The sequence below is a fragment of the Malania oleifera genome, chromosome 8 (genome assembly GCF_029873635.1).
Source record: "Malania oleifera isolate guangnan ecotype guangnan chromosome 8, ASM2987363v1, whole genome shotgun sequence".
NCBI lineage: Eukaryota > Viridiplantae > Streptophyta > Magnoliopsida > Santalales > Ximeniaceae > Malania > Malania oleifera.
The window spans coordinates 81346658-81418746 of NC_080424.1; the positions used below are offsets into that span (position 1 = coordinate 81346658).

The 72089-nt window shown below is 38.0% G+C and overlaps 2 protein-coding genes across 2 annotated transcripts; both read left to right on the forward strand.

Annotated features, from left to right (window-relative positions):
* The first annotated feature begins 20531 nt into the window (after positions 1-20531).
* On the forward strand, positions 20532-37803 carry LOC131162071 (microtubule-associated protein RP/EB family member 1C-like). The gene is made up of 7 exons (XM_058118205.1): positions 20532-20851; positions 20939-21094; positions 21281-21390; positions 36387-36606; positions 36676-36789; positions 36898-37217; positions 37389-37803. The coding sequence occupies exons 1-6, from the start codon at positions 20744-20746 to the stop codon at positions 37174-37176; spliced, it is 987 nt and encodes a 328-aa protein (XP_057974188.1). The 5' UTR covers positions 20532-20743; the 3' UTR covers positions 37177-37217; positions 37389-37803.
* Positions 37804-60696: 22893 nt separating this feature from the next.
* On the forward strand, positions 60697-62670 carry LOC131162072 (probable carbohydrate esterase At4g34215). The gene is made up of 2 exons (XM_058118206.1): positions 60697-61438; positions 62094-62670. The coding sequence occupies exons 1-2, from the start codon at positions 60839-60841 to the stop codon at positions 62424-62426; spliced, it is 933 nt and encodes a 310-aa protein (XP_057974189.1). The 5' UTR covers positions 60697-60838; the 3' UTR covers positions 62427-62670.
* The last annotated feature ends 9419 nt before the right edge of the window (positions 62671-72089 follow it).

Here is a 72089-nt window from a genome sequence, read left to right on the forward strand (position 1 = left end):
TCTACGCTCTAAAGGAATTATCCCATCTTTAAGGTATGGTATGGTGGCATCCTTCCGAGAAGGGTTGGTCATCACCTAACTAGCATACTTGTCCTCATTTTTTTTTTTTAAATGATGGGTTTGAGACTATTTGGACACTCAACTACCAGGATAATGGATTTGTCCCTCTATCTTTTTACACTTAAATACCAAATTGTTGTCTCAAGTGGAAGTCATAACCTCCAAAACTTGAACCCTGTTGTTTATGGTGTGGCTCTTATATTTTGAATTTCATAAACTGAGAGTGACGAAAAACTTAAAGGGGCAGCACAACAGGGACTTGTCGACGAGAGCCTTGTGCTTGTCGACGAGTAGATCCCGAGAGTAGAAAAATCTCAGAATTCTGAAGATACCAAGAGTAGAAAATGGGCTCATCGACGAATGTTCTGTTCTTGTCGACGAGTGTCCTTCTCTAGATCATCGACGAATCCCTGTACTCATCGACGAGTGCACTTGAGCTGCGAACAGTTTTTAAAATTTTGAATTTGAACGTTGGGGTGGTTGAGTAATTGGAGGGAAACCTCCGAGGGACTATTATTTATGTCATTCTGGGCATGTATTGACAGAGTGAGTGATCATTTGAGAAGTGTATTGTGTACTTTGAGATTTCCTTAGTGAAATTCTTGTGTCATTGCTTCTGTGGATGTAGGCTTTGTCAAACCACGTAAATCTTATTCTTGTTCTTATTGTTTATCATTTTCTAGTTGTGTTTCATTTACTTGTTGTATTTATTTATCTGTGCTTTGTATTTATTCCATCCGTATCTCAACAAATTGGTATCAGAGCGATTGTTGTTATGGCATCGGGATCATCTTCTGTAAGATATGACATCATAAAATTTGATGGAACCATAATCTTCCATTTATGGAAGAGGAGAGTGAAAGACATTCTTGTACAACAAGGAATGGGAAAGACATTACTTGGTGTTTAATTGGATGGAATGGATGAGGCAACATGGGAAGAATTGCAAGCGAAGGTCGTTTCTACAATACACTTGTTTTTTGCCAACGAAGTACTCTATCAGGTGATGGAGGAGGATTTTTCAGCAGCTATACGGCGAAAGTTAAAGAGCTGGTACATGTCCAAATCTTTCAATAATAAAGTTTTTCTTAAACAAAATTTGTATTGGCTCAACATAGTTGAAGGATCAAACTTAGATCAACATATTAATGCCTTCAATCAAATTATTAGTTATTTGATGAGAGTTGATGTTAAGTTTGATAAGGATGACAAAACTTTGATGTTGTTAAACTCTTTGCCCTCGACTCATACCTATGAAAATCTTGTGACCACTCTTACGTACGTGGGGAAAAGAAACTCTTGATCTTAAAGAGGTAATAAGTGCTTTGCTAAATTTTCATTAAGATTGAAAATATGTGATGAAGGAGAAGGACTTGTGGTAAAAAGGTAATAATGAGCGAGGCAAATGAAAATCCAAACATGGATCAAGTTAGAAGTCCTGAAATCAATCCAAGAAGAAGAAAGAAATCTGGTGTTACAAATGCGGTAAAAAGGGACATGTGAAACCGAAGTGTCCGGATTGGAAGAAGGGAAATGTCACGCCCCGAACCCAGAAATGGTACCCAGAGGTGATTTAGTAACCTAACCTGTCCCTGTATCATACAAATTACCAATGACACAACATAATGAATGAGGGTCCGTCCCCGTGGGGTTCCTAGGCACCCTATACACATCCATATATAATCACATACACAACGGAAAAGGTCTTTCTATACATATACAATACCATACCAGAGTCTATACAAAAACGGAGTTTAGGCTCCATACATACAAAACGTACATCTGGGTGCCAAACATACCCCAAAACGGCAACCCGCGGAATAAAAGTCCTAACACTTACCCAAGCGCTACCCGCAGTATACTGGCCACTACGCTCCCAACACTAGGATACTAGTTCCGGTTACTCGAAGGACCTGTAAAATATGTACGTACAGCAGAGGTGAGGCACATCTTAGTAAGGCAAACACAGGTTATATTGGTGTGTGGCATTTGAGTGTTATCATAACAACAAAATATACACAGTTAAATTTAATTCCTATATCTTTACAATACAATTCCAGTACAGTGCATACACGCACACACACGCATACGCATGCCCATGATCTACACGGTGTCGTCACACCCCTCGGTCTGTAACCGGTTCACGATATTCGGCGTTGGCCCGTAGCCAACCCGCGATGCACGGTGCCACCGGCACATGGCAAACCCCAGGCTCCCATGGCATCGTACCAACGCAAACTGGTGGATCCACACACTTCGGTGATCAGCCGGTAAGGCTCACGTCCTCGGATATAGAGTTGGACACTCTTGCCAACATGGCCTAACAATTTCATACGCCCAGGGATATAGAGCCGGACATTCTCTTAGTATCTGGAACAACTCGGAACCTAGTTCCCATTGCATTTCAACAAAAACACAACCATGCATGCTCATATAACCAAACCAACCACACCCATTTGGTAATCCGAAAATCATGTTTTCCAATCATATACAGTTTAAAATAAACTCAAACCACCACCATCCCTATTACATAGTATAAATCACAATATACAAACGGTTTTCAACGAAGCCAGGGATGCAACCCAATACCCCCTTTTCCCAAAACTGTAACATGAAAAACTCATAAATTTACCCGTCAAATTTCCCCAAATGAGTAACCAAAACGCACACAAGACCATGAACCACAATTCTACCGAGTCTGATTTCAAAAATAACCAATATAAAATGTATTCCCTTACCTTTCCCCCAAAAGACCAATCTCAAACTCTACAGCCCCTAAACAGTGAACCGAGTTCTCAAAACCTACAAAACACAGTACATAATATACTCACGACTCTGTACTCTACCAAATTATCGGATCAGAAAAGAAAACTGAGTCTTACCTCGATTTTAAGCCGAAACTCGAAATTCCCGGAACGAGTTTCTGATCCGTAGGTTTTGTAGAGAATCCTTCCATGATCCTCGTGGTAACGTTGGATTATCAAATCAGATGATGATCAACGAAGAAATCTAGAGAGAGAGAGAGAGAGAGAGAGAGAGAGAGCTTTGAGTTTCTAGAGAGAGAGAGAGAGAGAGGAAATCCAATTCTTAGCCAAGAAGCAACCCAAAAGATCTTTTAAAGCACCTTTGACTCGGGAAAACTTGTCGACGAGGTGACATCTTCGTTGACGAGGTAGCCGAGTATTTCGTCGACGTGGCGGTGGCCTCGTCGACGAGCCCGGAATTTTGAATTTTTTCGAATCCCTCGGCTTTCCCTCATCGACGAGCCTCTGAACTTCGTCAACAAGGAGTATAGGGTCTTTGTCGACGAATGCTAGCCTCGTCGACGAAGCCTGCTCAATTACCATTTTACCCCTCTCTTTATTAACTTGTTACCGATATCACGGTTCGGGTTCTTACAACCTCCCCTCCTTACAAAAATTTCGTCCTCGAAATTTGCAATCTCTCATTCATGAACTCATATATACACGCTCTCGACTCTAGAACGGAAAAACCGGTGACTACCATAATGCAGCCCTGTCACAATATGTACATATATACCCTCACTTATAGTGGAGGAATACCGTGGTTACATACACATATCGTCATAGGAGTTGATAAATACACACACTCCCAAAGACTAACCACATATTCCATACAAAGTAGGGTAATACATGTACACTAGAACAACTGTGGATACTTTTGGCGTATCTCTGTTTCCAGTTCCCAAGAAGCTTCCTCAATCTCGTGGTTCCACCACAATACCTTTACTAACGGTATTTCTTTGGTGCGAAGCTTCTGAACTTTATGATCCAAAACTTGAATAGGTATCTCTTCGTACACTAAAGTATCCCCAATTTCCAAGTCCTCGTAACTAATGACATGCAAAGGATCCAGCACGTACCTCCTCAACAAGGATACTTGAAACACATCGTGAACCCTCAAGAGTGCTGGGGGTAGTGCAATCCTGTAGGCTATAGGACTCACCCGCTCGAGAACCTCGAATGGTCCAATGTACCTCAGGCTCAGCTTGCCTTTCTTGCCAAATCTTATCTCTCATTTCATCGGAGCGATCCTCAGAAATACTTTAACCCCCCCTCGAACTCTAACTCACGGCGGCGAACATCGACATAGCTCTTCTGCCAACTCTGAGTTGATTTAATCCTCTCTTGGATCAAACCCACCTTCTCAGACACCTACTGCACAAGTTCAGGTCTTAACACCTGACGTTCACCAACCTCATCCCAATATAGAGGAGATTGACACCTCCGACCATACAAAGTCTCGAACGGTGCCATCCCGATACTAGCCTGGAAGTTGTTGTTATAAGCGAACTCTACTAGTGGCATAAACTATAACCAACTACCACCGAAGTCTAAAACACAAGCCTGTAACATATCCTCCAAGATCTATATTGTTCTCTTTAACTGCCCATCTGTCTGGGGGTGGAACGTTGTACTAAAAGTAAGCTTCGTCCCCAATGCTTCCTGCAAGATCTTCTAGATTCGAGAGGTAAACCTTGGGTCTCGGTCTGACACAATAGACATCGGTACCCCATGCATTCGAACTATCCCATGCACGTACAGGTCCGCTAGCCTACTCAAAGGGCTGCTAACCTTGATCGGTATGAAATGAGTAGATTTCATCAATCTATCCACGATCACCCAAATGGCATTTTTCCTGTGAAGTGCTAGTGGTAGTGTAGACACCCCATTTTTACCCAGGCCCAATATATTTATTACTATTATTATTTTATTATTATTAGTAGTATTTTTATTATCCTTATTATTATTATTATTATTATTATTAATTAGTCTTATTATTATTATTATTATTATTATTATTATTTTTCATTAGTATTATTATTATTACTTTTATTTTTATTTTTACTTCTATTTATATTGTCTATTATTATTATTATTATTTTCATTATTATTGACATTATTTTTAATTTTTATTATTATTATTATCAGTATTTTTATCTTTAGGATTACTATTATTACTATTATTTTATTTATTATTATTATTATTATTATTTTTCATTAGTATTATTATTATTACTTTTTTTTTGTTATTTTTATTATTTATTATTATTATTAATTTACTATAATTATTTTGGATTATTACTATTACCACTATTATTTTTATTTATTATTACCTTATCATTATTATTATTATTATTTTCCTATATTATTAGTATATTTATTATCATTATTATTATTATTTTTATTATCATTACTAGCACTTTTATTTTAATTTTACTATAATTATTTTATTTTTCATTTATTTTATTGTTTTTGATATATTATTATTTTTATTACTCTTATTATTATTATTATTGTCATTACTACTAGATCTATTATTACCATAAGTATAGAAAGAATTTTAAAAAAATAAAAAAAGAAAAAGGAAATAAAATCAAAGAAGGGTTTAGGGTTTCCAAATTTTTTTATAAAAGAGAGGCCAAGCGCACACACAAGGAGGAGGCGCTGTGAACACCTTCACGCTGCACAGCCACAGCAACGGCAGGAGGCCAAAACAGAAAATAAAAAAAAACCCTACCTTGGTTCTTTTGGCTCCGGCCGATCCTCATCCTCCCTCTCCATCTCCCAGCCACACCCCCTGCGGCCACAGCCACCGGCAACTGTGGATCTCCTCAGATCTGCAGCCGCAACCACTGCCGACGTACCCAGCCTCCCAGCCACGTCTCTCATCATCACAGCAGCGGCAGAAGACCTCCAACTGCTGCAGCCACGCTCCGGCAACAGCTCCAACTGCAACCCGCTGGAACCTCCACCACCGTCACTGTCCTCGGGCTCCTCTGTTCTCACTGTTCCTCACTCGTCATCGCCGCTGCAACTCACAGCCGACACCAGTTGCAGCACAGCAGGACCACGCCCCTCCCTTCGGCCACACACCAGACAGTCCAAGATCTCCCCGGTGAGTCCCCACTGTAAGTACTTCCCTCCTGTTTCTGCTGCACACACGACCCACGCGAGGCCTCCCGGCGAGCGTCTCTGCATGCGAACACTGACACACACAATACACATATATATTTATATATTTATTAGTGTTAATATATATAGACACGTATATATTGGTTTTGGTTTGGGGTTTTAATACTTAAAGTTTAAACTTTTTATATATTTGCCTCTATATGTATATACTATATTGACCATATTAGCATTATTATTCGTATATTATTGATAGTAATATTATTATTATTTATATATTATGTTATTATATTGTTTTGTATATCATTATTAATAATGTTATTATATTGTTTATATATTACCATTAATAATATTATTATATGATCTGTATAATATTTCTAATATTGTCATCACATTATAGGTGTATTGTTATTATTAGTATTATATGATTTATATATCATTATTAGTAATATTATTATATAGTTGGTTTATTAATATTAGCATTATTATTATATTAATTATATTAGTATTAGTATTATGTAGTTTGTATATTAATTTAGGACAGTTAATTTTGTTGTATTATTATTATTATTATTTTCTTACCATTATTAATATTTCATTGTTATTGTATGGGGCATTTTTAATATCATGGTATATTTCATCATATATATATTTTTTTTTATTTGAATATTTATTCAGGATGTCCATATTTATAAATACTAATTTGTTTATCTTCATTATTGTAGGATTCTTCTTTTATTTGCCAAGGTAAGGTTTCAATTGTAATGTTTAAATGTGATAATTTATGTTGTCATTTTTTTTAGTGCGTAATATTTAAGTTGTATGTGTAATATGTATTCTTAGGTTTCGGGTTTTTTTATCTTATTGTGGTTCTTATGTGTAAGATTTTTTTTTATATTATTTTATTCATGCATATGTGGTAGGTTAACTTTATAGTATATTATTAGTATTTTAGAATTTTGGTCGAGTTATACATCATGTTAGGAGTTTTAGTAGATTAGTTGTAGTGGTATTTTAAAACTATAGTTGTATGTGTATTCTAGAATGTTAGTCATATTAAGTATTTAATAACTTCGGATTTATAAGTAACATCATGCATATAATTTAGTATTTTAGGTAACTTTTAATATAGCATCTTGAGTAATACTATATATTTATTATTATTATGATACTTTTAGTATGCTAATTATTATGGTAAGTTTAATATTTTAGGTAATATAATATTTTTGGTGTTTTGGGATCATGCTATTATATGGTATGTTTAGTATATATAGTATTATAGTAATTTATTACGTATTATATTATTTGTGGATATTTATTATTGTTATCATCGTGTTTATGTTTATTATGGTATGTTTAAGTATTTTTGTTTATAACGCACATGTAGTATTTTAATATTATGATATGCTCATTACCTTAGTCTATATTATATGTGTATATTCTACTATTATTGGTATGTTAGATATTTTAGCTTCTATTATATATGTTGATTAGTACATATTATGGTATCCTAATACTCTAGTTTATTGTTATTTTATTTATTTATTTATTTATTTATTATGTTTAAATTATTATATCTATTATCCAAAACCTCCCAACTAGCATTTTCATATTTAGGAAAACCCATAAAATTTCTAAAATTTGGGAGCGTATTTTATAAAGTATTTTTGATTTTTAATCCCTATGATTTTATTGCGGGGGTATGAGCCTTCGGGCATCACGTACCCTAAGCTCTGAGGGAATATATATGTATATATTATCTTCATTTATTTATTATTTTATTTATTTATTTTTTACATGTATTTATAAATTCATAAAAAGGAGTAATTTAAAGAATTATTAGATTAACTTAGGGATAATTTCAAATTAATTAGGTACCGTTCGTAAGAACAGGCGCGTAGGGGGTGCTCGTACCTTCCCCTCACGTAACCGAACTCCCGACCCCAACTCTGGTAATGTAGACCGATTCTACCCCTAACGGGGTAGTAATCATGTGTTCTAACCGCACTAAAGGTTAGTAGCGACTCCTACACCATATTTTTCTATGAAAATATTAAAAATGATTTTTAATTTTGCCGCCCGGGGCACACACGCTCCCGGGACGTCGCGATAGGTAGTATGGTCAAAATCCATGGAAATATGCTCCCATTTCCATTCCGGAATAGCTAAAGGCTGCAATGGCCCTGTCGGCCTCTAATGTTCAGCTTTCACCTGCTGGCACGTCAGACACTACTCTACTCCATGAACTAAGCAATCTGCCTTTTCATACCAGACCACCAAAAGGTCTCGCGCAAGTCACGATACGTCTTTGTGCTTCCAGGATGTACCGTATACAAAGAACGATGCGCTTCCTCCAGAATTGTCCTTCTGATCTCGTCGTCATTTGGAACACACAGCCTGATCCCAAACCTTAACACACCTCTCTCAGAGATGTTAAAATCCACAGCCAAGCCCTATTGCACTTTTTCCCCAATCTCAGCTAACTCCGCATTACTAGCTTGTGCGGCTTTAATACGCTCAAACAAAGTTGGTTGAATCACCAAGATAGAAATAAAGGCTCGATGATCACCAACCACCCACTCCATGCCAAGGCTTTCCAGATCCCGTCTGATGTGATGCTGAGCTATAATCGCAGATACTGCCGCATGATCTGACTTCCGACTCAATGCATCAGCTACCACATTAGCTTTCCCCGGGTGATAACTGATGGTGCAATCGTAGTCCTTGATCAACTTAAGCCACCGTATCTGCCTCATATTCAATTCCTTTTGCAAGAAAAAGTACTTGAGGCTCTTGTGGTCAGTGAAAATCTCGCACTGAACACCATACAAGTAGTGTCACCAGATCTTTAGTGCATATACAATAGCAGCTAAATCTAGATCATACGTAGGGTAATTCTTCTCGTATTCCTTAAGTTTTCGAGAAGCATAAGCAATTATTTTACCCTGCTGCATAAGCATACACCCCAAACCTTTTAGAGACGCGTCACTATAAATCACAAAACTACCATCACCCGAAGGAATGGTCAAAATCAGAGCAATAACCAGTCGGTGCTTCAACTCCTGAAAACACTGCTCGCAATTATTGGTCCACTCAAACTTCACCCCCTTCTTGGTCAAACGTGTCAGAGGCCCAGACAATTTAGAGAATCCCTCCACGAACCGACGATAGTAACACGCCAATCTTAGAAAACTCCAAACCTCCTGCACACTCTTCGGTCTCACCCAGTCGACCACAACTTCAATCTTACTAGGATCAACTAAGATACCGCCTTTAGACACTACATGGCCTAAAAACACAACCTAATTCAACCAGAATTCACACTTCTCCAACTTGCCATACAACTTTCTTTCCCGTAGAATCTATAGCACAAACCTTAGATGGTTTTCTTGCTCATCTGAACTCTTCGAATACACTAGAATGTCGTCAATGAATACCACTACGAACTGGTCTAGGTACTCATAAAAAACCCTATTCATCATATCCATGAACACTGCCGGAGCATTTGTTAACCCAAACGGCATAACCAAGAACTCATAATGGCCATATCTGGTTCAGAAAGCAGTCTTTACAACATCTTCAAATCGAAACCTCATGTGATGATACCCTAACCCTAGGTCGATCTTCAAAAATACCTAACTCCCCTGTAGCTGGTCAAAGTGATCATCAATACGAGGCAACGGGTAACAGTTCTTCACAGTCACCTTATTGATCTTACAGTAATCAATGCACATACGCATTGACCCATCCTTCTTCTTCACAAACAATACTAGAGCTCCCATGGCGAAACACTCGGTCAGATGAAGCTTTTGTCTAGTAATTCCTACAATTGCTCTTTCGACTCCTGAAGTTCCGCTGGAGCTATCTAGTAAGGAGCTTTAGAGATCAGTGCCTTGTCAGGCAGCAACTTTATCGCAAACTCCACCTCATGATTTGGAGGCAAATTGGGTAAATCTTCTAGAAACACATCCGGAAACTCACTGACTACCCGAATATCCTCGAGTCTCAACTCATCCTGCGGCGGTTCTTTCACACAAGCTAGGTACCCCTGACACCCGTCCAAGAGTAACCTCCTCGCCTGCAATACCGACATAACCTGTGGCATCGAATGCACACACAATCCCACGAATTCACACTCCTACTCCCCAGGAGGTCTGAAAACTACTACCTTCCTACGACATTCGATTACAACATAACTGGAGGACAACCAATCCATCCCTAGAATGATATCGAACCCCAACATATCGTATACCATACAATTCGCCGGTAGTAGCCTTCCCTAAATTATTAATGGGCAGTCTCCTAACATCCTCCTATAGAATGATATACTCTCAAATGGTGTAGCAACAGATAATACCTCGTTCATGACTTGGGTCTCAACCCCACACCATTTAACAAAACTCATAGATACAAAAGAATGGGTTGCACCCAAATCAAACAAAACAAAAGCTTTATTTGAAAGCAACAATAAGGTACCAATCACTACATTCCCTGCATGATTAGCATCAGTTGGAGTAAGAGAGTATACTCTGGCCAGAGCTATATTCGCCTAGATAGTTCCTCGAGATATCTGATTGCTACCCCGGTTCACACTGGATGCAGGCATGTCTTGCTTCGGTACACAACAATCGCGAACCATGTGACCTAACTGGCCACAGTTGTAGCAGTTACCCCCAAATGACCGGCACTCGTCCTCGTGCCATCTGTGGCATATGGTACAACGATCACTACTATGGCTCTCTAGAGAACCCTAGCACTTGGTATTCTGACAGTAACCCAAGCCCTTGCCCTTCTTCTTTCATGATCCCTGACAAGATTCCGACTGAGAACTAGAAGGTACTATCCTCTTCTTTGATTCTTGATCCACCTCATCCTCTCGGATGCTGGTCTCGATCACCGTGGCCTTATCCACCAAAATCGAGAACTCGCAGATCTGAAGCATACCCACTAACCTGTAGATATCCTTCCTCAAACCCTTCTTAAATCTCCGAGTCTTCTCGTACTCGCTTGAGATCAAACACAGCGTGAAGCGGGATAGCTTTATATACAGAGCAGCAAACCCCTGCACCGTCATATCCCCCTGCAACAGAGTAGAAAACTCATCCGCCTTCGCATCGCCAGTGGAGGCCGGGAAGTATATCTCAAAGAACACCTTGAAATGGCTCCAAGACATCTCAGAGACGCCGGTTCTGTACTTCTCCAGCAGACTCACCACAGTCCACCAACGCCCCACCTCCCCAGATAGTTGGAAGGTAGCGTATAGAACTCTCTTCTTATCTATAAAGTGGAGGACCTTTAGAATCCTCTCGATCTTTTCGACCCAGTCCTCGGCTATAATCGGGTCGGGTCCCTCTGCAGCGTCAGCGGGTGCATGCGTGTGAACCTCTCGATGGTACACCCCGCAGCAGTAGGAGAGTGTTCGTGTCTCCTGACACTCCGCCCGATTTCCTGCATAACTTGCCTCATCAAACCCTAAGGCACTGACGGAGACTCATCACTGGAAATCTCCTTGGAGCTACTCCCCAAGTTATTATCCTTGGGCTCCATTCTAAAATAGAATAGGAATCGGTTAGGACTCCTATATCACATACAGTTAACACAATAATTGACACACAATCATGTTAACTACCATCTCACAGGCCTAGGTCTGTCCTATCACATCGATGTGAAAGTCATCAACGGTTTGCCCTGATTTTACTAGAATTGTCATTCCAGGAAAAACATGGAACACCGCCAACGAATCCCTATCTAGCAACAAAAACAACCCTCGACCTACTCTACCCATTTCCTTCCTCCTATACTCCGGTATGTACTTGTAACTACGCCTAACCAAGTCTACAAGACCTAACAACCTAGTTAGCTCTGATACCAAGCTGTCATGCCCCAAACCCTGAAATGGGACCCAATGGTGATTTAGTAACCTAAAATGTCCATGTATCATACAAATAACCAATGACACAGCATAATGAATGAGGGTTCGTCCCTGTGGGGTTCCCAGGCACCCTATACACATCCATATACAATCACATACACAACGAAAAAGGTATTTTTATACACATACAGGACCATACCAGAGTCTACGCAAAAATGGAGTCCAAGCTCCATATATAAAAAACGTACATCCGGGTGCCAAACATACCCCAAAACGGCAACCTGTGAAATAAAAGTCCTAGCACTTACTCAAGCACTACCCGCAGTACACCGACCACTATGCTCCCAACACCCGGACGCTAGTTCCGGTTACTCAAAGGACCTGTAAAATATATATGTAGCACAAGCGTGAGACACATCTCAGTAAGGCAAACACAAGTTATATTGGTGTGTGACATTCGAGTGTTATCATGAAAGCAAAATATACACAGTTAAATGCAATTCCAGTATTTTCAAAATACAGTTCCAGTACAGTGCATACACGCACACACACATATACGCACACCCATGATCTACACGATGTAGTCACACCCCTCGGCCCGTAGCTGGTCTATGATATCTGACGTTGGCCCATAGCCAACCTGTGATGCATGGCGCCACCGGCATATGGCGAACCCCAGGCTCCCATGGCATTGTACAGGCGCAAACTGGTGGATCCACACCCTTCAGTGATTAGCTGGAAAGGCTCACGCCCTCGGATATTGAGTCGGACACTCTTGCCAACATGGCCTAGCGATTTCATATGCCCACAAATATAGAGTCGGACACTCTCTCAGTACCTGGAACAACTCGAAACCCAGTTCCCATTGCATTTCAACAAAAACACAACCATGCATGCTCATATAACCAAACAAACCACACCCATTTGGTAATCCAAAAATCATGTTTTCCAATCATATATAGTTTAAAACAAAGTCAAGGCACGTCCATCCTTATTACACTGTATAAATCACAATATACAAATGGTTTTCAACAAAACCGATGATGCAACCCAATATCCCCTTTTTCCCAAAACTGTCATATGAAAAACCCATAATTTTACCCATCATATTTCCTCAAATGAGTAACCAAAATGCACACAAGTCCATGAACCACAGCTCTACTGTGTTTGATTTCAAAAATAACCAACATAATATGTATTCTCTTACCTTTCCCCTAAAAGATCAATCTCGAACTCTATGGCCCTTAAACAGCGAAATGAGTTCTCAAAACCTACAAAACACAGTACAGAATATACTCACAACTCTGTACTCTACCAAACTATCGGATCTAAAAAATAAGACCGAGCTTTACCTCGATTTTAAGCCGAAACCTGAAATGCCCAGAACGAGTTTCCGATCCATAGGTTTTGTAAAGAATCCTTCTGTGATCTTCATGGTAACATCGGATTATAGAATTAGATGATGAACGACAAAGAAATCTAGAGAGAGAGAGAGCTTCGAGTTTCTAGAGAGAGAGAGAGAGAGAGAGAGAGAGAGAGAGGAAATCCAATTCTTAGCCAAGAAGCAACCCAAAAGATCTTTTAAAGCACCTTTGACTCAGGAAAACTCATCAATGAGGTGACGTCTTCGTCGACGAGGCAGCCGGATATTTCGTCGATGTGGCGGTGGCCTCGTCGACGAGCTTGGGATTATGGATTTTTCTGAATCCCTTAGCTTTCCCTCGTCGACGAGCCTCTGAAATTCATCGATGAGGAGCATAGGGCCTTTGTCAACGAACGCTAGCCTTGTCGACGAAGCCTGCTCAATTACCATTTTACCCCTCTCTTTATTAACTTATTATCGATATCACGATTCGGGTTCTTACATAAAATTCTGAGAAACATGAGGGTACTTCAAAATCTACGCATGTTGTTCAAGAAGGAGGTTTAGCGTGTAGTAATGATGATGTTCTATAAGTTTTAGCGGGGTCGGATAATCTAACAGACTCTTGGATACTTGACTCGGCATGTTCTTATCACATGACTCCCAACAAGGAGTGGTTCAGCACTTTCAAGTTAGTGAATTCTGGATCATTTCTTATGGGTAATGATGCTTCTTGCAAGATTACTGGCATAGAAAATGTATAGATAAAAATGTTTGATGGTGTTGTGAGAACATTGTGTAATGTAAGACATATACCAGAGTTGAGGAAGAAATTGATATCACTCGGTACTTTGGATTGTAATGACTTTAATTACAAGTCCAAAGGTGGAGTTTTGATGCCATGGAAAGGTAAACTAACTGTAATGAAAGGGAAGAAACTGGATTGGAATATCTACACATTGTAGGGACTTACCGTTGTAGGTGGAGCTGCAATCGTAGATGTTGTCTCAGATGAGATCGTCTTGTGGCATATGCACCTTGGGCATATAGGGGAACACGGGATGAAGGAACTATACAAGAGAAAACTTTTGAAGGGCTTGAAATCATGTCAGCTGAAATTTTTTAGGATTTGTGTTCTTAGAAAACAGAACATGGCAAAGTTCAGATCAACTATACACAAGACAAAGAGTATTCTTGATTACGTGCATTCAGATGTTTGAAGTCTGGTTAGAGTTGCATCAAAGGGTGGACCTATGTATTATGTGAGTTTCATTGATAATTACTCATGGAAGGTTTGGGTTTACTTCATGTGTCACAAATCAGATACATTTTCTAGGTTTAAGATTTAGAAGGCTGAAGTGGAAAACCTGATAGGGAGGAGAATCAAATTCTTAAGGTCGGATAATGGGACTGAGCATGCTAATTCTCAGTTTATGGAGTTTTGTGCGGAGCAGGCCATCAAGAGACACTTTATAGTTCACCAGACACCTCAGCAAAACGGTGTGGTAAAACGGATAAACCAGACTCTTTCTGAAAGGGTTCGGTGTCTCATATTAAATGCAGGGCTACCAAAGAACTTCTGGGCTGAGGTAGTGAGTATGAATTGTTTTCTGATAAACCGATCACCAAGGGCATCACTAGAGGGTAGAGTGACGGAAGAGGTTTGGATGGGAAATGCAGTAGACTACTCCGGATTGAAGGTATTTGGGTGTCCAACCTATGTTCACGTATCTAGTGAAGAGAGGTCTAAGCTTGATCCAAGGTCTCATCGTTGCATTATTTTGGGATATCCAAAGGGTGTAAAGGGGTACAAGATATGGGACCCAGTGGCAAACAGGGTGGTGATCAGCAGAGATATAGTCTTTGATGAGAAAGCTATGGTGAAGCATACTTAAGAGTGTGATAAATAGAAACAGGAGCCAGAAAGCTGGGGCAGTGATGAACATGTTGTGTAGGTGGAGTTGGAAGCTCAGGGCAACGACAATGATCATGGTCCTATGGTTGTAGGGAGTTCTAGCTCAAGAAACCAGCAAGTTGATGATATTCCTATACGGAGATCCAGACATATTATCATACCTCCACCAAGGTATGGATTTTAAGAGTTAGTAACTTATGCTTTCCTTACTAGTTGCAATGATATTCCAACTACATTTCAAGAGGTAGTACACAATTAGGAGAAAGATAAGTGGATGAGTGCGATGATTGAGGAGATGGAATCACTACATAAGAACCAAACTTGGGATTTGGTGGAGCTTCCAGATGGGAAGAGACCGATAGGTTGCAAATGGTTATATAGGAAGAAGGAGACAATTTCAGAAAAGGAAGGAGAGAAATTCAAGGCACGCTTGGTGGCAAAAGGATACTCACAAAAGAAGGGGATAGATTATGATGAGATCTTTTCTCCAATGATCCGACATACTTCTATCAAAATTGTGTTAGGATTGATAGTTCATTATGATTTTTATTTGGAACAAATGGATATGAAGATGACATTTCTTTACAGTGACTTGGAGGAACAAATCTACATGGTACAATCGGAGGGATTCATTGAACCGAAAAAAAGAAAATTTAGTTTGTAGGTTGAAGAAATCTCTTTATGGGCTGAAACAGTCTCCAAGGTAATGGTAAAAATAGTTTGATTCTTACATGATCAAGATTGACTACAAAATGTGTGAGTATGACTATTGCGTATATGTGAACAAATTTGAGGATGGTTCTCTTATTTTCTTATTATTGTGCGTCGATGACATGTTGATAGCTGCAAAAAATTTAACTGAGATGAATCAGTAAAAGGACCTATTGTATAAGAAATTTGGCATGAGGATCTTGGCTCAGCCAAGAAAATATTTGGGATGGAGATTCGCTGTGACAGAACTGCAAGGAGATTATGGCTATCTCAGGGCGGTTATGTGCATAAGGTGTTGGAGAGGTTTAGCATGACTAATGCAAGACTGGTGAGTACACCTTTAGCGAATCATTTTAAGTTGTCTACTGCAGGTTGTCCAAGTACAGATGAGGAAATCTAGGACATGTCAAAGGTCCTCTATGCTAGTGCTGTGGGGAGTTTAATATATGCCATGGTGTGTACGAGACCAGATTTGGCTCACTTTATGAGCGTGGTTAGTAAGTTTCTCTCTAATCTAGGAAGACAGCATTAGGAAACCGTCAAATGGATACTCAGATACTTACAGGGTACGTCGAGATATAGCAACATGTTCGGCAAGCAACAGAGTTGTTCTTCAATTATGGAGTTTGTAGAAGCTGATTATGCTGAAGATATGGATAATAGAAGGTCTAAAACGGGATATATATTTACCCTTGTTGGAGGAATGGTATGTTGAAGATCCATGATACAGTCTCTGGTAGCATTATCCACAACTGAGGCGGAATATATGGCAGTTACCGAAACTGCAAAGGCAGCCTTATGACTTACTTGTTTAGTCAGAGAGCTAGGGTTACAGTAAAATGGAGTGGTGCCAAATTGTGATAGTCAGAGTGCCATTTACTTGGCAAAAAATCATATATACCATGCTAGAACCAAGCATATTGATGTGAGGTTCCATAGGGTTCGGGAATTGATTGCTTCGGGTGAGCTTGTGTTGGAGAAAGTTCACATGTTTAAAAATGCAACAAATATTCTGACAAAATTAGTTACTTTTGAGAAGTTCAAGCATTGCTTGGACTTACTCCATGTTTCCAATTGATAGAAAGGAGACAAACCCAACCAAGCAGTTCAAGTTCAAGGTGGAGCAGTTAGATATGTTTTTTTGGGATTCTCCTAAAGGGCGTAAAATCGCCCAGGTGGCGATTGTTGTTTATGGTATGACTTTTATAGTTTGGATTTCATAAACTAAGAAGGAAGAAAAACTTAAAGGGGCAGCACAGTAGGGACTCGTCGACGAGTAGATCTCGAGAGCAGAAATATCTAAGAGTTTTGGAGATACCAATAGCAGAAAATGGGCTTGTTGACAAATGTTTGTACTCGTCAACAAGTGCGCCTGGGCTGCGAGCATTTTTTTGAATTTTGAATTTCAATGTTATAATGGTTGGGTAATTGGAGGGAAACCTCTGAGGAATTGTTATATTTGTCATTCTGGGCATGTATTGACAGAGTGAGTGATTATTTGAGAAGTGTATTGTGTATTTTGAGATTTTCTTAGTAAAATTCTTGTGTCATTACTTCCGTGAATGTAGGCTTTGTCGAACCATGTAAATCTTGTTATTGTTCTTATTGTTTATCATTTTCTAGTTGTGTTTCATGTACTTATTATATTTATTTCGCCGTGCTTCATATTTATCCTATCCATATCTCAACAAACCCTATACTTGTCCGCAATTTTATCAAAGCTTCTTCACGAGATTGCTTATAAAATGTCAATGTGCCAGAGTCTTATGATTGCAAACATTTCAAGCTTATCTAATTCATCCACCTTCAAGTTCCTAGTCATTAAAATATAATGAAACCCAAAGAATAAAATTTAGCTACTTTTTTCACATTGTTGTGTTGTTGCTTCATTATCTAATCTCAAGCCTCGCTTCATTAACAACTAGCTATAAGTAAACAACTTATGCCCATAGGTTGGGTTATGTTAAACATAGTCAATGCTTTTTTTTTTTACTTTATTGTTTATTGCTTTCTATTCAAACCTCAAAGCGTACTCTACAATGCTTTAATCTAAGATTAGGATTAACTTGCTTCACTCCTATCTACCATGAAGGAAGCCCCAAAAGCGTGCTTTAATTTCTCTCTAACCATGAATCTTAAAAATGTCCCAAAGGGAACTCCAAAGTGTACTATGATAGGTTAAGTTTCGCATGGTATTTATATAGTGTGAACACCAATTTTTATCTTGGGGAGCTAATGAGGTAGCATTACATTCCTAAATAAGACGCCGACAAAAGTATTGGACAAAACAAAACAAATAGGAAAAATAAAGAATATAAAATAAAAAACCTAAAAAGTCTACGAAACTTAGAAAGAGTTCGAGAGTATATTTGTGCATGAAGTAAATCTATTTCAAAGATAATTGGCCAACTAGCACCTCTATTGTCATTTGCTCAAAGAACCACTACTATGCAGTGTGTGCTTGGATAAGGGAAAAAAAGGGAAACAAAAAATCAACATTTTTGGTAGTTCGACAAGGTCCTTCTCATTGAAGAGTATACAAATATGACTCTAAATTCTAAAATGCCAAAGCCTTTTGTTTTATCTTTTTATGGGGGATTTTAGATACCTTAGTTTTTTAAACATTTGAAAACAAGATAAACAAGAATATTGTAGACTAAAAACGAGAGTTTGAATAGATTAGGTTTGCAAACTGATTTGAAGAAAAGCATGATGAATCTTGAAAAAAATAAAGTTTTGAAATTGAAATTTGAAAGTATATAGGGCAATAGGGTTTCATCATCAGCCATTTAAAGCATAGATTTTGAAAACATTTTTTTTAAAGTTTATTAAAAGCATGTCAAAAATACTTTAATATTACAAAACACCAGGATGCAGACACAAGGAAACTCTATTAATCCAACAAAAAAATATATTTAAGATACTTTCTTCTTTTGGCCTAACTCTATTGGTTGGAGCCTTGACCTTGGCAACCATTTAATTTTTGGGAACACCTTCCTAAGGAAAAAGGGAAAAAATTGTATGTATCTCTAATAGTTTCCAATTATTTATTATTTGTCAGTATGAGACTTTTGGAAGTAAGAAACTAGCTAAAATTTAAGGATATATGGAAATACAACTGACAAATAAACAGATAAATTAAACAAACAACCAAACACAACAATCTATAAGACTTGCCTAATTTCATTGGTTGAAGCCTTAATTTCCTATAATTATCAAGTCTTTAGAGGGAGGAAGTTTCATCCTAACCTATGAAAAAAGAGGGAAGAAGAAACTATCTAGGATGATCTTCCAACTGTTTCACCATTAGCCAAGAAGAGATTTTCGAAAGCAAGCAAGATCAAACAAATAATATCGAACCCAGAAGTAACAATAGATAGATAAAAATACAACAAAAAAAGAAAAATAACAAAACCTAATGATTGTTAAGCAAACAACCATTTCGAGAAGTCTTTAGGTCTTTTGGCAAAATTTTTTTTTAAAATTTGAAAGATTTTTTGAAATTTTATGGATTTTGAACTTTTGTTGAATTTTTTGAGATTTTTATGAAGTTTTATAAATTTTTTAGAATTTTTAGTTCTATTGTTTCTTTGGTAACTAAATAAGAAAAGGTGAATTCCATGACGTCGTTTTTATTTTTTTCCAATATATATATTGAGGTTCTAAATGAGTAGGCATGTAGCAGTGTAGTTTAATTTTATTTTCACCAAAATCAGATATTAAGTTGAAGTGATTAATTCTTAAATTTCAAAATTAATCAAAAAGTAAAAGCTAACAATTAAAAAAGCACAGTTTCAATTTGGTTTGAATTTTTATTAGTTTATGATTTTGAGCCAAAATTCAGAGCCCACTTAGATTGGCCAAGACCAAATAATGTTTTAATTTCTAATTAACTTTGAATTAATTAAAGATTAAAATTTTTAAGGTTTAATTAAAAATTTTAAGAATATAATTAATTATTAATCAGAATTAGGGTAATAAAAATAAAATATCATAATGCCCAATATATAAATATCATAGCTTAATCTTTAAAAATTTTTAAGTTTAAACAAAAGCTTTATTCAACTCTCTATTTAGTTTACTTGTAAAATAAAAAATAAAAATCGAAAATAATTTTTTAAAATAAAAATGAATTATTGTATTTTATAAATTAGTCTACATAATGCTTACAATTTGATATCTATATTTATCTATGAATTCTAGTATATAATTTATTAAAGTATTAATTTTAGTTAAATAGTATGCTAATATTGTTATTCAATTATATATTATAACTATTAAAATGGCGTTTTGGTTTAAATATTTATTTAAAAATTTAAATATGATCTATAGTCTTGCTATTTAATAAAATATATATATATCTATAAATTTGAATTATACAGTCTATTAAAATATAATCTAGAAATTAATTAAATTTTATAAATACTAATTTAAAATTAAAAATTGCAAGCTCAACAAAATTAAACAATATTCTTCAAAATTATGAATACACTACCCATAATAATAGTAATACTTATAAAAAAAAAATGTCATAAGCCATTCTAAATTACTCTTAAAAATTCATTTACAATAAAAAAATTTAAAAGTAATTAATTTAAGCTAATGTGTTATAAGTACTTTTAATAAATTTTAAAAATAATAAATACTTGAATCGGCTGGTGGATCCGTCTCGTTCCCCAACGGTCACGAGACTCACAAATTCACTGCCTCAATTTGAATTAAAGGCGAACAAAAACCCCGCCCCACCTCATCTCAATGCCCATCCCCATTGTCCTGCACTTAACGAACTCACAAAAACAAGAACAAACAAGAGAGACCTCCAAATCGTACTCGGAGAAATCGCGAAGAGAAGAAGAACAGAGGTGGTGAAAGGAACAGCGATCAAGAACATGGTTTCCAATATAGGCATGACGGACTCTGCTTACTTCGTGGGTAGATCGGAGATTCTTTCGTGGATCAACTCCACCCTCCATCTCACCCTCTCGAAAGTCGAGGAGGTAGGCTTGTTCCCTTTTCCCTTTCAATATTTCGCTAACCCATTTAGTACTCCAATAATTCGGTGCCATCGATTGTTGGGTTGGCAGGCGGCATCTGGTGCGATTCAGTGTCAACTCGTGGACGCCGTACATCCAGGCATTGTACCGATGCACAAGGTTAATTTTGACGCCAAGAACGAGTACGAGATGATCCAGAATTACAAGGTCCTTCAGGATGCCTTCAATAAACTCAAGATCAACAAGGTATCTTTTCAATTTCAAGGAGATTGATTGCCCTTGTGGGTTTCTAGTATTACTACCCTAGTTTCTTTACACTGCTTTCCCTACCCGTTTGATGAGTTGTAAAGTTTTATTGTAGAAAATTTTCTTGTTGCTTTCTGATTCTATGATTTTTGAATAATTTTTTATTATTCTTTTGGTGGGGTTTAGCGCATTGAGGTGAGCAAGCTTGTGAAAGGAAGGCCGCTTGACAACCTGGAGTTTATGCAGTGGATGAAGAAATACTGTGATTCTGTTAATGGTGGTGGTCTTTTAAACAGGTAATATTCTCTCATTTAACATGCGTTTAAATTTTGGCTCGTTTGTTATTCCTAATTATCTGTTCCTTTTCATTTTCCCATCTGGCATCAATTTTTTTTTTTTTTTTTGAAGAAAGAAAATGCCATTATCTTAAATGTAAAACATACCTTAGGATAATGCATGTGCACACATCGAATTGAAATATAACAAAAGTGTTGTGAAAAATCTAGGGATTGCATAGCGGAATTTAAACACAGCAAACAATGAAGAACCAAAATGGAACACTCACGCACACACACAGTATATCTGAAAGCAATAACAATTTACATAAAGATTTATGTGGTTCGGCAAAGCCTACATCCACGGGAGCAATCGGCAAGGTATTTCATTATGAAAATCACAAAGTACACAATACAATACAATACAATACAATGATCTTCCTCTCTCAGAATATACCCAGAATGTTATATTTATAAACACCACGGAGGCTTCCCTCCAAACACCCAACCGTATTAACATTCACATTCAAATTTTGAAATCATCCTCGCTGGCTAGAACAAATTAGTCGACGAATTAGGTCAATCAGTTGACGAATTTACACTCCGTATCTTTCAGTTGACAAATTAGGCCAATTCGTCGACTGATTGCTACCGCTTCATCAACACAAGTGATTTCAACTATGTTTTCTTCCTTGCTTATGCACTCCTTCAAGTATATTGTTGGGCTTTTGTGGAGCCTAGTTGTGTTCAATCTGGATGATGACCCGACCTTTCTTTAATGAGAGATTTCTATCCTAAGGCTTAGTCCATGGAGTGAAGGCTTGGGCCCGTTTTGTAGCCTGTTAGGAACCCTGTCCGCAGCATATAAAATCATTATTTTTGGGTGATTAGGGTTAAGCGGTCACACTTCGCAAGAGAGCGAGAGAGAGAGAGAGAGAGCATTGTACAGCCATACGCTGTATTTTCTTCCTAATAATAGTGAAATCCCTGCAACTCCGTGGACGTAGGCAAAATTGCCGAACCACGTAAATACTGTCTTGTGCGTGAGATTGATTTTTCTTTGGCGTGTATTCTTTCTCTATTTTGTTTCTCACAAGTTTCGGGAATTTGTTGTTAATTCCCAACAACTGGTATCAGAGCCTAGGGTTAGGTTCGAGTGGGAGCAATGGCAGAGGAAGCAGGAAAGGCGTCTGGAATAGAAAAGTTTGATGGCATAGACTTTGGATTCTGGAGGATGCAGATCGAGGATTATCTCTATGGGAAGAAGTTACATCTGCTGCTTTTAGGAGAAAAACCTGCTACTCTGAAGGACGAGGAATGGACTCTCCTTGACAGACAGGTACTGAGAGTTATAAGATTAACTCTATCTAGATCTGTTGCACACAATGTCATGAAGGAGAAGACTACAGCAGATCTAATGAAGGCTTTGTCTGGTATGTATGAAAAACCGTCAGCAAATAACAAGGTACATCTGATGAAAAAATTGTTTAACTTGAAGATGGCAGAAAATGCATCTGCAACACAACATCTAAATGAGTTTAATACTGTCACAAATCAATTATCGTCCGTAGAAATTGATTTTGATGATGAGATTTCGTGCACTGATCGTTTTGGCTTCATTGCCAAACCGTTGGGAGGCAATGAGGATGGCAGTAAGCAACTCTACTGGAAAAGAAAAACTGAAGTATAATGATATACGAGATTTAATTCTGGCTGAGGAGATTTGCAGAAGAGATGCGGGTGAAACCTCAGGATCTGGCTCTGCCCTAAATCTTGAGACAAGAGGCAGAGGTAATAACCGAAATTCAGATCGAGGTAGATCAAAATCCAGAAACTATAATCGAAACAGAAGTAAATCTAGATCTGGCCAAAAGGGACAATGCTGGAACTACGGGAAAATGGGTCACTTTAGGAGACAATGCAAAAGCCTTAAGAAGAAGAATGAGGATGACTCTGCTAATGCTGTAACAGAAGAGGTACAGGATGTACTACTTCTTGCAGTAGATAGTCCACTTGATGATTGGGTTTTGGACTCAAGAGCTTCGTTTCATACCACTTCACACCATGAAATCATACAGAATTATGTAGTAGGAGATTTTGGTAAGGTGTATTTGGATGATGGTATAGCCTTGGATGTTGTGGGTATGGGAAACGTCCGAATGTCGTTGCCCAATGGGTCTGTTTGGTTACTGGAGAAGGTACGGCATATTCCTGACCTGAGAAGGAATTTGATTTCTATTGGACAGCTTGATGATGAAGGGCATGCAATGTTGTTTGCTGGTTGCACTTGGGAGGTTACAAAGGGAGCCAGAGTATTGGCTCGTGGAAAGAAATCTGGTACTCTATACATGACCTCAAGTCCAAGAGACACAATTGCAGTTGCTGAAGCAAGTTGATACAAGTTTATGGCACCGCAGGCTTGGTCACATGAGTGAGAAAGGGATGAAGATGCTGCTGTCAAAAGGGAAACTACCAGAATTGAAGTCCGTTGATTTTGACTTGTGTGAAAGCTGCATCTTAGGAAAGCAGAAAAGGGTGAGTTTCTTGAAAAATGGCAGAACACCGAAGGCTGAAAAATTGGAGTTAGTGCACACAGATTTGTGGGGGCCTTCTCCTGTTGCATCCTTGGGGGTTCAAGGTACTACGTTACTTTCATTGATGACTCAACTAGAAAGGTATGGATTTATTTTCTAAAAAACAAATATGATGTATTTGAAACTTTTAAGAAGTGGAAGGCTATGGTTGAGATAGAGACAGGTTTGAAAGTAAAATGTTTGAGGTCGAATAATGGAGGAGAGTACATAAATGGAGGTTTCAGAGAGTATTGTGTTGCACATGGAATCATAATGGAAAAGATCATTCCTGGGACACCATAGCAGAATGGTGTGGCTGAGCGCATGAATAGAACTCTCAATGAGCGGGCTAGGAGTATGAGGTTGCATGTTGGACTACCAAAAACTTTCTGAGCTGATGCTGTCAGTACTGCAGCTTATCTGATAAACCGAGGACCTTCAGTTCCAATGGAGTTTAGACTTCCTGAAGAGGTTTGGAGTGATAAAGAGGTAAAGTTTTCTCACTTAAAAGTTTTTGGTTGTGTTTCTTATGTTCATATTGGTTCTGATGCTCGTAGTAAACTTGATGCAAAGTCCAAAATATGCTATTTCATTGGCTATTGTGATGAGAAATTTGGGTATCGATTTTGGGATGAACAAAATAGGAAGATCATCAGAAGTAGAAATGTGATATTTAACGAATAGGTCATGTATAAGGACAGGTAAACTGTAGTGTCAGATATCATAGTGATAGATCAGGAGAAATTTGAGTTTGTTAACTTAGATGAGTTGATTGAAAGTACTGTCTAGGAAAGGGGTGAAGATGATAAGGAGAATGTAGAATCACAGGAAAATCAGAATACACCTGTAGCTGCGGTCCGTAGATCTTCCAGGACCACTAGACCTACCCAGCGTTATTCACCTGTTCTAAATTATCTCCTGCTAACTGATGGTGGTGAGCCAGAGTGTTATGATGAAGCCTTGTAGGATAAAAGTTCAAGCAAGTGGGAGTTAGTCATGAAGGATGAGATGGATTCCTTGTTAGGGAATTAGACATGGGATCTGACCGAATTGCCAGTGGGGAAGAAGGCTTTGCACAACAAGTGGGTATACAGAATAAAGAACGAACATGATGATAGCAAGAGCTACAAAGCCAGATTAGTTGTCAAAGGGTTTTAGCAAAAGGATGGCATTGACTTCACAGAAGGGTTTCAGCAAAAGGAGGGCATTGACTTCACAGCAATATTTTCTCTAGTTGTGAAGATGTCGATAATTAGACTGGTACTGGGAATGGTGGCTGCAAAAAATCTACATCTTGAGCAGTTAGATGTGAAAACTTCATTCCTTCATGGTGACTTGGAGGAAGACATCTACATGATTCAGCCAGAAGGATTCATTGTCTAGGGACAAGAGAATTTAGTCCGCAAACGGATAAAAAGCTTGTATGATCTAAAACAAGCTCCAAGACAGTGGTATAAGAAATTTGATAGTTTTATGCATAAAATTGGGTTCAAGAGATGTGAAGCTGATCACTGTTGTTATGTTAAGTTCTTTGACAATTCTTTTATCATTTTACTGTTCTATGTAGATAATATGCTTATTGTAGGGTCTAGCATTGAGGAGATTAATAATCTAAAGTAGCAATTGTCAAAACAGTTTGCAATGAAGGATTTGGGAGCTGCAAAGCAAATCCTTGGAATGAGAATCATTAGAGACAAGGCTAATGGTACATTGAAGCTTTCACAGTCATAGTATGTGAAGAAAATTCTCAGCAGGTTCAACATGAATGAAGCTAAACCAGTGAGCACACCCTTGGGTAGTCTTTTCAAACTGAGCAAGGAATAGTCACCGAAGACAGAAGAAGAAAGGGACCATATGAGCGAGGTGCCCTATGCCTCAGCTCATGGCAACTTGATGTATGCTATGGTGTGTACAAGGCCAGCCATTGCACATGCAGTGGAAGTTGTGAGCAGATTCATGAGTAGGCTAGGAAAGCAGCATTGGGAGGCAGTTAAGTGGATTCTGAGATATCTAAGGGGTTCATCAGATACATGTCTTTGCTTCACAGGTACAAGTTTGGAACTGTAGGGTTATGTAGACGCCGATTTTGCTGGTGATAATGATAGTAGAAAGAGTACTACTGGGTTTTTATCTACTCTGGGTGGTACAACTATATCTTGGGCTTCAAATTTACAAAAGATTTTTACTTTGTCTGCTATAGAAGCTGAGTATGTTGCAGCAATTGAAGCTGGAAAGGAGATGATTTGGTTACATGGTTTCTTAGACGAATTGGGTAAGAAGCAGAAGATGGGCATTCTACACAGTGACAGTCAAAGTGCAATTTTTCTTGCCAAAAATTAGGCTTTTCATTCAAAGTCAAAACATATACAAACAAAATACCACTTTATCCGTTACTTTGTTGAAGATAAGCTGGTAATACTTGAGAAGATATGTGGATCTAAGAACCCTACAGACATGTTGACTAAGGGTGTTACTATTAAGAAGCTGAAGCTGTGTGCAGCTTCAGTTGGTCTTCTAGCTTGGGGACAGGAGGATGAGTTGCAGGGGATGAGGAATTGTTCATTTGGAGGACTGCAGTTGATATTGGTGATTGAACTAGTCTCCAAGTGGGAGATTTGTTGGGCTTTTGTGGAGCCTAGTTGTGTTCAATCTGGATGATGACCCGACCTTTCTTTAATGAGAGATTTCTATCCTAAGGCTTAGTCCATGTACCGCCGCACTCTGTATTTTCTTCCTGATAATAGCGAAATCCCTGCAACTCTGTGGACGTAGGCAAAAATGCCGAACCACATAAATACTGTCTTATGCGTGAGATTGATTTTTCTTTGGCGTGTATTATTTCTCTATTTTGTTTCTCACAGGTTTCGGGAATTTGTTGTTAATTCCCAACATATATGAGCCACAAAAACATAACAATCTCCACCTTGGCGAATATACGCCCTTAGGGGAACTTGAAAACATATCTCATTGCTCCACCTTGACATTGGAAAGTTAGGTTGTGTTCGTCTCCCTTCTAGCACTTGCAGACATGAAGTAAGTCTAAGCAATGATTGAACTTTTCAGTAGTAAACGACTTTGTTAAAATGTCCGCTGCGTTTTCAGATGTGTGAACCTTCTCCAATACAAGTTCACCTGAAGTACTTTTCCCAACTGTTCTCTTCTTCTCCCAGTCCCATCCACTGAACCAAATATTGTTGCTGTTGATGACCTTCTTTGTTGACGACTCTGTCTGCAAGGATCTCCTGGACATCCTTGTCTACAAACTGACTTCTGGAAATTGTCGATCTCCTTAACTGTTGTCGGTGCAGATCTGCTTCATCGGCGTGGAATGGCTTTAAGTTGCTGACGTGAGACACCGAATGGACAAGTCATCTATGGCTTTTCATCGACTCTGGTTGTTCAAGTTGATAAGATGCATGTCCCACCTTTTCGATTACCTTTATTGGACCTTCGTAGCAGCGTAAAAGCCTTTTATCTTTGCCATGAAGAAATTGAAATGTCTCTGGTGGCACTTTTACAAGAACCAGATCTCCAATTTCAAATTGTTGTGGTCATCATCGCCCTTTGTTTGCCCATTTTTTCATGTGCTTTGATGCTTTTTCTAACTGAGCTCGAGTGACTTCTATATTTTACAACCAGTTCTTTGTGAGTTGGTATACTTTCGGGAAATTTCCCCTGTATGGACCATCAAGAGTGTGCAAGAGAGTCGGTTGTTGACCTGTCACAATCTCACAAGGGCTTTTGTTAGGCCCAGAGGATTTCGTAGAATTAAAAAAAATTGTGCTGTGTCTAGTAAGGAAACCCAATTTTTCTGATTTGAGTTTACAAAATGTCGTAAGTATTCTTCCAGTATCCCATTAAAACGCTTTGTTTGACCATCTGTCTGAGGGTGATAGCTGGTGGAAAGATTAAGATTTGACCCCATCAAACGAAAAAGCTTGCCCCAAAATCCCCCAGTGAATCTTACATCCCTATCATTAATTAAGTTCTTTGGAACACCCCAATATTTCACTACATGTTTGAAGAATAGTTGAGCCGTCTTCTCTGCTGAGCATGGCTTCGAAACTGGTACAAAAGTTGCATATTTTGGACACTGATCAATTACCACCAGAATCGTGTCATACTCCTCTACTTTTGGCAATGAGGAAATGAAGTCTAAAGAGACACTCTCCCATGGCCTTGCAGTTACTAACAATGGCTCCAACAATCCTGAGGTCTTCTTTCTTTCTACCTTGCCTTGTTGAAAAATCATGCAAGTTTTGGTATAACTCACCACATCGTCTTACATATTCGGCCAATAGTACCTCTGTGTAATCAATGCATGAGTTCTTCGCCATCTGGGATGTCCAGTTCACAATGTATCATGACACTCTTTTAGTAAGGTTTTCCTTAAGTTCCTAGCTTTGGGCACGTAGGCTCTCCTGCCTTTAGTCATTATCAGCTCATCTTCTACCCAGAATTGTCATGTCTTCCCTTCTTCTATCAATTTACTCAATGTCTGCGCCTGCTGGTCTGTACTTAAATGTTCCCTGCTTTCAAGGGTAACGCCACCCTAGTAAATGACTTATGAGTTTCAGTGCTGCCAATTCAGTTTTTCTGCTTAAAGCATCAACCACTTCTTTTGTCTTCCCTGCCTTGTATTCAAAATCAAAATTGAATTCAGTTAGTTTCTCCTGCCAACAGGCTTGTTTTGAGGTTAGTCTTGGTTGTAACAAGAAGTGAGTAATTGCCACATTATCTATCTTTACCACAAATTTGGACCCCAAGAGATAGTGTCTACACACTTGAAGACAGTGTACCATAGCTAGAAGTTCCTTCTCTTGCGTTGTATAGTTCCGTTCGGCACCTGCTAATTTTCTACTTTCAAAATCAATTGGATCTCCTTCCTGCAAAAGAACTCCCCCTAATACAAAGTCTGAGGCGTCTACTTGCACTTCAAATGACTTTGTCACATCAGGAAGGGTTAGTACAGGATCTCCTACAATCTTTTTCTTTAATTCAACAAATACTGATTGGCAATCTTCTGACCACCCCCATGGTACTCCTTTTCTCAATAAATTTATTAATGACACAATTCTTCTAGAGTACCCCTCTATAAACTTCTGATAGTAGTTGGCTAGCCCCAAGAAGGATCGCAGTTCTCTAATAGATGTAGGTGCTCGCCATTCATAGATGGTTTGTACCTTTGCTGGATCCATCCGTATCTGGCCCTCTTCAATGGTATGCCCTAAGAATTTAATACGCTTTTAAGCGAAAGCATATTTCTCCCCTTTTACATGTAGCTGATTTTCTCAGAGTTTTTGAAAGACTTGCCGAAGGTGATCTTTATGTTTTGCTAAGACTATGTCATCAAGGTAGACAACTACAAATCGACCAAGGTAGTCCCGAAAAACCTGATTCATTAAAGTGTAAAAGGTAGTAGATGCATTTGTTAACCCAAAAGACATGACAAGGAATTCAAATGCTCGATACCTAGTGACACAAGTGGTCTTAGGTTCATCTCCCTCTGCAATGCGCACTTGGTGGTACCCTGATCTCAAGTCCAGTTTAGTGAAATATTTGGTTGTACTTAACTGGTCAAAAATATCAGCAATCAACGGAATGGTAAAACCTTGGGGAGTTATTCTGGGATTACCTCATTGAGTTCTTCTATCATTTCCTTAATTTTAACCAGATATTTGCCTATTTATTCATTTTCTGAAACTACTGGTAGTACCACCAAAGAAGGTTCTCCCCTATTTACTCCCTTCTTGAACTGGAGGGCTGAAAGCAAATCCCTCTCATCGAAAGTGTTGTAGGCTGTGGGAACCGCACAAGGGGTATCTCCCATTATCACTAGACAGTCTGCGGCTGGGATCAACATTGAGCGCGTCACTTTAAGAAAATCCATCCCCAATACCACATCAAAGTCATCGAGGGGTGCCATGGTGAAATCAATTGTTCCTGACCACGACCCCATTTGGCAGGCTACTTTAGGTGCCACTCCCACCTTAGTTAACGCTTCAGAATTCACTACTTTCAATTTTCCCACATCTTTGTCTACTTGTAGTTCTAACCGTTTGGCTTTTGTATCAGCAATGAAATTATGAGTGGCCCCTATATCAATCATGGCCTTGATATTCTTTCCATTCAAAAGTAGGTCCACATACATTAAGCCCTTTTCCTGAGACTTGTTTGTAACTACTTGGCGCTCCAATGCCCCCAAAAATCTCAATGCTCCCACCATATCTTGTTTTTCTCCTAGGGTTTCTGTTTCTCCTCGAAGGGCTTTTTTGGGCATTCAAAGCCTTTCGTTTGGGGCACTCCACTACTCGATGCGGTCCCATGCAAAGGAAACACAAGACCAGCGGACGATGCTCCCCACCCCATGTACATCTGCCCCTCCATGCCCTAGTCATGGGAGCTCTTCTATCTTTCCAAGGACTATTCATTTCCCTGTCCCTTCCCCCATTTGTGGGTTTGTACACCATATTGGGCCTTGAATCATTGTTGGCGAACAACGGGTAAATTCATTTTCCAGCACTATCTGAAAAATCATCCAACTATTCAGCAGCGGCGAGGGTAGAAGAGAGGTGACTAACCCCTTGTCTGCGCAATTCATTCTTCAGTCATGTCTTCAAACCCCGGAGGAATTGGAATAGCCTATCTGATTTAGACATATCTTTGATGTCCAACATTAGGGCCTGAAATTCTCGTACATAACTCCTTATTGAACCCGTCTACTGCAAATCATATACCTTGCACTGTGCCATGTATTCTACATTTTTTTGGGTAAAATTGTGCCTTCAACGCCTATTTCAATCCCTCCCAGGTATTAATGACACACCTATTGTGTTGAATATCATCCCATTTAGTTCTCCACCACAGTTTAGCATCCCCCACAAGGTATATTGTTGTAATATTCACTCAGTCTTCCTCTAGATCAACCCGTGAGCACTTGAAGTAGTGTTCCATATCATAGATGAAATTGTCTAGTTCCTTTGCATCACGGGTACCCCCAAAGCTTTTAGGTTCCGGTAGCTTTATTCGAATTCCCTCACTAGGTTTAGTTATCGGCCTTCGGGCCATCTGTGCCACCGCATTCAGTTTCATAGCCATCTCTTGCAAGTCATTCTGAACCTAGTCCATAGCACTCTGGAAGTTGCCTATCGCCTTCAGATCTTCTTTCAAAGCACTAATGGACTCCTTAACGTTCTCTGCAAGGAAATCAAAATTATCAGTCAGCACCTGTAGGGAGGCCTCAAGCTCTATTGGCTCCCCTTCTTGGGATGTTAGAGATGGCAATATGCCCTCAATATGTTCCAGCCTACTCTCAAAGGCTTCCAACTGCTTGATGTTCCTCTGGAAGACCTCAAGCTCTATTGGCCTTTTCTCCAGGGATTTTACACGTGGAATAAATTTTTCAAGTTCTGTAATTCTCTCCTCAAGTTTTGATACCCCATAAAGGCTTCCTCTAGGGTTTTTTTCGACGACCTCAAGCTCTGTTGGCACACCTTTCTCCTTTATCAATTTTGCCACCAACCCTTGTTGTTCAAAGCACGTTGTCTCCAAGGTTTCAAGTTTTGCCATATTTGTCTCAAGCGCTTCAATGCTCTCTATCTTTCCAGACTTGTTTCTCATGTTACCACTCATGGAGTTAGCACACATTGTGCTTTGATACCAACTGTCATAGACCCCCAAAATAGAACTCAAGTAAGGGTCCTGTGGTACTCGTTGAGAGCTCTCCCCCGACAAATCAGCCAATAGTCACACATTCAAGCTTGCAAGCACGAGCACCAGATAAGACTCAATACCCATGAGAAACTAGGAACGATAGGATATCACATGAGCAAAGGCATTCATATGCATGGAATCATACTAAAGCAATAAGATATATTACAGTCCAAGGCAACATAACACCATAATGAAAAGGACTGCTTGTATTATTCATATCCAAGAGAATAACCATACAAACGTTAACACAAGTAATCAAAGATTCATTATAAATCCCTGGAGAATACAATTAGAGCAGTATCTCTCTCCCCCTTTTTCCCAATTACATTGTCACTCCCTAACACCTAGCCTCACACCTTCTCCTTTTAAAACACTGTTATTATAAAGTAGTCTGCCTCTTGTCCAAACTTCCTCAACTATTTTACTATCTAGCTTCGTAGAAGGTTGCCTTAAAATAATATGGTAAGTTACATTTGCCCATAACTCTTAGGTGTGGCCCTACCAATAATCTCATACTTGTAGCTTTCTTAGGCATGGTTTTATTCATCTTCTTGGCCACCTTATTCACTTGCGGAGTCTTTTGAAAGATAATATGGTTGTGGAAAAGTATAAAAACTCATTGACTTGTACTCCAATTTTTTATTTGACATGAGACACTATATTGACTTTTCTTAGCCTCTGCCCTTCACTACTTGAATTGGAGAACACTTCTAATTTTTCCTTCATGAAGTAAACTTAAAACTTCCTAAAGTAACCATTGATGAAGTTAAAAAAGCCCTAAACTTCATTTCTTAGTAGTACCCTCGCAGCCCTTAAACATTTATGTGATCATGATCTAGAATGTCTTTGGGAGGATGCCTTGAGTTTCACCTTGTGCTATTTATAGAGAATGCAATATCGCAAAAATCAATGCTGCTTTTTAACCCCTCAACAATTTCCTCTTGTGGAGTTCCATTATACTCCTCTCGCTCATATGTCTTACACGCATATGCTAGAGCATAGTGTCAATTGTGTTAGTATCCATTATCGACCTGTTTACCCTTCATAACAACCATAGAAGTCTTTGACACCTTTAGAATTCCAGTACTAGGAAATGCTGAATGTACACAAAAAGTCTTTTCCCAAGTAACCAATATAAGACAATACCATCAAACATTTAAACTTTAATAGAACCAACTAATTACCAACTACTAATTCCAATACTAGGATAGGGATTATCAACCCAATCAAACTACTCTTTGTATAGGTAGGTAATAAATTAAAGGAGCAGTTCCAATATATAGTCTAGGTAACATAGAAAGAATTGTTACTTGAAGCAACCAACATAATTCCTTGTCATGTGAATGATGTGTCACCAACTCGCTAAGTATGATGGGTTGGTCCTTATTGTCTCTTTTTTCTAGAGGGGGCCAATTCTGTTTGTAATGTCCCTTTTGTTTGCACTTAAACGTTCAATATTCTTGGCTTTCAATTTAGGCCTCAACCCTCTACTTACCCCTCTTTACTGATCTCCCCCTCCTCTTCTCAGCCTTGGTAACGAGGCCTTTTGTTCATGGCCCTCCTTGTTAAGTTTCCTTCTATTCGACTTGGGAAACCAAAAATTTTTCAAGAGGATAGCAGTATAACACCTTATCTTTGTCTTTAATCTCTACTCCCTATTTGAGAAGAATCTAATCAAACTAATTCATATATTAATTTAAATCTCCGCTCTTAGGCATACAAAAGAACATCAGTGACTTCTTTAAAAAAAATTTGTTGGTATTGTTCTTCATCATATACAAACTCTCTAGTTCCGTCATTGACCCTTTCTTATTTTCTTTTCCATCAGGTTGAATATTACTAATTTTGCCAAACAAGACTTGATAATACTTAAGGTGATGTGTTCTAGTTCTAGTCAACCCTCTTCATCCGTCTTCTTTGGTTTCTATCTTGTTAATGCCTTAAACCTTTTTTGAACTAGCAATAGACTACAAACATTAACTAGAGGTTGAAGCTTCCTGTCCATCGAACTTGTTGAACATGCTCTTCATGACTTAGATGCAAACCCTACATGAACCAGATGCTCTATAACAAATGTTGTGAAACACACCCTAGGATCATGCATAAACACACACAACTAATTGAGAAGAAAATAGGGGGAAAAAGACAAAAAAAACCACAAAAAATGTGCTCATGTGAAAACCCCAAAATGCTCTCATGCAACCATAAAATGACACTATGATCCAAATGAAAATAATGTACCATACCATGGGTATATTAAAGGGTTATGCATGGAGGGATAACCCTTCTGTATGTGAGCTGTAACTCAGCAATTATAGCACAAAATCACTTATTTTGTAGTTTGCAACATGGAGCAATTTCAAGAAATACAAGAACTTTCCTTTTTTTTTTCTTTTCGGAACCAATGGTCTTGGAGTCCTTTTCGGTGCTCAGCAAACCAATGTTCCCTTAATTCCCACCCTCCTCCGGGTAAGTAAGTATGAGATTCAAGCACCAGACCAACAACAGACATACTTTTGCATCCTCTCTTGGTAGCCACTTTAACAAGCTGAATCTTGCCCATAGCAACCAACTCTTGTATCTTGTCATACCTGACTACAATATGTTTTGTGATATGCTGGATTGATACTATGTAGATGACACCGTGACTATAACAATGCAGATGAATAGCCTGCTATATGCCAAGTTCAATTACTAATCCTTCTAGCCACAATCACCTTTATAGTCTTTGTAACAACCATACATTTTGCCTTGCTGGTAGATAATGAATCAATGATTTGTAGCATATTCCCACAAATAGGTCTGCCCACTATAGCATAAACTATATTTCTTGTTATTTCTTGTCATCCAAGTCTCTTACATAGTTTGCATCAAAATACCCTTGATAGGGGCTGAATCTTGATTTATACCAAACTCAATATCAAAGTTCGCATTATCTCAAGTACTTGAGAACTTATTTCAAAGCTTGCTTATGCTTGTGTCTTGGATTTTCCATAAACTTGCTCACTTTATTAATTGTACCTACAAAGATCTGGATGCACACAAGTCATGGCTGCATCTAGCATCCACAGCATTGATGTATGGTACTGTGTACATCTTCCTCGCATTCTCCTTTGACCGTGGACATTGTGCTGAAGATAATTTGAAAAATTTTGTCAGTAGAGCAGACAATGGCTTAACATTACTCCTCTCTAACTCCTTTTCTACAAAGGTCTTTTTTGGGAGATTCAATGTTTTCTTTTCTTTTTTCTTTCTTTCATGTCCCTATGAATGTCCATCATGAGGATCTTCCTCTCAGCACTAAGATCCTTCATTTCATATTTTCACTCAGCGCAGTCTAAGAGATAAACATCACTCATAGTCTTTGCTGCAATCATCATATCATCAATGTATAAGAATAGGAATATCAGTGAATCTAAACTAAACACCAGTCATACTCACAGTGGATATATCTGAAATTTTTCACTTATTTACAGACTTTAAGTGGATTATCCTTTTGAACAATGTTTTAAAAGGCTCAATCAAGGCTCGCCTCAAGAGAAGGCAGGCCTAAAATGCCTTGAGGCTCAATCCAAAATGCCAAATCCCAAAAAAGCTAGCACATTACACACTAAGGCTTGCGCATTAGTACAAAAGGCACGCCTTTTGTACCTTTCTAGTTGAGGCTTACACTTTTTGGTCGTGTGAATTTCAAGTTAGATTTGTCTAGAAAATATTAACTCTATGTATATATAAAAGGAATTTCATAATTTGAATTGATTTCAAAAACTTTTGAACCTCTACCTTTCCAAAATAATTGAGAGTTATATCTTAGATCTTGAAAATAACTTGAACATTGTAATGTTATAGCTATTTGTTGTCATGATTTATGTAATGAATTAAAGGTAGCAATTTTTGAATGCCCAACAAGGAGTTTTCAAATTATATTTTATTTTTTAAACTTTTTAATTGTGATTTTGAAATATATGTAATTTATTTACATATTTTTATCAAAAAATAAAATTCTCAAAAAGCTTGCGCTCCAACGCCTTAAGGCTTATGCCTCGCCTCTTAGGGGTTAGAACGCCTTGCTTTACGCTTTCACCTTTTAAAACATTGCTTTGAATATGAACCATAACTGAATAATAAAAATTAAGTTCTTATTTCTTTGGACAGCCAGTGCTTTCACTTGTATGAATGAGTGGGTGAAATGACACATTAGCAAGTACCTTTTTTTCCTTTTTTCTTTTTTTTTTCCCTCAACCATCCTTTGGTAAAAACGTCAACAGGATTAAAAGTACGTTTTTAGTGAAAATTCTGCTTGCTTTTATTTTGAGTTGCAGCTGTATACAGCATGATTTTGAAACTAGTTCTAGTCTGATCAAAGAATCAGAATATCAGAATTATGGCATGCCAAACCTTTACAAAAGAAAATTCGGTACTTAGAGAGTTCCATACACTATTTTTCATTTTATGATTTTAAATATTACCTGCATGATCTAAGTATATGGCTTTTCTAAGAGAGTTAATGGCAATTGTCTGTAGGGTGCAAAATTTATTGATTTTGTATTGTACTAGTTGTCGCATGTTGGCAGAGGTTAACACTCGGTTTCCTTTGTGGATATAGGAACCCTGCTGAACTGCACAAAGTCTTATTTACTCTCCTATGCTTTTTTGATTTGTTATTACCTTATTAGAATTTTGGTTTGTGGCTAACAACCTAGTTCCTCACTATATAATTGTCAATTTTAGTTACAATGCATCAGAGAGGAGAGAGGTATGCAAAGGAGGGAAAGAAGTCAGCAAGAGAACAGCACCTGTGCAAACTTCTGCGAAGTCCTGTAATCCGGGCCTTAAAACACAGTCATGTCGTAACAAACGAAGAAATGAAGGTGCTACTGCAAACACTGCAAATCAACCCCCTAGGACTGCTAAACCCCCTTGTAGTTCAGTGATTGCTTATGATGAACAGGTGATCTGATTGTTATAAAAAATATATTTTTTAAACACTAATGGGACTTTAATACAGAAGTTAATGCAGATCACGGAGTTGAAATTGTCAGTGGACGGCCTTGAGAAAGAAAGGGACTTCTATTTTTCAAAGCTGAGGGATATTGAGATGATGTGCCAGCATTCTGAGATTGAACACACCCCTGTACTGTTTTGTCTACGCATATCTGGATATAATATGAATTTTTCTAGATCTTAATCAAAATTACATCCTGGATAGGGTTGTAATCTAAACATTCAACTCTTCTAACAGATTGTCCAGGCAATACAAAGGATATTGTATGCTGTAGATGACGATGCCTCTCTAGTGGCTGATGCTGAAGTTCTGATAGCACCACAGGTGGCACAGCAAGGGCCTTTGAGCCCAATTGCTGAGATGATGGAAGAGCAGTCAAGTTTGGAAACTCAGAAAAGAAAAAATATCCCATCACCTGAAGTTGATGCTGCAGCCAATACAATGTTGTCTCCAAGGCAGCGGTTGTCTAATTCCTCAGACGTTCATTTTGGTGGATCACCGCTGATGACATGCTGATGACTAGCATTTGCTGAGCAGGAAGATACTAGATTGATCAGGTTTACAACTTGTTCATTTTAAACTCTGCTTTACTCTTTCCTTTTTTTCATTGAAGTGAAGAAGTCGTTTAACCTGAAGTCATTCATTATGGCAGTATGATATTCTGCATCCATATTTGCTAGGTTTCAATACTTTCTTGTCTCTCAGTACTCTTGACATTTGTGATACAGGAGTGAAAAATAGCAGCTGATTTCTTCCATGCAAGGAACTTCCCTCACAGATGGCTGTCCTGGTATGATTTATTGTTGCCTAATCTTGTAGCACTGGCAGCTGATTTCTTCCATGTACAATTGTTATACATGTTACTCATGGTTGGGCAGTTTTTTTTTTTGAAACAGTTGTTGATAGTGGAATGATACTTAGGGTTGAGACTGTAAATGCTAGGGTCCTACAGATGGAGTCCCTCGTGTAGCCACCCATTTTGCACCCAATTACTTTTAAAAGGCTTGTGATATCATATGCTTTGGGCATTGCAGGTTGTAAATTATAATGACTGGAGATTGAAAAATGCTTAGACTTATGGTTTTTGCTATGTTAGCTTTGAAAAAAATGATCAAGAACTATATAAATCGATTCATTTGTTCACATTGTTCTCATATTTACCTCATCCCTAATCTTCATTGCAGCAACACTCCATTGGAAGGAAGGAGAATTTCTTTGTTTTATAGTGGTTAAATTCCGTGTGAATTTTATTTTTCCCCTGGTGATAATGCAACTTTCTTAAAGTAAAATTTCATGTTCTCTGTACTAGGCACAATACCTTTATATATTTGGGAAAATAAAATTTTAGAATTGTAGTCAATTTGGTATAGCCTCAATCTTGTTTCCTTGGGGAGATAATAGTATCTAGGGCCTTTCTTATTGCTTTATGGGGCTGTATACCAAGGCTGTTAGAATTGGGATCCTACATAGGATCATTGGGAGGGTCTGTAGGATTGGATTGTGGATTGTAAGATTTTACTTACGATTTAAAATAAATTAAAAATTTATATATTTGGCAATTTATGACGACTTTCAATAACATAATCCTACAAATATGGTTGTAAGTTTAAGAAATTAAAGTAAATTTTAGGAATGTAGCTACCTTGATAGCTAGGACCTAACTGGTTTTTCCTAACAATTTTGAACCTAAAAAAACAAAAAAAGAACCTAAACAGCCTAAACTGCAAAGTGCTATGTAAAGGGTAGACTATTACTAGCTCATGTATTTAATAATTATAATTAAAAAGAAAAGCAAAAAGAATGAAGAGAAGAATGAAGAAGTTGTTAATCTTAATTTAATGAACTGATGTAAATTTTTCAATTTTCATGGTTTTGTCATTAGAAAGAAGAAGAATGAGAAGAAGGAAAAAAAAAAGGAAGTGGAAGAACTTTTTGTTAGTTGCAAAGAAAAGAAGTGGAAAAAGAAAGCTATATGCTCTCTATTAGAAGAAAAAGAAAGTTATACGCTCTTTGCTTTAGGGAAAAAAGATAGGCCTTTGGCTTGTCAATAATAGAGGGGAAAAAAAGGAAGAAAGTAAAAAGAATTATAAAGATGATGCATAACTATTATAGGCTTACAACTTTAAGCTCCTAACCTAACTGTTCAACTCCCTATTTGTATTGATTTCAAAGCTCTTAGTTGACCTCTAGTGTTGTTGGAAGAAGGAACAATCCAAGCCTACTGATAGACAACTTAGGATTTGTCTATCAAGAACTCTAAACTCTCAGAGAGCTTTCAATTTTGAAGGAAAAGAGCTTTCAAGAGATGCTTAGTTGCTCTTTTGACTTGGATTGAACAAATCTTAGAACATATTCATTATGTTGCCCTAATTTGATACATTTTGCCAACTAAACAAAATTTTCTGTCTATTGCAAAAGTAAAAAATATATATTGGGCCTTTTTCATTAGAATCCTAAATAGGAAAAATTCCATTGCAAAGTTGGATAAGTAGGATTGCAAGTAGGATTAATATCCTAAGATCCTAAGATTCCAGATAAGATCCTATTGAAATCCTACTTTATTAAAATTCTACTTAAGATCTGGATTGATTAGGCAAGTATGGATCATAAGATCGTAGAATCGCACAATTTGGATCAGGATTTTGATAACCATGTTGTACACACTTTGTATGGGCATTTTTAGAACTCGTCCTACCTAAGATGGGTCTTCATTTTCTCTTCCATTCACTTCAAATACAATGACCTTCAATTCCCTTTCAAATTTTGTCTAAAGCCCTTGTTCTAAGTAGGGCAAGAGAACCAAGATCTGTATTCAGCCTAACAATAATATGCATTTAGTTAGTTTCCCCAAGATATAAGTTATTATTGCTTGCATAAAATGTTCATAAACAAATGTTTATGTTGATGATCATTACGTTATTGTGGCATGTTGATTATAGTCGTTTGAGTCTTAGAAAACCCGAAAGAAATGTGAGAAAAATATTATTTGGTTGTCAAAGAACAAAATTATAGCAAGTCAGTAGATCTCTTTCACTTTACATATTTTTAAAATTTTTCTTTTTCTAAGAAAAATCCAAACAAGATTGAGTACATTTTGTTTTTAATTGCATTTAAAATAAAGGGAGGTTTCAATGAAAAAATGATCTCAGTCATATTTTGTATTCTTTCTTCGGGACAAGCTTGAATGATGAGAAAATTTTTTTTTTTTTTTAAGAAAATAATATGTGGTACACGCATAATCAAAATGAACAAAATTTTGATTTTACACACTAATCTCTGCTTTTTTCTTAATTTTTAATCAATTCAAATGAAATTTCATCTTGAATAGTATTTGATATAGAAAAAAATATAATAAAAGATAAATTTATTTTTAATTTTTAATTTTTTTTTTTACAAACCATCATCCAAAAATTTGTACTTTTTTTTAAAAATGAATTATTGGAGATCATTTGATCTACAATGTTAGTTCTTATGCGTCATTTAGATGCTTTTTGTGATGACGGTCCAAAACCCCGACATGTTTATTGAAATTAAAACTAAAATGCTTTTTTTTTTACAAAAATAAAATAAAATCATGAAGAGCAAAGCATACAAAACTTAAGGTGAATGGATAGGATGCAAGCTATCAATGGCCATGGTCCAATCTGTTTTGGTCTTAGTTTGGTTGAAAATTTCCCACTCTGCATCCTTTTCTTGACCAAGCAATGATACCCTGAGGTCAACGAAATGAAAGGTAGCTTCTTCTATATTAAATTACTCAATGAAATATAAAAGTGGTCCATTGATGAGTTTAAGAAACAATGATATCTTTTAAAGAAAAAATATAATACCAAAAGAGTCAATTGGTCCGTCAAAGGTGATGCCAACTAAAGAAATAAGGAAATGATGGTTCTCACTTTCCCTTTCCCATCAAATAATGACGTGTGTGCACTACACATTTTAGTTGCAATTAACCCTTTACTAGAATGTTATGTGTAGATTTTAGTTTGAAAGCAAATGATTTTGTTTGGTCTTTTATTGATTAGTATTTGGTAGTTCATATTAGTGTAAATAAATAATTTTGATTAGTTTGATGTTCAAAAATGATTTTATGATTTTATGATAATTATAAATCAGTAACGAATCACTCTAGGTCATTATAAACCATAAGTTATAATTCATTTCAAAACACGTTTCAATTTTTTTAATTATCATAATGGACTTTAATAATAATATATGTACTGTTTTATATAAATAATATTTTAGAATAGAATATTTTCTCCATTCATGTTTTCTATAGTATATCGCAGGCATGAACATATTTTCTTCATTTTCTTTTAATTTTTTGCACAAAACCTTCGGTTTACAAAATAAGCTACACCGCAAGTTTAAAGTCATTGTTAAAGTACTTTTAACAAATATTTGACCTAAATTATATTAGTGCAAGTAACATGATGATGTTGGAACAATTATGAATTTATTTATTAAATTATTAATTTTTTAAATTATATAATAGTAAGGCACTACAAAGCAGTTATTTTATAAAGTCATCAATGGTTTTTGATTTCATAAAGTCATTCCAAAACAAGCTACAAATCATTAGAAAGTAATTTTGTAAATGATGTAATATTATAAGTAAGAATACAAATTTCAATACATTCTTAACTTCCAATCCTTAATTATTTTAAACTTATTTAAGTGAATAATCACTAAGAAAGATTTTTTTTTTTTTTTCTTTTTTGGCACAAGTGATTTGAAACTGATTATCAATTTAGAAAAAAGTTGTTTTGTACAGACTATGAGATTGTGTTTAGAAGTATGAATTTTGACTTTAGATTTTAATTTTGACGGATTTGGACAAATTTTAATACTATTTTATATATCATCTTATCTAAATTCAATGCAGCTCCAAATTCAAGACCTTTCCAAACATGGGGTAACATTTTTTTATTTTTTTATTTTTTTTATTTCTGATGGTTTCTAGTTTTTTTTTTTTTGGGTATAACATGCAACTATGACATTATTCACTACTTGATAAACTGCTAGGCTAGACGACTAGACCATGTTAGTTTAAACAACCATTCAAAGTCTTGTTTTTTGATTGATTGTAGAAAGTTTGACTTAAATAAATAATCATTGTGACGTGTTCTAGATTAGTGTTGACTCGAATTGCTTGATGGTGACTGAGAGTGTATTTGATATATTGAGTCTTTTAAATATCCAAGGAAGTTACTATTAACCTGTTATTTCTTAGGTGTGATTACTTCACCTAATTACTATCAATTCTTGGTCTCTAAGCTAACTTTAAGGCGTACTATATAGCACATAACCAAGAACAATTCATATCTAAATATAAAGTCATAAAAGCTGGATATTATGTTCAGGGTTATAGAAGAGCCTCAATATATAAGAAATAAATCTGTAAGATGCATATGAGTCCTTAAGCTCTTTCTATAAGGATGGAGCTCAGCTCCCCTAACTACCTGATGATTATGTAAGGATGAAATTTAATTTTCAATTAGTTTTCACTCATCCTTTCAAAACCATGGGCGAGAGTGTCCGGCTCTATATCCGAGGGTGTGAAATATCACTTGTATCCCAATTGGTCACCGAGGGGTGTGAGCTGCACTGTATTGGCAATGTAATTGTTGTGAAGCTTTGGGTTTCTTGGAGTAGTTGTATATTAGTGTGAGCTACATTGTATTGGTAATGTAATCGCTATGAAGCTTAGGGTTTCATAACGTAGTTGCATATCAGTGTGATGACACTGACAGTATGTTTTGGGTATCATATGTACTGGAATGGATTTATGAAAATACTGGAACTGTATGGAACTGTATGGAAATGTTTTCGAATTGTATCGTATTGTATAGTGTTATGTTTACGTAAAATAACACAGGTATGCCACACACTGATATAACCCGCTTTCTTCCTTACTGAGAGGTGTCTCACCCCGAATGTACGTACGATTTTTTTCAGGTCCATCAGGTAGTCGTAATTAGCATCGTAGCATCTGGAAGCGGGGGTGTCGTTAGCTACTACTAGTGCCTATTAGGTACGAGTTTTTGTATCTGGGTTGTTGGGATGGTTTTTGTAAACATGCGGAGTATGTTTTTTAATTATAGGAATGTATATCTTAGCTTTGTATAGACTCTGGTATAGTACTGTACATGTATAGAAAGACCGTATTCCGCTGTGTATCTGATGAGTATGGATGTGTATATTATGATTGTAAGGGTAGAGCATCCGTGTATCCCACGGGGTCGAACCCTTATTTGGTATTGTATTATGTATGTTTTAATTGATACAGAGACAGGTTAGGTTACTATATTCACACCTGGGACCCATCTGCGTGTTCGGGGCATGACAGCTTGGTATCAGAGTTAACCAAGTTGTTAGGTCTTGTAAACTTGGTTAGGTGTATCGATGTGTACATACTAGAGTATAGGATGTAGGAAATGGGTAGTGTAGGTCGAGGATTGTGTTGTTGCTAGTTGGGGACTCATTGGCGGTGTTTTGTGTTCTTCCTAGAATGACGATTTCAGAAAGATTGCGGCAAACCATTGATGGATTCGTGTCAGTATGACTGGACATACCTAGACCCGTGGGATTAGTAGTTAACATGATTAGGTGTTTGATTGTGTTAACTGTGTACGATGTAGGAATTCGAACTGATTCCTATTGTTTTCAGAATGGAGCCCAAGGATAATAACTTGGAGAGTGGCTCTGAGGAGATGGCAAGCGATGAGTCTCCTTCTGTGTCTCATGGTTTGGCGAGACAGGTGATCCAAGAGATCGGACGAAGTGTTAGGAGACGCGAATGCTCTCCTACTAATGCGGGATGTACCATTGAGAGGTTCACACGCATGCACCCTCTGACATTTACAAAGGGACCTGATCCGATAGTGGCAGAGTACTAGGTCGAGAAGAACGAGAGGATTTTAGAAGTCCTCCACTACATTGAGAGGCAGAAGGTCTTGTACGCTACCTTCTAGCTAACTGGGGAGGTAGGGTGTTGGTGGACTGCGGTGAGTCTGCTTGAGAGGCAGAGAGCTGGTCCATCTGGTATGATGTGGGGCTGCTTCAAGGAGGTATTTTTCAAGAGATACTTCCCGGTCTCCACTCAGGATGCGAAAGCCGATGAGTTCTCGGGCTTAACGCAGGGAACTCTGACGGTGCAGAGGTATGCCGCCAGATTTATCGAGTTATCACGGTTTGCGACGAACTTGGTTTTGAATGAGCACGAGAAGGCTCGGAGGTTTGAGAGGGGTCTGAGGAAAGACATCCGCCGTTTAGTGGAGATGCTGCAGATCCGTGTGTTCTCTGTCTTGGTGGATAAAGCCACCATAGTTGAGATCGACCTTCGGGGTGATGAGGTGGTGCAGGAACAGAGGAAGAGGCCAATTTCTTCTGGTTCTCAGACTGGTCCTCGACAGGGACAGTGGAAGAAGAAGAAGAACTACAGTTTAGGGTATCGGCAAAATACCGAGCGGCAGAGTTATTAGGGGGATCCATCCTCCGCACCGTGTGCCAAGTGCCGTAAATGGCATGATGGGAAGTGTCAGCCATTTTGGGGTAACTGCTACAACTGTGGCAAGCCGGGCCATATGTCATAGAGCTATCAGGCACTGATGAGAGATGCGCCTGCATAAAGCCAAAACCGTTGAAGTAATTAGATGCCTTGGGGGAACTACCAGGCAACCACGGCTCCGGCGAGGGTATATCTAATTACTCCAGCAAATGCGGAACATGCTGGGAATGTGGTGATAGGTACCGTGTTATTACTTTCGAATAGAGCTATTATTTTATTTGATTCATGGGCAACCCATTTGTTCATATCTGCTAGTTTTGTGCAGTTATGTGGGGTTGAAACCCGAGCTATGGATGATAGATTATATTTTGCTACGCCGACTGGGAGTGTAATGATTTGTAGTAAGATGTTAGGTAACTTCCTAGTTGTAATTCAAGAGAGACTGCTACCAGGGAATCTTGTAGTATACGACATGTATGGTTTTGACGTCATACTGAGGATGGATTGGCTATTCTCCAGTTTTGCGGTGATTGATTGTCGTAAGAAGGTAGTAGTGTTTATACCTCATAGGGAGCAGAAGTACGAGTTCATAGGATCGTGTGTGCGTTCGATGCCATAGGTTCTATTAGCATTACATGCAAGGAGGCTACTTTTGGATAGGTGTCAGGGGTACCTAACTTGTGTGAAGGAACCACCGCGAGATGAGTAGAGACTCGAGGATATTCGAGTAGTCAACGAGTTTGTTTCCTGATGATTTACCCGGTTTACCTCCGGATCGTGAGGTGGAGTTTGCGATAGAGTTGCTGCCTGGCAAGACACCTGTAAGAACCTGAACCATGATATATGGGTTTAAATAAATAAGAGAGGGGCAAATTGGGAATTTGGCAGATTTCATCGACGAAGCCAGGATTTGTCGACGAAGTCCATGTAAGTCTCGTTGACGAAGTTCAAAGGCTCTTCGACGAGGAGAAACTGAGAGATTTTGGGAAACCAATGATATCAAGATTCGTCAACAAATCCATCGTCTCGTCGACGAGTTGTCTATATGACCTCGTCGATGAGGACACCATTTCGTCAACGAAGACGCCCGAGTCAAAGGGCTATAAATATCATTTCTCTTTACTTCCAAGTTAAGAAATCTAAAAACCTTTTCTCTCTCTCTCTCTCTCTCTCTCTCTAAAACTCTCCTTACACTTCCTCTCTCTAGATTTCTTCACCGTTCGTAGCGAGAATCGTTAATCTGAAGTTACCACGAGGATCATGGAAGGATTCTGTACAAAACCTATGGATCGGAATCCCGTTTCGGAGACTTTTAGGTTTTAGCGAAAAATCGAGATAAGACTCGGTTTTCATTTCTGATCCGGTAGTTATGTAGGAAACAGTCTTGTGAGTATTTTTCTGTACTGTTGATTGTAGGTTTTGGAACTTGGTTCACTGTTTAGGGGTCTTAGAGTTCAGGATTTACTATTTAGGGAAAAGGTAAGGGGAATTATGTTTATATCGGTTATTTTTGAAATCGGACTTGGTGGAACTGTGGTCCATGGTCCTGTGTATGTTTTGGCTACTTATTTGAGGGGATCTAATAGGGAAAACTATGGGTTTTTCATGATTACAGTTTTAGGAAAAAGGGGGCGACAGGCTGCATCCCTGGTTTAGTTGAAAACCAAATGTATATGTTGATTTATACTATGTTATAGGGATGGTCGTGCCTTAACTTGTTTTAAACTGTATGTGTTTAGAAAACCATGATTTAGATTACCAAATGGGTGTGGTTTGTTTGGTTATATGAGCATGCATGTGTGTGTGATTGGTTTAAATTCTAGTACGAACGTGGTTCCGAATTTGTTCCAAGTACTGAGAGTGTCCGGCTCTATATCTGAAAGAGTATGAAATCGCTAGCCATAGGTTGGCAGAGTGTCCAACTCTATATCCGAGGGCAAGCAGATCAGGCCAAAGGGTGTGGATCCACCAGTTTAGCTCCGGTATGATGCCATGGGAGTTGGGGACTAACCATGTGTTAGGGGCGCCGTGTTTCGCGAGTTGGCTATGGGCCAACGCCATATGTCACGGGCCGGCTTCGAGCCGATAGGTGTGACGACACCGGGATTGCTGATCATGTGTGTGTGTGCGTGTATGCACTGTTGTGAAATTAGTACTAGAACTGCATTTAACTGCGTGTATGTTGCATCATGATAATAACACTTAAATGCCACACACCGATATAACCTGTGTTCTTCCTTACTGAGAGGTGTTTCACCCCTGCTATATGTACATATTTTTCAGGTCCTTCGAGTAACCGAAACTAGAGTCCTTGTGTCAGGAGCGTAGTGGCCGGTGTACTGCGGGTAGCGCTTGGATAAATGTTAGGACTTGTGTTTTTGTGGGTTGCCATTTTGAGATATGTTGGGCACCCGATTGTGCGTTGTTTGGTGGAACCTTGATTCTGTCCTTGTATAGACTCTGGTATGGTACTGTATGTATGTAGAATGACCATATTTCCACTGCGTATATTCTGTTATGTTTGGATGTGTATAAGGTGCTTAAGAACCCCACGGGGTCGGACCTTCATCCTTGCTCTGTATCTTGGATGTTTTGTATGATACAAGAACTAGTTGGTTTACATTTTCACCCTTGGGTCCTATTTCCGGGTAAGGGGCGTGACAACACCGATCTCTAAAGCTCTATACTGGATGGCTTTAGCAGAACTTCGAGAGTTGAAGGAGCAGTTGCAGGAACTACTGGACTAGGGTTTTATTCAATTGAGTGTTTCACCTTGGGGAGCTCTAATTTTGTTTGTGAAGAAGAAGGACGGGTCGATGCGTATGTGCATTGTTTATCGTGAGATTAACAAGGTGATGGTGAAGAACCGTTATCTGTTGCCTTGTATTGATGATCTCTTCGACCAGCTGTAGGGAACACAGGTCTTTTTGAAGATCGACCTACGGTCAGGGTATCATCAGGTGAGGGTTAAATCTGAGGATGTAGCGAAGACTGCTTTCCGAACCAGATACGGCCACTATGAGTTCTTGGTTATGCCGTTTGGTTTGACTAATGCCCCGGAAGTGTTCATGGGTCTAATGAACAAGGTTTTCCATGAGTACTTGGACTAGTTTGTAGTGGTGTTTATCGATGACATTCTGGTGTACTCGAGGAGTCCGGAAGAGCATGAAAATCATCTGAGGTTGGTACTACGAATTCTGCGATAGAGGAAGTTGTATGCCAAGCTGAAGAAGTGTGAATTCTGGTTGAATCAGGTCGCATTCTTAGGCCATGTGGTGTCTAAGGGTGGTATCTCAGTTGATCCTAGCAAGATTGAAGTTGTGGTCGACTGGGAGAGACCGAAGAGTGTGCAGGAGGTTCGGAGTTTTCTAGGACTGGCGGGTTACTATCGTCGGTTCGTAGAGGGTTTCTCTAAATTGTCTGGACCTCTGATGCGATTGACCAGGAAGGGGGTAAAGTTTGATTGGACTAGTGATTGCAAACAGTGCTTTCTTGAGTTGAAGCACCAGTTGGTTACCGCTCCAGTATTGACCATTCCTTCAGGGGATGGGGGTTTTGTGATCTATAGCGATGCGTCCTTGAAGGGTTTGGGATGTGTGCTTATGCAATAGGGTAAAGTAGTAGCTTATGCTTATCGGCAACTTAAGGAGTATGAGAAGAATTACACTATGTATGACCTAGAGTTAGCTGGTGTTGTTTATGCCCTGAAGATCTGGAGACACTACCTATACGGTGTTCAGTGTGAAATTTTCACTGACCACAAAAGCCTCAGGTACTTTTTCACACAGAAGGAGCTGAATATAAGGTAGAGGCGGTGGCTAGAGTTGATCAAGGACTACGATTGCACGATCAGTTATCACCCGGGAAAGGCTAATGTGGTAGCTGACGCATTGAGTTAGAAGTCAGAGCATGCAGTAGTATTTGCAGTTGTAGCTCAGCATCATATTTAGCGGGATCTGGAAAGCCTTGGCATTTAGTTGGTGTCTGGTGATCATCAGGCTTTCATTGCTAGCTTGGTGATCCCGCCGACCCTGTTTGAGCGTATTAAAGCCGCGTAGACTAATGATGCGAAGTTAACAGAGATTGTAGAGAAAGTGTAGTAGGGATTGGCTGCAGATTTTAGAATCTCTGATAGAGGTGTGTTGAGGTTTGGGACCAGGTTGTGTGTTCCAAATGACGATGAGATTAGAAGGACGATTCTGGAGGAAACACATCGTTCTTTGTATACGGTACATCTGGGTAGTACGAAGATGTATCGGGATTTGCGCGAGTCCTTCTGGTGGAGTGGTATGAAGAGGGAGATTTCCTATTTCGTGGAGCAATGTCTAACGTGTCAGTAGGTGAAAGTTGAACATCAGAGGCCTACAGGGCCGTTGCAGCCTTTGCCTATTTCGGTGTGGAAATGGGAGTACATTTCTGTGGATTTTGTTACCGGATTACTGCCAGCGCTTCATAGGCAGAATGCTATTTGGGTAATCGTGGACAGGTTGATGAAATCTACTCACTTTGTACCGATGAAGGTTAACTACCCTTTGAGTAGGCTAGCGGACCTGTATGTGCATGAGATAGTGAGAATGCACGGAGTACCAGTGTCCATTGTTTCAGATCGAGATCCGAGGTTTACTTCTCGATTTTGGAAGAGATTGCAGGAAGCACTGGGGACGAAGCTTACCTTTAGTACAGTGTTCCACCCCCCAGACTGATGGATAGTCGAAGGGGATGATACAGATCTTGGAGGATATGTTATAGGCTTGTGTATTAGACTTCGGTGGTAGTTGGAATCAATTTCTGCCATTGGTAAAGTTTGCTTATAACAATAACTTCCAGGCTAGTATCGAGATGGCACTGTTCAAGGTTCTGTATGGTTAGAGGTGTCGATCTCCTTTATATTGGGATGAGGTTGGTGAACATTGAGTTTTAGGACCTGAACTCGTGCAGCAGGCATCTGAGAATGTGGGTTTGATCCGAGAGAGGATTAGATCGGCTCAGAGTCGGCAGAAGAGTTACGCGGATGTTCCTTAGAATCACTCTGATGAAGAGAGTGATGAGATTCGGGAAGAAGGGCAAGTTGAGCCTCAGGTGTGATGACCCAAAAATATATATATATATATATATATATATATATGATTAAAGTACAATAATAATAAAATAATAAAAATAGTCATTAAGTTAATATCAATACAGAAGTGTTTTTCTGTAGGATCCTTGATTCCATGTTTGATGCCTAAGAAAGACCTTGTCTTAGCGAGTGCTCAGAGACCATTGCGGCTCAGTCGCTCCCTGGAGGTCGGCCTGGTCAAAATGGAATTTCATAGGATAAACAGGATAGACACTGTTTGTACACGTAAATAAGTATATATACATAAAATAGTATTTTGACAAACATAATTTGTAGAAATACATAATAAGATGAAAATAATATAGGTATCATATGTAGGGCCCACAAGACTATGTGGGGTCCACATGAGTCCCGGAGCCACAAGACACTGTTTATATACGTAAATAAGTACATAAAATAATGTTTTAACTGATATAATTTGAAGAAATATATGATAAAATAATAATAATATAGGTATCCTATGCGGGGCCCACAAGACTGTGTGGGGCCCACATGAGTCCCGAAGCCGTATGGAGGTTTACACGAGTCTCAAAGCTATGTAGGATGCATAAAATCGTATAAGAGTTATTCGAGTTACGTAGGATCCATTCGGGTCTCGAAGTTGTGTGGGGCCCACAAGACCATGTGGGGCCCACATGAGTTTTTAAAATTTAAATTTAATTCTTGTTCAAAAATAAATAATAAAATAAATAAATACTAAAAGTAGTTTAAAATTAATAACAATGATAATAATAATGATAATAATGATTAGAAAAAAATAATAATAAAATAATAAAATAATTAGTTAGGTAATGGATTAATTAATAAGGTAAGTAATTAATTAAAAATTTATTTAGTGAGAATGGTGGCAAGCACTCCCAAATGGCCTCCACTCAAGTTTAAAATTAATAACAATGATAATAATAATGATAATAATGATTAAGAAAAATAATAAAATAATTAGTTAGGTAATGGATTAATTAATTAGGAAAGTAATTAATTAAAAATTTATTTAGTGGGAATGGTGGCAAGCACTCCCAAATAGCCTCCACTCAACCCATACCTTGCCCATCCCTTGCCCATTCTTTAATTTTTAAAATTATAATTTCACCCATCTCCCCACATTTTTATAAATTCTATTTCTTCCCCAAAATTTTCCTATAAATAGGGAGCTCTCAACCTTCATTTTTCACAACAATTTTCCAAGGAAGAGAAGGATTAGTGAGTGAAAGAATTTGTGGTGGAGAGAGAATTTTTGAATAAATTCTTAATCACCCACTTTTTCCGATCTCATTTCTTAAAGATAATTATTGTGTTCGTAGCACACGGTAAAAGAAGAAGGTAAGTAAATTTTGATTATGTTAGTTTCTTTTTATTTTAAATTCATACCCGAGTTTATTATGTACATAAATTTTAATTATGTTACTTAGTTCCACAAAATTTCCATGAGTTTATTTTTACGCATATTTAATTATACCAGTTCTATCTTTAATATACTTGCATCTATTTTTGGGTTAAGAAATGTTCCAATCCCCTCGGGTAAATTTTCAGCATTTCTTTCTATTCAAAAATAAAATTATATATATTTTTAACACAAAAATTGTGTGGCATGAGTTTATTTCTACGTTACATTTTTTATGTAAATATGAGTAAAGATGAGATTTTCACGATATTATTTTAAATTGCATAAATTATAATAAGATGATTTTCAAACCCCTTATGGCAACGAAAGTTCAAAGTTACAGATGCTCGGTACCGCAGCTTAAAGTTTATACGGATCAGAGTGCACCCACACTGTTTACAGAGTGGTTATTTATGTTAGTGGATTTCTCCTGAGTGCACACCTGGTTTAAGTCCAGGACTTAATAAGGAAAATCTCACTTAAAGTTTACGTACGTTGATTTAGTTTGGTCGGCCAGCCAGCTAAGTCCAGTCTTCGGACCGCACAACCCCGTCATGGGGGTAAACATGACTTACGGCAAACAGGCCTAAGGGTGGTTTTTATAATATATGTTTATACATATTTAATTACGTATACAAGTTACTGATGATTTGAAGGAAAAGTATAAGTTTACGTGAAAAGGATCATTCTGGTGCTTAAATGACGATCTAAGGAAAACGTATAAGGAAAAGTATATGTATGTTTATCATTAAATGTTTTTACAGTTTTAAAGTTAAAAGTTTAATTTAGCAGTTATAATATATGATTATAAAAATTTACTGTTGAAATTGATGACAAAAGTTTTATGCAGAAATTTTTAAATTCATATTTATTCTAAAAGCAGTCTTGAAGTTATATAATTAAATATTGTTTTACGAAATTCTTTAAAAGCTCATTTTAGCCACACACTAATAATAATCTTATTTACTTACTGAGCGTCGTCTCACCCCAATCATATTTTATTTCAGATAACTCTGAAGGACATGTCGGAAATCAGGCTTAGCAAGCATGCGGGTGGGGATTAGAAAAATAAAGATTAATTAGAAATATAGTATGATTTCAGATATTTACGTTTGTGTAATTTTCTTCTTTTGAAATAAGTGATTGTAATATGGATGATTAGTGCTCTGGTGTAATAAAAATTGAGTTTATTTGCTTCCGCTATAAATCAGTAGTAAAAAGTTAATATCCCAGGCCTCTCGGGGTCGGGGTGTTACATTTGGTATCAGAGCAATAGGTTATAGGTTCTGTAGACTTTAAAGAAATAATTTTACCAAAGCATAGGATATAGGTTCTGCATAATCTAATATATAAATTTTATCAGAGCATAGGTATAAAATATGATTTGGGTAGGATTGGGTAGTTTAGAATATTTATTTTAGTTTGTTATATTATTATACGTTAATAATAGATTTATGATTTTAAAATAACATTTGATCATTATTTAAGAATGGATCCTCAAGATAGTAGCATTGGAGGAAATGAGATTTACGTGAAGGCTCCCAAGGACAGGTATAATTATAAATTCTCTAAGAAAAATAGTAGTATTATTGAAGACATGTTAATTAATTTAAATATGTTATTTATGTTTATAGAAACACGTACCCATATTGATGATTCATAATTAATTGTCAAATGCATTAATAATTTAAAATTTTTATATATATAAATATAATAAAAATATCTGAGATTTAATTATTTTTACTGTTGTTATTTTCACTAAATATATAAGAAATAACCCATTAGATCTTACTGAATTTAGAAGTGCTACACATACAAATAGATATGAGCAAACGGTTTATTATGAAATCTGAATTTACCCAAAATTTCTTTGCATGTATAAGTTGGATATGAATATGTATTTTTTTTTTTTTACATCACATATTCAGTTATCAATAGAACATTCAAGCTTAATTTAGGAAAATATATTTTTACAAAATCTTTAATTTTAATTTTGTATTAATTTATAAGGAATTAAATATAATTTAAATATTATATATATTTAAATTCAATATATATATAATCCCTTAGCATGTGCAAGTTAAATATATCTATTTTTTTTTTTCATTACATATTCAATTTTCATCAAGTATCCAAGTTTAATTTAGGAGTACAAATTTTGATGAAACCTTTAATTTTGTATAAATTTATAAAAGTTAATACAACTTAAAATTTTCTATATAAAAAAAAAATATATATATATATATATTTTAATGAAAGCAATATAAAAATTTACTAATTTCTTTCAAATAACTAACCAATGTCAAATCATCAATTGGCTAAACATGCCCAACATATATTTGATCTAATAATAATAATAATAATACTAAATGTTAATGGAATATATATATTTAAAAGGGGTACTCTTGTGGTTATAAAAAAAAAATGGGCCTCATGGGTGGAAATCATCGGCTATAGCTCACTTACCCCCGAAGCAAGGTCAGGGCATGAGACCACTTGGGCGTAGTGGGGATTCGAACCCGTGATCACATGGATGCACGGCCGGTTCCTTACCACTAAGCCACCCACCCAAGTAGTGACATAAGGATGAAATTAATTATAGTTAACACATTAATAAAGATGTAGAAATATAAAAAGAACCTTGAGTCCGCAAATTTTGCAATACATGTCGCTTGCTCGATTTCTGCGACTCATATCGCTCTCCCTCGATTTTTGAAAAATGCATCAACCGAGGCACGCTTCGCACCCTCTCTCGGTTCTCGCGACACGGGTCGTTCTCCCTCAATTTGTGCAAAAAGCGTAAATTGATATCTGTGACACGTGTCACCCTCTCTCGGTTCTCACGACACACATCGTTTTCCCTCGATTTATGCAAAACACGTTGCTCGATATCCGTGACACTCGTCGCTCTCCCTCAAATCTCGTAGTACACGTCGCTCTCTCTCGATTTCCACAACACGCGGCCATCCCCTTATAAAAAGGGGTCTGCCCTTCTCAAACTCTAAACATCACAACTTTCTATCATCTTGAACAATCACATTTCGGTTTGTAGTGATTAGCTCTTCCCAATTTCTCTCTTAGTTGTCTCATTACTCAAAAATGTTGCCAAATCACCCAACTCCTCAAGCTACTGAGAGCAGCACTAAATCGCCAGTCCAACGATGGAAACCTAGCAAGGCACAGCTGGAGATTTTAGAGGAGGCCTTCCGCAGCAGTCAAGGGGAACTCCCTTCTGTGGAGCGAACTATCTTACTTGCAGCACAACTTCGAAGGTATGGTCCAACCGAGCCGAGGAATGTGCGCTTTTGGTTTGAGAACCGTAGGCGTAGGCAGGAATCAGTTGGAGAAGCCACTACTTCAACTACTGCCCCATCAATTCTCCATATTACCTCCTCCGCCACTACTGATCCGAGCAGTGCCCCTGGCATTCTTCCAACCCTCTTCCCTATCGAGAATATCCCGACTGTGAAACTTACAACTAATATCTCACCAATGAGTCATATCCCTTACAATGGTAATATCGCAGTCACCACACTAAGGGTTTCGGATAATGCTGGCCTACTTCACCATTTCAAGGAAATCCGATTCGCAATGAGACTCATATACGGGCCACCAATAACTCGGGAAGAGAGCAACTCTTCCTCCTTCGCCGAACAAATGGGCGTTCTCTCCCTTTTTCCGACCCAAGCCGGTGACATTCGAAGAGGTCTCTGCCAAGGAAGGACTCTGGAAGTTAGCAGTGACACCGCTAGTACTTCAACATATGTTGACGTTGATCTTAGGCTCTAAAGGCCAGATTTCATTTTATTTTTACAGGACATGTATTATATATATATATATATATATATATATATATATATATATATATATAATTATCCTTTTCCACATCTTCTGAATTTCTTTTCCATTTCAACCACTATTAGACCGACGATTCACACTTCAATTCCCAAAATAAAATACTTCGTCAAATTGACCCTCAATCTATTCTAAGACTTAATTAAATCATTAATCAATTTACTCTTTCTAATAGCGCAAACCAATTATACAGTACTCATTTTAAATTAGCAAATTTCGAGGACGAAATTTTTATAAGAAGGGGAGATTGTGATGACCCAAAAATATATATATATATATATATATATGATTAAAGTACAATAATAATAAAATAATAAAAATAGTCATTAAGTTAATATCAATACAGAAGTGTTTTTCTGTAGGATCCTTGATTCCATGTTTGATGCCTAAGAAAGACCTTGTCTTAGCGAGTGCTCAGAGACCATTGCGGCTCAGTCGCTCCCTGGAGGTCGGCCTGGTCAAAATGGAATTTCATAGGATAAACAGGATAGACACTGTTTGTACACGTAAATAAGTATATATACATAAAATAGTATTTTGACAAACATAATTTGTAGAAATACATAATAAGATGAAAATAATATAGGTATCATATGTAGGGCCCACAAGACTATGTGGGGTCCACATGAGTCCCGGAGCCACAAGACACTGTTTATATACGTAAATAAGTACATAAAATAATGTTTTAACTGATATAATTTGAAGAAATATATGATAAAATAATAATAATATAGGTATCCTATGCGGGGCCCACAAGACTGTGTGGGGCCCACATGAGTCCCGAAGCCGTATGGAGGTTTACACGAGTCTCAAAGCTATGTAGGATGCATAAAATCGTATAAGAGTTATTCGAGTTACGTAGGATCCATTCGGGTCTCGAAGTTGTGTGGGGCCCACAAGACCATGTGGGGCCCACATGAGTTTTTAAAATTTAAATTTAATTCTTGTTCAAAAATAAATAATAAAATAAATAAATACTAAAAGTAGTTTAAAATTAATAACAATGATAATAATAATGATAATAATGATTAGAAAAAAATAATAATAAAATAATAAAATAATTAGTTAGGTAATGGATTAATTAATAAGGTAAGTAATTAATTAAAAATTTATTTAGTGAGAATGGTGGCAAGCACTCCCAAATGGCCTCCACTCAAGTTTAAAATTAATAACAATGATAATAATAATGATAATAATGATTAAGAAAAATAATAAAATAATTAGTTAGGTAATGGATTAATTAATTAGGAAAGTAATTAATTAAAAATTTATTTAGTGGGAATGGTGGCAAGCACTCCCAAATAGCCTCCACTCAACCCATACCTTGCCCATCCCTTGCCCATTCTTTAATTTTTAAAATTATAATTTCACCCATCTCCCCACATTTTTATAAATTCTATTTCTTCCCCAAAATTTTCCTATAAATAGGGAGCTCTCAACCTTCATTTTTCACAACAATTTTCCAAGGAAGAGAAGGATTAGTGAGTGAAAGAATTTGTGGTGGAGAGAGAATTTTTGAATAAATTCTTAATCACCCACTTTTTCCGATCTCATTTCTTAAAGATAATTATTGTGTTCGTAGCACACGGTAAAAGAAGAAGGTAAGTAAATTTTGATTATGTTAGTTTCTTTTTATTTTAAATTCATACCCGAGTTTATTATGTACATAAATTTTAATTATGTTACTTAGTTCCACAAAATTTCCATGAGTTTATTTTACGCATATTTAATTATACCAGTTCTATCTTTAATATACTTGCATCTATTTTTGGGTTAAGAAATGTTCCAATCCCCTCGGGTAAATTTTCAGCATTTCTTTCTATTCAAAAATAAAATTATATATATTTTTAACACAAAAATTGTGTGGCATGAGTTTATTTCTACGTTACATTTTTTATGTAAATATGAGTAAAGATGAGATTTTCACGATATTATTTTAAATTGCATAAATTATAATAAGATGATTTTCAAACCCCTTATGGCAACGAAAGTTCAAAGTTACAGATGCTCGGTACCGCAGCTTAAAGTTTATACGGATCAGAGTGCACCCACACTGTTTACAGAGTGGTTATTTATGTTAGTGGATTTCTCCTGAGTGCACACCTGGTTTAAGTCCAGGACTTAATAAGGAAAATCTCACTTAAAGTTTACGTACGTTGATTTAGTTTGGTCGGCCAGCCAGCTAAGTCCAGTCTTCGGACCGCACAACCCCGTCATGGGGGTAAACATGACTTACGGCAAACAGGCCTAAGGGTGGTTTTTATAATATATGTTTATACATATTTAATTACGTATACAAGTTACTGATGATTTGAAGGAAAAGTATAAGTTTACGTGAAAAGGATCATTCTGGTGCTTAAATGACGATCTAAGGAAAACGTATAAGGAAAAGTATATGTATGTTTATCATTAAATGTTTTTACAGTTTTAAAGTTAAAAGTTTAATTTAGCAGTTATAATATATGATTATAAAAATTTACTGTTGAAATTGATGACAAAAGTTTTATGCAGAAATTTTTAAATTCATATTTATTCTAAAAGCAGTCTTGAAGTTATATAATTAAATATTGTTTTACGAAATTCTTTAAAAGCTCATTTTAGCCACACACTAATAATAATCTTATTTACTTACTGAGCGTCGTCTCACCCCAATCATATTTTATTTCAGATAACTCTGAAGGACATGTCGGAAATCAGGCTTAGCAAGCATGCGGGTGGGGATTAGAAAAATAAAGATTAATTAGAAATATAGTATGATTTCAGATATTTACGTTTGTGTAATTTTCTTCTTTTGAAATAAGTGATTGTAATATGGATGATTAGTGCTCTGGTGTAATAAAAATTGAGTTTATTTGCTTCCGCTATAAATCAGTAGTAAAAAGTTAATATCCCAGGCCTCTCGGGGTCGGGGTGTTACATGAGGTATATCAGACCGTTTGATATTCTTGAACAAGTGAGTCCAGTAGCCAACTGAATTGTGTTTCCCACTACGCTCTTGAGGATCCATGATGTATTTGACGTATCCATGTTAAGGAGGTATGTGTCGGATCCGTCGCATGTTATTAGTGACGAGTCTTTGGTGATTGGGGATACTTTGACATATGAGGAAGTACCTATTCAGATTCTGGACTGGAAGGTTCAGAAGTTGCATACCAAGGAAATACGGTTAGTAAAGGTATTGTGGCGGAATCACGCGGTTGAGGAAGCTTCTTGGGAACTAGAGGCAGAAATACGCCGGAAGTATCCGCAGTTGTTCTGAGTAGTAGTCTTAATAACAGAGTTCGTATGGGTATATATGTATGTATGTAATACTCTATTATTGTATTAGTATTATGTGGTTAGTCTCTGGGAGGGTCTTGTTGTATTATGAGCTCCCAAGGCCATGTATGTATTTAACCACGGTATTCCTCCGCCATAAGTGAGGGAATGTATGCATGTATGTATGCATCATAATGGGGCTACGTATAAATGGTCGACGGTTCTTCTTAGTGTATGTATGTATTGTGATGGGGTTGCGTATAAATGGCCGCTGATCCTTCTTAAAGTATGTATGTATCGTAACGGGGCTGCGTATAAATGGTCGCTGGTTCATCTTAAAATGTGTATGTATTTGGTAGTATGAATGTGTTCGTAATGAGAGATTGCAAATTTTGAGGATGAAATTTTTGTAAGGAGGGGAGGTCATAAGAACTCGATTCGTGATAAATGGATTAAATTGATTAAGAGAGGGGTAAAAAGGTAATTATGCAGACTTTGTCGACAAGGCCATCATTCGTCGACGAAGGCTAGTGGCTCCTCGTCAATGAAATTCAGAGGCTCGTTAATGAGGGAATGCTGAGAGGTTCGGAAAAATTGGAAATATCCGGCTCGTTGACGAAATCGCCGTCTCGTTGACAAGAAACCCGATGAACTCGTCGACGAAGACGTCATCTCGTTGATGAGTCTACCCTAGTCAAAAGGCTATAAATATCCAAATGAGCTGCTTCCAAGCTAAGTTAGCTTAAAAATCTCTCCCTCTCTCTCTAGAACTTGAAGCTCTCTCTCTCTCTCTCTCTCTCTTGATTTCTTTGCCGATTGTTGCCTGATTCGTAAATCCAACGTTACTGTGAGGATTAGGGAAGGATTCTCTACGTTTTTAGCGGATCGGAATCTCGTTTCAAGCAATTTTGGGTTTCGGGCCAAAATCGAGGTAAGACTCGGTTTTCCTTTCTGATTCGAAATATGTGTAGTAGTATGAGTTGTAAGCATGTATTGTACTGTGATTTGTAGGTTTTGAAGTCTTGGTTTGTAGTTTTGGGGACCGTAGAGTTCGTAGTTGGAATTCGAGTTAAGGTAAGGGGATTCAGTTTATATCAGTTACTTTTTGAAATCGGGATTGGAAACCTTGTAGGCTACGATTGTATGTATGTTTTGGTAACTTATTTGGGGAAATCTATAGGGTAAAATATGGAATTTTTGGGTTACAGTTTTTGGAAAAATTTAGGGATTTCGAGTATCATCTCTACTTTATTTGGAAAACTATTTGTTTTGTTTAAACTGTATTATTGAGATGACTGTTATCCATATTTGTATAAAACTGTATACTTGAATTAGAAAATGATATGATTTGCCGTAAACCAAATAAGTGTGGTATGTAGAGTTGTATGTAATTGTTCCAGGTATTTTGTAAAACAATTATGTGGCGGCTAATTACCGTACGCTGATGAGTATAGAAACATGAGTTTCAAAATGATTCCAGGTTTTGTGAAATCGGCTAGGGGCGACTAGTTACCGTACGTTGGGCAATGTACCAATGTCAAAATCATGGGCACGAGTGTCCGGCTCTATATCCCAAGGTGTGAAATATCACTTGTATTCCGGCTAGTCACCGAAGGGCGTGAGCTACACTGTATTGGCAATGTAATGGCTATAAAGCTTCGGGTTTCATGGAATAGTTGCATATTAGTGTGAGCTACATCGTATTGACAATGTAATCACTGTGAAGCTTGGGATTTCATAGCGTAGTTGCGTAGTAGTGTGACGACACTGACCGTATGTTTTGGGTATCGTATGTACTGGAATGGATTTGTGAAAATCTGAAACTGTATGAAACTATATGGAAATGTTTTCGAACTGTATCATATTGTATAGTGTTATGTTTTACGTAAAATAACACTGATATAACCTGCTTTCTTCCTTACTAATAGGTGTCTCACTCCGAATATACGTACAAAATTTTTTTAGGTCCATCAAGTAGCCGTAGTTAGCATCCTATCATCTGGAAGCGGGGGTGTCGTCAACTACTGCTAGTGCCTGTTAGGTACGTGTTTTTGTATCCGAGTTGTCGGGATGATTTTTGTAAACACCAAGAGTATGTTTTGTAATTATGGGAATGTATATCCTAGTTTTGTATAAACTCTAGTATGGTACTATACATGCATAGAAAGATCGTATTCCGCTGTATATCTGATGAGTATGGATATGTATATTATAATTGTAAGAGCATTTGTGTACCCCATGGGGTCGGACCATCATTTGGTGTTGTATCATGTATGTTTTAATTGATACAAAAACAGGTTGGGTTATAATATTCACACCTAGGACCCATCTGCGGGTTTGGGGCGTGACAACTCTGACTAAGACATGCAAAGAGGTAAATACCATTATAATTCTCTCAAGCAATAACATATATAAAATATTGGATAAAAGTCGAGGTTCAACAAAAAGACCATACCCCCCCTCCCTAAGGTTTCAAATATTTCAGAGGTCTTTTCTTGTATATAAAAAATTTCACTACTTCTCCTAATTTTTTTCAAAATATAATACACCTTTTTTATATTTAATAATTTTTTTTAGGGGTATAAGTATCTCAAAAATCAAACTTTAAAAAAAAAAAAAAAATTATATAAATTTTAAAAGTTCAAGAGAAATACTTGTCTTTTTTTATGAAATATGAGGAAGCCTAATATCATTTTCAATGACATTATTGAAATATTTGACCTGATCATCCAATAATGGTTAAGTCTTGCTTCCAATTAAGTCGCACCATCGTGAAATATAAGTTAAAGAAGACCTCTGCTCACACTTGGGGAAAGGGAATTCAGGGCGGCGTTAATTTTCTTCCCTGCCATACTTTTCAACATAGAACGTGATTCTGACTATGAAATTTCATTATTACAAATGTTTGGCTTCACCATTCAAAATATTCTTAAAATTTTTAAAATAAAAAAATTGCTCAAGAAATTCAGACTATGAAATTTGAAACATTTTGCTTCGGAGACGGGTCACCCTGTCTTTACGGGAAACCAGGACGGGGTTAGAGAGAGACAGAGAGATGCTGGCATTCTTGTCTTTGGCGCTTGTATCTCTGGCCTGGTTGGTGAGGCCCGCAGAAGCCGTTAGTTCCTCAGGCTCAGGCTATCTGTACAAGAACGTCTTCCTCCTCGCCGGTCAGAGCAACATGGCAGGTCGCGGCGGCGTCGTCGACGACATCTGGGACGGCGTCGTCCCGCCCCAATGCCGACCCAACTCCTCCGTTCTCCGATTCAGCGCGCGACTCGAGTGGGTCGAAGCGCAGGAGCCCCTCCACGGCGACATCGACGTGAAGAAGACGTGCGGGGTCGGACCGGGCATGGCGTTCGCGAGCGCCGTATTGGGCCGGGATTCCCGGTTCGGGGCAGTGGGCCTTGTCCCCTGCGCCGTGGGCGGGACCAACATCAGCCAGTGGGGGCGGGGGAAGCACCTTTACAAGGAGATGGTGAGGAGGGCGAAGGCGTCGGTGGAGGGCGGCGGGGCGATTTGGGCGGTGCTGTGGTTTCAGGGGGAGAGCGACACCGTGAAACGAGAGGATGCTGAATCGTATAAAGGGAAGATGGAGAAGCTCATCGCCGACATCCGAACTGATTTGGAGTCTCCGACGCTCCCTGTACTTCAGGTAAGGGCGATTGGTCAATGTTGTAGGTGCTAGCTGTTTTTGTTAATTAATTAATGGATTGATAAATTGCTTCTTCTTTTTCTATCCGATGTATCGGCTGGCACCCATCCAGTAGGTGCTATGGGATGGTACGACAGCATGATGTTGGATTATTTTTTATTTAGATTGCTTTGCATGAGGAGGGATTTGGGTTTACTTGCAATTTTGTATCTTCTCCGAATGTCTCCTAAAATATTGCTTTCGAAAAAATTTAGGGATTTGGGTTTACTTTCAATTCCGTATCTTTTGGGAATGTATCCTAAGACATTTGAATCCATTTTCAATCTAATATTTATTCAAAAAAATCTCCTAAAGTATTATCTTTTGGCACGAGTACAAAAGAGAATTACACATTAGACTATTTAATCACATGACATTTTAAATAAGAAAACCTTTTATTAAATATGTGCTAAAATAGGATTGGTGCAATATTATTCAAACCTTTTATAAATGTTTTTTAATGTACATCGAACTGGAGATTTACCTGTGATTAAAATTCGTGATTTTCAATACCCTTTTTTTCTTTTTTGGTTGAAAATGGGCGTACAGTTGGGCCGGCCCAACGCCTTTGTGTGGGAACGGAATGTCTAATTCGAGTTTGTCGGTGATGGCTCAGGTGGCTCTGGCATCAGGACAAGGGCCCTTTATAGGGATAGTGAGAGCAGCCCAGCTGGGAATTGCCCTTCCGAACGTGACCAGCGTGGACGCCGAAGGACTGCCATTGGAACCAGATGGGCTCCATCTAACCACGCCGGCCCAGGTACGGCTGGGCCAGATGATGGCCAATGCCTTCCTCGAGACCATGCCCGGCCCAATTAATCCAAGCAGCCCAATTAATCCAAGCAGTCCAATAAGCAGTAATGCTCCTCGAAGGCTGTCTTCCCTGGTTTCTGACATTTTTATTGGGCCGCTGTCCAGATTCCTCCTCGCTATCGGCCCAAAGTCTTGACGTCTCCCTAGTGGGGATCAAGTGCCCAATTTATTGCAAACATTTTTGGTTTAATAATTATCCTCCCCTCTCCAAAGATTAGGGTATGAAAAAAAGTTTACTTTAAAAATTGGGTTTTAGTTATTTTTTTGGAGAAAGATTGTTTTTTTTTTTTCACTAGTTTAAGGTACGTGCCTTGCACATGGACTTGAATTTTACTTGTTACAAAAAATAATAATACAAATAGTTTAAAATTTAATAACTCTAGATTAAACCTCCTCCCTCACCGTAGTGTCTTACCCTATTGAGCACCTAATATTCGAGGATGATCCATCCGTTGAACTTTGGTAATGGTCATTCGTTCATTGCTTCTTTGATATAAGTCTGACTCTTATGCTTACTTTGGAATTGTCCTCTATATCTGAACTAAACTTGAGAAAGAATATTAGTAGACCTAAAAACCACAAATGAGTTGTTGTCATCAAAACAAGCTGAAATGTAAACCCTTAACCACTAGTGCTAACATTCTCTCCACTTTTAATGATGACAAACCATTGGTGTTCTTTTGAAAAATATTTCGTAAAAATGCTCCCTCTCAAAATATGCGTATATGTTTAAAAGATTTGAATAATTCCTCATCCTTCATGTATGCACTTTATAACCATTTTATCATATTTTATTGTGAAAAAATCAACTGAAACTTTGGTAGTATGCCGCTTGTAAATAAAGCATCTTTCCATGTATACAAGTTTGAAACAATTTAGTATATTCAACACAAGTAATTCAGTATTTTAAACATAAGCATTTCAACTCAAGCATTCCCCTGAATGCCTACTGGATTGTTTTTAAGTTCCCTCCTACACCTCATAACTAATCCAGTCAGCATGGCTACAGACAATTCAACATCTAACAGTTGTGCCTCAACGTCAGATAATTTAGCATATCTTGATGACACAAAGGAATGGGTGACACTTGTATCAAATAAAACAACAACTTTCTAAGGTAAAACAATAAGAATACTTGTAACAACGTCTCCGGCAGCCTCAACATCTCCTGGCGTCGGCACATAAACCCCCATTAGAGCTGTGTCCCTTTGTTGGCCTCCTCGGGGCACCTAATAACCTCCCCAGAATGGTCTATAAGTTGGTGCATGGGTCGGCGGTCCTCGACATGATTGAGTTATATGGCCAAATCTCTCACATCGATAGCAGACGTTCTCTCCCATCCGGTATTCACCTAAATGTCTCCGGGCACATTTAGGGCAGATGAGATAAGTCTGCCCACCCTGATAACCATTGTGTCTCGTCATCTGCCTCTGTCCTCTACTGTACCGGTCTCCTCTCCATGAGCCCCGGATAGAACCCGTCTAGAAACCTAGAGGTGTGGACCTCTTTCTCTAACCCGATGCTCCCATATCCCTCTATTCACTCTCCTCTGCTACTGTGGCCTTGTCAACTAGTTCAGAGAAGTCCTGCATCTTTAGAACTGCCACCTGTTTATATAATTCTTCATATTTTATTTTTTTTTAAATGGCTACAATAATTGAGTACAATAAGTAAACATCACATAAAGTTATTTTCATAAGCCAATACATATGAATTTACCAAAAGTGGTGACAAGTACAAATATCACACATTCTCACATTTTTTTTTTTTTTGCCAGAGTTTGCTAGAAGCGGAGAGGTGTACAAATGTTATATATGCCCACCTTTGTTATTTTTGTTAAATTAATAAAAAAAATAGTGCAAATAATATGAGATGAGATTTCCATGATTGGAGTTTTCAAATGTTATGTAATTTAAAATGATAGAAAAGCTAATTAACCCTATGAAGCTTATTTGGGTCATCAATTAATCATTCACATCAAATCTCTTCATTTTGGACATTTCACAAACAAGAGCTAATTTGCTTGCAAGATAAGAAAGTTTTTTGCCCAAGTTACATAAATTCTTTTTTAGTTCATCTCTCTAACAAGAGCCAAAAAGAAGACAACAACAAAAAAATTCTCACCTTTTTATGGTCCTTTTTAGACAAAATATCTTAAAGCATAAAACAATGACAAAAACAAAATATTCTCACATTTTTGTTGCCCCTTTTAGGAAAAAAAAAATTTAATGATAAACAATGACATAAAACATTAGTATTATTATCTAGTTAATATCACACTTAGCTAATAATGAATTTATCACGAAATAATTTTAAAAGTATGACAATGAACAATTTTAAAACAAATTAAAATATAAATGCATGTTGTTTATGAATCATGACAAATAATCAAAAAATATAGCTCGCTTATCCTTAGAACCATTGGCAACATCTTGATGAGATTCTTGTTCATATTTATAACTTAGAAGAATTGGAAAATGCCTTCATCACATTGAATAAATTATCCCCATGTGCTTGGATGTCCTCCGGTCTATTATTATTGAGAATTGCAAGTATAGGGTAAGAATCCAAATCATGTGATACTAAAATTCCAATTAAGAGAATTTTGCAAAATAGTAGTTGTAAACTGATAATACATAAATTATTTTCTCTAGGTTATCATAGGAGTTGTGATAGAACCAGGTCGCATGCATAAATATAATATCCAACCCTAGAATTTTGTCATAATTTTAAGCAAATATTATGTAATTTTATCCCATGAATAATAGGGAAAACATCCTGAACATATATTCACTACTCGCCAACAACACTGGATCAGAAGAAAAGTGCTAATGGAGGGGGAAAGCAAGGTAAAGGAATTTATGTAAATATATTTTAAAAGGAACTGCAAAGGAAGATGTAATACCAACACAATAGAATAGAGCAACTTGTTGGGGATTAAACCTGGAGCAACAATCACACACGGAAAAAAATAAAACACATCCACACTGGAACACTGGATTTACGTGGTTCGGTCCAATCTGACCTACGTCCACGGGAGCACACACCACTGCACTATACTGGGAGAAAAATACAAGGAGGAGCCTCACTGCTCTACTCAACTCTCTCTCTCTCTCTCTCACACACACACACACACACACACACACCTCAACTCTCTGCACTGCACAACACTCTCACAGCTACACTGCTGCACTGCATACACAGCTTACATATGCACCACCTCTCTGCACTCACAGCTACACTACTGCACATACAATTTTCTGCAACCCACACGCAGCTTCATACCCTCACACATATATATATATACACAAGGGGGAGCAAAATTCAAAGGTGGTGGCTGCAGATTTCAACAAAATATGTAGAGTAGATGGCCGCCAGTCTTCATTTCAACATAGGCTGCATGGGGAGGTGGTGCTGCCGACGGTTCCACACCAGCAATCCCAACAATCTCCCACTTGGAGACGGAGGCAACATCTCAACTAGTGTATAGGCAAATGATGTGCTCATGTCTGTCTTCAAGTATGAAGACCAACTGAAGTTGAGCACAACTTCAGTTTCTCTCTAGTCACCACCTTCCTGTCTGCTAGATTTCTGCGGACTAATCTGATGGTTGTCATCTTCACAACTGGTGTAAAAATGCCAGTGTAGTCAATCCCTTCCTTCTGTTCAAAGCCTTTGACTACCAACTGAGGCTTGTACCTTCTGCATCCGTCATGCTCCTCTTCAATTCTGTACACCCACTTGTTGTGAAAGACTTTCTTACCTTTAGGCAACTTCCACGTTCTGTTGGAGGTGAGGGACTTCATCTTGTCCTTCATTGCAAGCTCCCACTTGCTCGCATCTCCTGCCTGACATGCTTCATCACAGCATTTGGGCTCTTCTCCATCTGTAAGAAGTAAATCATCTATATACCTTCCATCTGGTATATGAGGCCGAGTAGATCTCCTAAGCTCCAGAGCTGGAGTAGGATACGGTGGTGCGACAATCTGCTCCACTGATTCCTCCGCCTGAGGATTCTCGACATTCTGCTGTTGTGTCCCGACACATTCTGGGACTGGGTGTTTATCTGAAAACTGACTCTCTTCTGTTTCCTGACTATACAATCCTCACACATGTCAATCTGCACTGACTGTGGACCACTCAATTTTTCCTTTGAGTGCATCACCCTGAGTTTCTTCTCGCTCATGTGACCAAGTCGTTGGTGCTAGGTGTTGCTGTCGTCATTTCCTACAGCAACTGAAATAGACATGGAGGCATTGGAGGTTAGAAAAAGTGTTCCGCTTTTCTTACCTCGTGCAATCGTTAGTACACCCTTTGAGACTTTTCATTCATCGCCAATGAATTTCGTCGTGTATCCCTCATCTACCAGCTGACCAACTGAGATCAAATTCTTCCTTAGGTCTGGAATATACCTGACATCTCTCAGTTTCCATACTGACCCATTCATTTTGATCTTCACTGTCCCCTTACCGGCAATATCGCAAGGTTGATCATTGCCCAGATATACTTTACTGAAATTACCTGATATATACTCCTTCAGGCAATCTCTGCTGCAAGTGGCATGGAATGAAGCTCCAGAGTCTAACACCCAGGACTCCTTTTTGCTCTCCAAAGAGCATATCAAAGCATCTTTTTCTCTGGAGGAAGAGGCAAGATTTGGTTTTACCTTTGCCTCAGATTCCTTTCTCGGACCTTTACACTGGTTTCTGAAATGCCAAGTCTTTCCACAGTTCCAGCGCTCAACATTCTTTGTGCCCTGGGAACCTCTGGGATTTCTAGATTTGGACCTCCTAGTCCTGGATCTACCACGATTGTTATATTGTCTATGCCTACCTTCCTTTCCTCGGCTTTCCACATTCAAGGCTGAACTTGAAGTTGAGGCATTGTTCGACTGTATTCTGATCTCCTCCGTCAAAATCATGCTAACAACCTCATCGTATACAAGCTTCGATTTTCCTGCAGAGCTACTGATCGCAGTGACAATACCTTTCCAACTCTCAGGCAGCTGACTGAGAATTAGTAAGACACGAATCTCACTGTCAAATGTAATCCTGACCGAGGCGAGTTGATCCGACAGCTCGTTGAAATTATTTAAGTGTCTGCTGAAACTTTCACCTGCACACATGCTCATGGTAAACAATCTCTTCATTAGATGTACCTTATTCGCGATTGATGGCTGCTCGTACATGTTAGATAGCGCATCCATAAGGGACTTGGTAGTTGTCAAGTGCTTGATGTTAAAGGCAACAGACTTTGCTAACGTCATCCTCATGGCTCCAAGGGCTTTTCGGTCAAGCAACTCCCACTCGCTCTCCTTTATGGATTCTGGCTTCTCAATCAGTGGTAAGTGCAACTCCTTACCAAACAAATAGTCCTCGATCTGAGAGCTCTTTTCATTCGACATCTCAATTTGCTAATCTAGAGATAGAATTAGCTCAATCAGACAATACGGTTGGATCCGAAATGGCCAAAAACCTAAGGAATGGCTTAATTCGTTCGATAAACGGACCCGAAATGGCTTCAAAAAGGCTGGTCAAATTCTTGGTCAAATCTGGTAAACTTTAACGGAATATTCCTCTCACAGACGAAATATCTCCTGACGGTGTTAACGACGTCGTCCACTGCTCCGTTTGCTGACATGGCACGTGGGACCCACTACTGACGTGGCACTGTGGGGCCCACTTACTGGCGAGTGACTGCTGAGGTCCACTACTCATGTGGCGCTGATGTGGCATGAGACCCGACTGACATGGCGGCCTTCTCGATGCTCATGTGGCAGTGACGCGATAACTGCCTAGCCGCTTACTTGGCGCTGACTGGGTGCAGTCCCCTAACATGGACGGTCGACGTGGACCGTCTTCTTCCTCCCACCGAGTTGCCGGTCGATCGCCGGCGCATGGACACTCGTGTAGGGACCTACGGTGTGTCCGCCGGCGCGTGAAGTTGTGTGCAAGGGCGTGGAAACTTCCCCTTGTCGCTGGCGGCGCACGTAGGCACATGCAGTGTGTTCCGAGCTCCGTTCGAGCTCCGGTTGCAGTTGTTGGCTCTCGGCAAGAGGAGTTCGATGGTAGCCTCAAAATTAAATTTTGAGCTAGTGAGCAGAGGCTCAAAATCCAAAATTTTTCTCGATCTAGCGATTTTACTCCAACCAAACTTTGATACCAATTATTAGGGATTAAACCTGGAGTAACAATCACACACGGAGAAAAATAAAACACATCCACACTAGAACACCGGATTTACGTGGTTCGGTCTAATCTGACCTACGTCCACCGGAGTACACACCACTGCACTATATTGGGAGAAAAATACAAGGAGGAGCCTCACTGCTCTACTCAACGCTCTCTCTCTCTCACACCTCAACTCTCTGCATTGCACAACACTCTCACAGCTACACTGCTGCACTGCATACACAGCTCACATACGCACCACCTCTCTGCGCTCACAGCTACACTACTGCACATACAATTTTCTGCAACCCACACGTAGCTTCATACCCTCACATATATATATATATATACACACACACACACACACACACACAAGGGGGAGCTAAATTCAAAGGTGGTGGCTGCAGATTTCAACAAAATCTGCAGAGTAGGTGGCCGCTAATCTTCATTTCAACATAGGCTACATGGGGCGGTGGTGCTGCCGACGGTTCCACACCAACAATCCCAACACAACTTATATAAAAATATTACGTAAAAAATATCATCCATGCAAGCTAGTCTTAGGGAATTACCATGAGAATGCTTTGGTGTGATCTTTAATGAGCTGAAAATGAAATATGATTTAATCTCCTTTGATTTCTAAGTAAGTCAACAATGTCTTCTATTTCTTGTTTTGGTATCGTGGATCAAGTCTCTGATGGAGACCTAAAACTCTATCAATAATCCAACCCATGAATGCGAAGAAATCAGATGTAACAAATATCCCCAACAAGGCAAAAGATTCATGAAACACTTTTTAAAGTTTGCTCATGTCAAATCCATTACTTTAATTGTGACGCCCCGATTTTCCATGCCAATTTTTTTCCCAATAATAAATATTAATCGCCAAACATCGGTCACATCAGAATTCTGATACCATTTTCATATAACTCGACCCATAATGGGTACCGGGTAAACAGTCATCTCATAAATACAAACTTAACAGCGGAAGTTAACATATACATACTATCTAGAATACAAATACCTAGAGTACTAAATCATCAATATATACATATGCATTTAACACATTTCCCAAAAACACATCCTAGGGGAAACACACATCCCTTATTCAAAGCACTCACCCTGTATATTAGGGTTGTGATGACTTGCTTAATTTCCTCATTTTTTTTATATATAATAAAATCGATATCATAAATCTCAGTAGATCATAATCCATCTTGGCCCGTGGGTACCAGGGATACACTAGAACACATAATGGAAGCCTAAGCAGTAGGAAACATACAATCACATTATCATAAATACCAAAACATCCATCACAATACCATAAATACTAGAGTCACTATATTCACTGTATTTCAGTATATACATCCCAAAAACAAAATCTAAGGACATTTCCCACAAAATCCAATTGTCCCTACTAAAACTTACCCTTCAAAGAGGGCAGACAAATAGCACTAGATCAGTGGAGCTTTTCCCGCTCTCCTATCTGGGGCTCTTGAAAAGTTTATAAAATTTTGGGGTGAGACACCTCTCAGTAAGAGAAATAAATTAATACTAGTGTGTGGTAACATAAGTATTCCGTGTTATACATATATTGTATAGAAACATATCTAATTAATTGTTATGTCATATCTGGGAAAACATATATATCGTCATAACATAGCAGAACATACTGCATTTTCTTAATCATATTTCATCTCATAAAATATAATATAAAAACATTCCTAGTAGGTTAGCTGGTTGTTGTCATGTATTACCCCCATATGACTAGGTTGTGTGGCCTGAAGGCGGGTTTTGACAATGGTTGGCCGACCATTACCAAGTCAAAAGTATAGTCTGTAAGTCAGATGGGTCTGCTTGACCTAATCCGTACACTAGGGGCGCTTACACACTTCTTAAAAACAACATCGACCATCCAATCTCACACCACTCCGTACAGCAGCGTTAACACAAATATCATGATCATGATGACCATGGACACATAGCAACGATACCGTGCAAGTGCTAGCCTAGACCAAGCCAACCAGGTTCTTATATCATATAACATATACTGAAACTGTGATACATGGATATTTCATATCATTAATTATCAAATCCATCATATCATTTTGTATATATACGTATATTATGAAAATCATTAGCCCGTACGCCAGTATTTCACATTTTATTATAACTCGGCCCGTACGTCGGCAAATCATACATATAACATAACCCGTACACTGGAAAATCATACACATAGCTCGGCCCATACGTCAGCAAACATATATAAAAATCTCGGCCCGTATGCCGGTTTTCCATTATAAAAATCCGTATCATAATCACATTTCCAGAAAACAAGTATTTCATAACAATTTCTACTCATGCCACACTGTATAGGTTTTTCATATATTCAACATACCAACATTTTCAATAGTATTTTCTCAAATATAAATCATATACATAGACATATTTACTTTCCTAAAATAAAATGCTATATATACATACATTTTCTTAAAAGAATTAGCTTAATTTATCCTTATACCTGTGTCCTAAAAAGCCCCTAAATCAAACATTCCTGCATTCGCAGGGTTCCCCGCTCAACACCCTGGAAACAGTATTCCCCAGAACTAAAGTTCAGTATTTCTACGCGTATATCCCTTCCTACAACTGTCAATTAACCAAATACTGAGTAGAAAGTCTTACCCTGGATTTGGGATGGTTTCCAACTCAGCCCCACCGACGATCCGCTCCAACAGACTTGTAGAGAACTTTCCCATGAGCATCGTGGTGACTTCAGATCGTCAAACCGGCGGAAATCCGGCCCAAAATCCTAGTGAGAAGGAGGAGAAATTGTGTGAGGAGAGAGAGAGAGAGAGATTCGACACAGGAAAAATGACTGAAAATCACATTTAAACCTATTGATACTACGAGATTCATCGACGAGCCACGTCACCTCGTCAACGAGTCCCGTAGAAAGTTCGTCGACAAACTTCAACCCTTGTCGACGAATTTCAGGTTTCCAAAAATTCTCTCTCAATATCTTCTCATTGACGAATCCTGCCCTTGTTGATAAGCTCCTATTATACCCTCGTCGATGAGTCCCCTATATTCGTCAACGAGGAGTTGAAAAATTCCTCGGGATTATCATTTCCAAAATGCAATGTTGTTGACAAAGTCGACTGCCTCCTTCTGTTTCCAGTTTCCATTTCCCTTTCTTTTTATTATTTAAATACCATTATTCTTCAAGTTGTTACAAGGGTACCAGCTCCTTATAAAATTTTGTCCTCGAAATTTACTTTTTACGTAACTCGTCATCCCTTAACAAGAAAAAGGTCTACTTATTTTATTACTCACCCTCACTTATGGTGGAGGAATACCGTGATTACATTCTGAGTCCTTGGAGGTTACATATACAAAAGGAAAATTCTCCCAAAACTAAAATGCTGCACTAATTAAACCATTACACGTACTTGCAAAAGAAATACAACCTAACTACTTACATTTTACCCAATCAAACTTCTTAGAATAAATGTGGATACTTCTGCCTCATCTGCTCCTCGGATTCCTAGGAAGCCTCTTCAATTACATGATTCCTCCACAAAACTTTTACCTGAGGAATCTTCTTGTTACGTAGCTCATGTACTTTCCTA

Excerpts from the sequence above, each read along its gene's own strand:
- LOC131162071 (XM_058118205.1), top strand. The coding sequence starts at position 20,744 with ATGGTTTCCAATATAGGCATGACGGACTCTGCTTACTTCGTGGGTAGA. Across the intron at positions 21,391-36,386 it reads GGTGGTGGTCTTTTAAACAG|TTACAATGCATCAGAGAGGA; the intron begins GTAATATTCTCT and ends TGTCAATTTTAG. Across the intron at positions 36,790-36,897 it reads CTGAGATTGAACACACCCCT|ATTGTCCAGGCAATACAAAG; the intron begins GTACTGTTTTGT and ends CTCTTCTAACAG.
- LOC131162072 (XM_058118206.1), top strand. The coding sequence starts at position 60,839 with ATGCTGGCATTCTTGTCTTTGGCGCTTGTATCTCTGGCCTGGTTGGTG. Across the intron at positions 61,439-62,093 it reads CGACGCTCCCTGTACTTCAG|GTGGCTCTGGCATCAGGACA; the intron begins GTAAGGGCGATT and ends GTGATGGCTCAG.